Source organism: Panicum virgatum, chromosome 4N (genome assembly GCF_016808335.1).
Source record: "Panicum virgatum strain AP13 chromosome 4N, P.virgatum_v5, whole genome shotgun sequence".
Classification (NCBI taxonomy): Eukaryota; Viridiplantae; Streptophyta; class Magnoliopsida; order Poales; family Poaceae; genus Panicum; species Panicum virgatum.
The window spans coordinates 21282570-21352419 of NC_053148.1; the positions used below are offsets into that span (position 1 = coordinate 21282570).

The 69850-nt window shown below is 44.9% G+C and overlaps 5 protein-coding genes across 7 annotated transcripts; 2 read left to right on the forward strand and 3 right to left on the reverse strand.

Moving 5' to 3' along the window:
* Positions 1–10773: 10773 nt before the first annotated feature.
* LOC120669229 lies at positions 10774–13354 on the forward strand. The gene is made up of 3 exons (XM_039949013.1): positions 10774–11461; positions 11536–11792; positions 11876–13354. Exons 1-3 carry the CDS (start codon positions 10774–10776, stop codon positions 13193–13195), a joined length of 2265 nt encoding a protein of 754 aa, XP_039804947.1. The 3' UTR covers positions 13196–13354.
* A 1791-nt stretch (positions 13355–15145) lies between these two features.
* Positions 15146–25486, reverse strand: LOC120669854 (kanadaptin-like). The gene is made up of 12 exons (XM_039949719.1): positions 24837–25486; positions 24340–24425; positions 22702–22781; positions 21807–21862; positions 21000–21048; positions 19796–19945; positions 19530–19625; positions 17971–18084; positions 17745–17875; positions 17359–17591; positions 15940–16707; positions 15146–15853 (listed from the first exon to the last, which is right to left on the reverse strand). Exons 1-12 carry the CDS (start codon positions 25361–25363, stop codon positions 15804–15806), a joined length of 2340 nt encoding a protein of 779 aa, XP_039805653.1. The 5' UTR covers positions 25364–25486; the 3' UTR covers positions 15146–15803.
* A 2921-nt stretch (positions 25487–28407) lies between these two features.
* Positions 28408–37585, forward strand: LOC120669605 (biotin synthase, mitochondrial-like). Its single transcript, XM_039949399.1, has 6 exons — positions 28408–28858; positions 35680–35859; positions 36044–36150; positions 36456–36661; positions 36775–36914; positions 37127–37585. Exons 1-6 carry the CDS (start codon positions 28664–28666, stop codon positions 37430–37432), a joined length of 1134 nt encoding a protein of 377 aa, XP_039805333.1. The 5' UTR covers positions 28408–28663; the 3' UTR covers positions 37433–37585.
* A 685-nt stretch (positions 37586–38270) lies between these two features.
* LOC120669604 (amino acid transporter AVT6A-like) lies at positions 38271–46734 on the reverse strand. 3 transcript variants are annotated; one of them, XM_039949398.1, is made up of 6 exons: positions 46568–46734; positions 45992–46448; positions 45258–45410; positions 44950–45153; positions 44188–44653; positions 38271–38737 (listed from the first exon to the last, which is right to left on the reverse strand). In XM_039949398.1, exons 2-6 carry the CDS (start codon positions 46404–46406, stop codon positions 38596–38598), a joined length of 1380 nt encoding a protein of 459 aa, XP_039805332.1. In that variant the 5' UTR covers positions 46407–46448; positions 46568–46734; the 3' UTR covers positions 38271–38595. The 3 variants fall into 3 exon arrangements, 2 of the variants coding, with proteins under 2 accessions (XP_039805332.1, XP_039805331.1); XM_039949397.1 differs by having other exon boundaries at positions 45992–46472; XR_005672714.1 differs by having other exon boundaries at positions 38293–38381; positions 38456–38737; positions 45992–46734.
* Positions 46735–53357: 6623 nt separating this feature from the next.
* Positions 53358–54735, reverse strand: LOC120669231. The gene is made up of 3 exons (XM_039949014.1): positions 54491–54735; positions 54068–54393; positions 53358–53851 (listed from the first exon to the last, which is right to left on the reverse strand). Exons 1-3 carry the CDS (start codon positions 54733–54735, stop codon positions 53358–53360), a joined length of 1065 nt encoding a protein of 354 aa, XP_039804948.1.
* Positions 54736–69850: the final 15115 nt, after the last annotated feature.

Below are 69850 nucleotides of genomic sequence, written 5' to 3' on the forward strand. Positions count from 1 at the left end.
ATTCGTCAAAATACCGAGAGGACATGATGTACACTCTTGAGAAGAGTCCGGGGATGTTCTCGGACCGTCTGGGAATCACGCCAAAAAGCCTTGACCTTGTCGTCTCCCCCACGTGCTTGAGAGAGAAAGAGAGTGCTTTTGGATGAGGTGTGCCGTTTGGTGGGGGGAGTGAGAGGGACACCCATTATAAGAAGTCTGGCCGACCCCATCATTCTGTCCATTCGCGGACTGTCCGCGGTATCCTGGCAGACCGTCCGCCTTTGAATTTTTACACTGCCAACCAACTGAAACTGCCTCTGGTAAATTCTGCCCAGCACAGGCGGACCGTCCGCGGTCCTTTGGCGGACTGTCCGCAGTGTATTTCTGCGGTTGAGAACTTCTCTGCAGAGCCTCTGGTGAACAAGTCTCATGAACGACGGACTATCCGCCTATTACCCGCGGACCGTCCGCAATATCAAATTTTCCAACTTCAATTTGGGATCATTGCTCATATAAAAATCCAAAAATCTCAAATCTTGCATGAAAACCTTCAAAAGACTCATATGAGCAAGTTACAACAAGAATTCAAAAATAAATCGAGTAAAATCATGAAATCTCGTAAATGGCTCAAAAATACCTCAAAAATTCAGAAAAAATAAACAAAAAGTGCATGAAAGAACCATATACCACATGTGTTAGTTTTCAAGCCACATTTGAGAAGTCAATGATATTTAACTCATTTCTTAACTTGCAAAACCGAGATTCATCCAATGGCTTGGTAAATATATCGGTTAATTGATCATCCGTGCCAATACCATCAATCTTGATATCACCCTTGTTCACATGATCTCTAAGAAAATGATTGCGAATATCAATATGCTTGGTTCTTGAATGTTGAACCGGATTAGTAGCAATCTTCACGGCACTTTCATTATCACACAACAAAAGAATTTTATTAAATTTCATACAATAGTTAAGAAGAGTTTGCTTCATCCATAACAATTGTGCACAACAACTTCCGGCCGAAATATATTCCGCTTCGGCGGTTGAAAGAGCCACGGAATTTTGCTTCTTTGAAGACCAAGAAACAAGAGATCTTCCAAGAAATTGGCAACCACCGGAAGTGCTCTTCCTATCAACCTTGCACCCCGCATAATCCGAATCCGAAAAACCAACCAAATCAAAATGAGCACCTTTGGGATACCATAAACCAATATTAGGAGTATATTTCAAGTATCTCAAGATCCTTTTGACGGCGGTCAAATGACATTCTCTAGGTGCGGCTTGAAATCGTGCACACATGCAAACACTAAATATGATGTCGGGCCTAGATGCGGTCAAATAAAGCAAACTACCAATCATAGAATGATAAAGCTTTTGGTCAACCGGGTTACCTCCCTCATCTAGGTCGAGATGCCATTGGTGGCCATAGGAGTCTTGATTGGTTTTGCATCTTCCATACCAAATTTCTTCAAGATATCCTTCACATACTTTGATTGACACACAAAGGTGCCTTCCTTGAGTTGCTTGATTTGAAGTTCAAGAAAGAAACTCAATTCACCAATCATGGACATCTCAAATTCCCTAGACATCATTTCACCAAATTCCTCACAAAAACTTGGGTTAGTTGAATCAAAGATATTATCATCAACATAAATTTGATAAACAAACAAATCTTTACCAACTTTTTTAGTGAACAAAGTAGTATCAACCTTACCAATTTTGAAGCCCTTAGAGATAAGAAAGTCCCTCAATCTTTCATACCAAGCTCGTGGAGCTTGCTTAAGACCATAATGAGCTTTAGAGAGCTTGTATACATGATTTGGCTTCTTGGGATCTTCAAAACCGGGAGGTTGCTCAACAAAAACAAGTTTACTAATCTTGCCATTCAAGAAAGCACTTTTCACATCCATTTGAAAAAGTTTTATGTTGTGAGAGCAAGCATAAGCTAATAAAATTCTAATAGCTTCTAATCTAGCAACGGGAGCGAAAGTTTCACCGAAATCCAAACCTTCGACTTGAGTGAAGCCTTGAGCTACCAATCTTACCTTGTTTCTCACAATCATTCCATCTTCATTTTGCTTGTTTCTAAAGACCCATTTAGTGCCAATAACATTAAAATTCTTGGGACTCTCAACTAGATCCCAAACTTGATTCCGGGTGAAATTATTTAATTCTTCATGCATAGCATTCACCCAATCCGGATCTCTCAATGCTTCATCTACACGGTTAGGTTCAAGAAAAGATACAAAAGAATAATATTCACAAAATGAAGTAATACAAGATCGAGTTTGGACACACTTACTAATGTCACCCATGATTTGATCCACCGGGTGATCCTTTGCAAGAATATGATGAATTCTTTGAGGAACAATGGGTTCTTCAGTTGATGAAGAAGGTGCACTAGATGAACCAACTTGATCTTGTACTTGAGAATCATCTTTACTTGAATCTTGTACAATTTGTTGTGCTTGATCATTTGAGATAGAAGTTGAAGGATTAACTCAAATAGAGATAGAAGGACCATCTTCATCTTCATCTTCATCTTCTTCTCTTGGTCTAACATCACCAATTGACATATTCTTCATTGTATTTCTCAACCCATCACTTCTCACATCATCAAGATTTTCTTGTTCATTATGAGAACCATTTGTTTCATCAAATTTAACATCATAAGCTTCTTCAACAATGCCATGTGTTTTGTTGTAGACCCGATAAGCCTTGCTACAAGATGAGTATTCAAGAAGAAAACCCTCATCACATTTGCTTTGAAACTTTGATAACCGAGTTCCCTTCTTGAGAATATAGCATTTGCAACCAAACACTCTAAAATATGAGATATTTGGCTTTCTTCCAATGAGCAACTCATATGGAGTCTTGTTATGAAATCTATGGCAATACAATCTATTAGAGGCATGACAAGCCGTGTTGATTGCTTCGGCCCAAAAACTATCCGAAACATTGTATTCGGAGAGCATTGATCTTGCCATATCAATCAAGGTTCTATTTTTCCTCTCAACAAGACCATTTTGTTCCGAAGTGTACTTGGTTGAGAATTCATGCTTGATTCCTTTCTCATCACACCATTCCTCAACTCCTGTGTTTCTAAACTCACTTCTATTGTCACTCCTCACTTTCTTCACCTTGAGCTCAAATTTATTTTCGGCCCTTGTAAAGAATTTCTTGAATGTGTCATATGTATCGGCCTTGTCATGAAGAAAGAAAACCCATGTATATCTTGAGTAATCATCCACTACCACAAGACAATAGCAATTTCCACCAATACTTCTATATATTGTAGGACCAAATAAATCCATATGCAATAATTCCAATGGTCTCTCGGTTGACATGACACTCTTAGTGGGATGAGTATTTGCAACTTGCTTTCCGGCTTGACATGCACTACATAACTTATCTTTTTCAAACTTCACATTCTTCAACCCAACTACTAAGTCATGCTTCAAAAGTCGATTGAGTTGCTTTATGCCAACATGACCAAGCCTTCTATGCCATAACCAACCCAAGGATGATTGAGTGAATAAGCAAGTGGACAAATTTACCTCTTTAGTAGCAAAATCCACAAGATATACATCCTCATGTCTAAATCCCCTAAAGATGTGATCTTTTCCATCCAAACTAGTCACTACAACATCATCTTTAGTGAAACTACACTTATATCCAAAATCACAAAGTTGAGTGACCGCTAAGAGATTAAACTTGAGAGAATCAACCAACAATACTTTTGAAAGAGAATGATCACTTGAGATAGGAATTGTACCAACTCCTTTGACTTTGCCCCGGCTATTGTCACCAAAGATGATGTCACTATAGCCACCCACATTCTCATCTAGAGAGGAAAACATCATTGGATCTCCGGTCATGTGTTGAGTGCATCCACTATCAAGCACCCAATGTCTTCCTCCGGACTTGTAATTCACCTACAAAGAGGAAGTAACTCTTTTAGGTACCCAAACTTTCTTGGGTCCTTGAACGTTAGTGACCACGTTAGTGACCAAGACTTTTGGCACCCAAATGGCATTCTTTTTAGCACCATCTATAGGTATCCCAACAAATTTTGCACTAACATTGCCATTTGAATTTTTCATAAGAATGTAACTTGAATCAAAGGATATGACTTTTTTATTGGTGCAATTCTTCTCAACATGACCAACCTTCTTGTATTTTTCACAATATGGCTTACCACTACTCTTCACAAAAGTAGTTTTGGTTTGCACAAAAGCCTTCTTCCTTTTCTTAGGAATGTATCCAAACCCTTGCTTGTTCAAGGTGAACTTTTGGCTTGCCAATAATGATTAAACTTGGCTCTACTATCATAGCACTTTCTCAAATCATTAGTCAAGCAAGTAATCTCTTTCTTTAACAAATCATTTTCCATAATGAGAGATTCATTGCAAGATGGTTTATCAATTTTGGTGCAAAAAGAACTAGTAGAGTTAGAGCCACAAGATTTATCATCAATTAAATCACAACTAACACCAATGCTCATTGTTGCTTTTCTTTCATAATTAACCAAGGTATTGTGAGCTTCCTCAACCTTCTCATGAGTTTCTTTGAGATTCTCATGAGAAGTCTTTAGTTCCTCATAGGAATCTTGAAGAGAAGTAAACTTCAACTTCAAGTCCTTTAACTTAGCCTTTTCTTTTGTCATGAATTCATCGGCATCATTAAGCATTTCAACAAGATCATCATATGAAAGTTCATCAAGTTCACCATCTTGTTGTACCTTTGCACCACCCTTTGCCATAAGACAATGTGGTGTAGAGAAGAGTGATGGAGCCTCCTTGATGGCGATCCCGGCAACTCCCTTGGATGGCTTGTCATCATCATCATCGGAGTTTGCATCGGAATCTCATTCAACAAAGTAAGCTTGGTCATTCTTCTTCTTCTTGATGAACTTTTTCTTCTTCTTTTCATCATTTTTCTTGTCCTTTTTCTTGTTTGGACAATTGACAATGATATGACCTACTTCACCACATTGGAAGCAAGTCTTGTCCACAAAAGGATTTTTTCTTGATGATTGACCTCTCTCGCCAAAGTTCTTCTTGCTCATCATTCTATTGAATCTCTTGACAAAGAGAGCCATCTCCTCATCCGATTCTTCTTCTTGGTACCCACTTTCTTCTTCATTTTTGCTATCTTGAGCTTTGAATCCTACACTTTTCTTTTTCACATCAATTTCTCCACCATGAGCTTCATCTTGAGATTTCTTGAACATGTCATGGGTGAGAATTTCTCCCAATATTTGTGTGGGAGTTGCGGTCTTCAAATTTGACCTTACAAGTAAGGTCACAATTGTGTCATATCTTTCCGGAAGACATCTAAGAAACTTGTGGTTGAAATCCCCATCCGGTACCTTAAATCCAAGTCCCTTGAGGTCATTCACAATGTCATTTAGCCGGTTGAACATCTCGGCTATACTCTCATCCTTCTTCATGGTAAATTCACTAAAATTACCCTTAAGCAAATATAACTTGGCCTCCTTTACACTTGATGTGCCCTCATGAATTTCCATGAGCTTCTTCCATATGTCATTTGCATTTGTGAGGCTCTTGACTCTATTAAATTTAGTCACATCAAGAGCACTAAAGAGCACATTAACCCCTTGATCATTGAGTATCTCATTTTCCTCATCTAGGGGTGACATTTTTGTTGAGTCCAAAATGACATATCCATCACTTACTACTCTCCATAGCTTTCTACTCATTGCTTTGAGATGAGCCGACATCCTAGTCTTCCAATAATCATAATTGTTCCCATCAAAGAACGGTGGCTTCCCAACATGAATCCCATTATCACTAGTCATTGTTCTACTCCAAGATGGTTAAATCCTTAATTAATGGAGTACTTAGCTCTGGTACCACTTGTAGGATCAAGAACACTGACTAGAGGGGGGGTGAATAGGCGGTTTAAAATCTAAAGCCAACAACACTTGAGAAATTTAATTAGTAACAAAGGAAAGCCCTATGTCATGCTATTTGCTATCTCTAGATGGGTTTGCAACCTAGGGTGACAAGATACAAAACAAGCTCTAGTAAAGTAAATTGCTCAAAGTAAAAACAAGAATTAAAGTGAGCAAGAGAAGTAACCAAGCTTGACACAAGAATTTATCCCGTGGTGTCGATGACTTGCCGGTCACCCCTAATCCACGTTGAGGTGGATTCCAAGAATCAACCGCTCCTCTATCAAGAGCCTCTTGATCTTGAGCCGGCTTGAATCAAGGAACCGCTCTACACCTCGATTCCACTAGAGTTTCTCTTCACCACTCCGGTGAGGTGAGCACAAGACCTCTCACAATCGAAATCGGGGCTCCTCAACAATCTCCTTGGAGGAGCTCCACGAAATCCTCTTCTCCAAGCCGTCTAGGGAGCGGCAACTCCCAAGAGTAACAAGTCGATGACGCTTGCTTTAAGTTTTCCTAGTGCCACAAAGCTCAAACTCTTGATGCAATGCACTAGGATGCCCTCGCACTCTCAAGAATGCAATCTCTAAGCAAGTGTGTGAGAGAGAGGGATGCCTTAGCTCTATGATGTCAAGTATGCAGTCCAAATGGCCAAGAGAGAGACCCAATGGCCGGGCATTGGGTATATATAGACATCCCTTCAAAAACTAGCCGTTACACTCTTTTTTGCGAAGTCGCGGACCGTCCGTGTTTCAAAAACCGGACCGTTCGCCGTTATAAACCAGTGAGTCAGAGTGCATTTAATGCGTGTCAGAACTAGCCGTTAAACCCAGGCGGACCGTCCGCGCCCCAGGGGCGGACCGTCCACAGTTAAGAGATCTAACTCACCAGAGACAAACATGCTCTCTGGTGCAAATTCGAATTAGCCTGCGGACCGTCCGCGCCCCAAGGGCGGACCGTCCGCAGTTCACTTTTCAGCCCAAACCAGAGAAACGACCACTCTGGTACAAATCTGAGATTAGCCGGCGGACCATCCGCGCCCCATGGGTGGACAGTCCGCCATTCAACTTTGAAGCCCACCAGAGAGACACCCTCTCTGGTACAATTTTGAAATATAGTGGCGGACCGTCCGCCGACCTGGGCCGGACTGTCTGCCAGCCCACCAGAGCCTATGCAAGCTCTCTGAAACGGGTGCGGACTGTCCGCCCCTCGGGTGCGGACTGTTCGCCGTTACTCAGTTAGCTCTCAAACTTAGTCTTTTTCAAATCTTTTCAAAACGCCGTTAGCCCTCATGCATGCAACTAGACATTTTGAGCAAAATAGCACTAAAGACCCGTCAAGCACGAGTACACAACCCCTCTTGATAGTACGGCTATCTATCCAATAAATCCGGTCACTTTTCATCCACTAAACGCCTTGTGACCGGTAAAATACAAAAGCCCTATTTTATACCTTTGCCTTGAGCCCGAGCTTTGCTCATCATCTCCAAAACTCCATACGTTCACAACCAAATCTCTTTCATTCGTGGATCAACCTATACTCATTATCTCAAATGAAATCATTAATCCACAAACCGTTGTCATTAATTACCAAAACTCGAATTAGGGGCCTAGATGCTTTCAAGGGTTCAACTCCTGAGGTGAACTATAGCATTAATGGCCATGATTACACAATGGGGTATTATTTAGCTGATGGTATATACCCATCATGGGCCACTTTTGTTAAATCCATCTCTCAGCCAATGGGAAACAAGAAAAAAATATTTTGCAAAAGCACAGGAAGCTACAAGAAAAGATATAGAAAGATCTTTTGGAGTTCTTCAGTCAAGGTTTGCCATTGTTCGAGGGCCGAGTCGTGTGTGGGACACGGAGACTCTAGGAAACATCATGAAAAGCTTGTGTCATTATGCACAATATGATCATCGAGAATGAGGGAGCCGTTGACCCCAATGGGGGTTTCGAGAATGGTGGACAAAATGTGGAGCCTTCTCACGAGATCAATCGAACCATTGAGGAATTTATTGATGCACATAAAAGGATCAGAGACAACGAAACCCATCACCAATTAAAAGAAGACCTCATCGAGCATCTGTGGCAGCATTTTCCGAATAAATGTTAGTCATATATGCAGCTATGCTATTTTATTTATAATAGTTTGATTCAATAATCAATGTATTGCTCCTGTAATGGTTTAGTGAAGCGAGAGTTTACAAACAGAATGATAAAGCAAATGGTTCACCGAATCAAACTAAAATTTTGCTTTCAAATAAAATGGCAATAAACTATTTCTAATTGGATAGGTGACGAGCAACAATCTTGTCTTGCATAATCTGATAGTACTGCAGCTGCGTTGGGGTCAGTGAGGATGAGGTCATATCCATTGACATAATCTTGTCTTCCTTCTCCATGAGGTCCGACTCAACCTTTTTCTCCTCTAAGGACAGACGATACTTCTCTAGCTCTAGTGAAGCCAGGTATCTTTCCTCTTTTTTTTTCTTTCTCCCTGTCAAAAGCCTCCTTCTTTGCCCACATCTTGTCCAAAGCCTCCATACAAGCCTCACCACCTCCTCACTTCAGAGCTTCTTTTGCCTTCTTCTGACCGGGCGGCCTCTTTTCTGCATCTTCCTGAACAAGTGCACCTTCTGCTTGTGCTTGCACAGGTGCATCGTCATTTGCTTGTGCTCCAGTCTGTTGCCTCGGAGTGGACTGTGCGTGCACATTCTGCTTCTTGTTTTTGTTCCTCTTTTCTTGCTCAACCAGCTCCCTCCTCTTCGTCTTCCACTTGTCTTCATCCTTCAACTTGTTCCAACAGTGGATTAGAGTTAACGACTTGTTATCTTGATCTAATCCCTTGTACATATCCGTTGCATCAGATATCTCAAAAGAATATAAATACTTGTCAATGTGATTATCTTATCATACAAACAAAATGGAAAAAAATAATAGAAATACAATTACCATGTCCTGAATGGTTGCACCATTTTGATTCCTACGCTCTATTGCTTCATAGCATGCACAGAACTTGTTCACTTGAGCCAAACATCCAACGATGCATAATGGAACTATCTGATCTTGAAAAAGGAGTGGTCTTGTTATCCTCAAAGTAAACATGAATCCTATTCCAAAAAGTTCCTTTAGATTGATTAGCTCCATGCACAGGATCTTTGCTCACATTAAGCCAAGCAGAGACCACCACTAAATCCTCCTTCGGGTCAAAATTTTTTGACCTCTTCGAGTTTGGCCTTGAACTGCGAGGGCGTGGAGCAACAACACTACCTTCCATATCAATTTCTTGTGCTTCAGTAGCCGTCTGCTCAATTTGCTGGGTCTCATTGGGTATGGAAAAATTTAGATCCTCCAAACCAGAAACATCTTGATTTCCCTGGACCATGGTTGTCCAATACAAATCATTGGATATTTGATCCATCCTAAAAAAAATTCATTAAATTAGCATTGTCAAAACCTATGTACAGTGCAATGAAAAATACATGCAACCATTATCCTTTTTAACAAATAAAAGTTATGTTTATATTGATAAAATAAAATTCTCATCACTCATACAATATTTTTTCTTTGCAGTATATGTGGGAACAAAATTTTCAGAAAGTATCAAAGGTGTAAAAATTCCAGCAGCTAGAAGGCCGACCATATTCACAGCACAAAACAGGGCACCAGAATCATGGCGCAGGGCGCGAGGGGCCCAGGGCGCTGCCCTGCAGGCCAGGGCGCATGGGCATGGTGTAGCAATCATGGCGCAGGGCGCCAGGGGCTGCAGGTCCAGGGCGCAGGGTGTAGGGTAGGGGCAGGGCATTGGGGCAGTGCAAGGCGCTAGCAGCGCTAGGGTCAAGGTGTACAGGGGCAGCAGCAGAGGACGCGCAGGGCGCAGGGGGCAGCAGGCGGCCAGGCGCATGCCGGGGTGCAGGGCGGTCCCAGCATGGCGGCCAATGCATGGCGACGGCGGGGTGTAGGTCGTACCTGCGGCGGCGGACGATGGCCAAGGTTTAAAATTTCGGTGAAATTTCGATATTTTTTTCGTTTTCGGTAGTTACCGGGAAGTGGAATTTTGATAAATTTCGTTTCAAAATTCAAAAATTCAAAAAAATTTGTAAAAAATATGATAAAAAACTAGGTGTTTTTCTGAGCAATTAGCACTTGAAGTAATTGAAAAATAAGTTGATTTGGTTGGTTAAAATCACTAAATGGTTTCGGACCCGTTAACCAATAATAAACCCGTTAAGCGTTTTAACCTACCCAACTCACTTGGGTCCGCCCCGACGCAGCTCGTCACTCTTCCAGTGCCTTCCTCGCTCTCCTCTCTTTTCCCCTTCGTCCCTCCGCCCTTCCGCCGCCGCCAGCAGTAGATTTCGGCGCGTAGCACCGAAATTTCGGCGGAAAAACACCGGATTTCGGCCGGAATGTAGAGGATCCCGCTGCTGGGAAGGCGCGGCGGCATACCGCTGCATCCCGACCGGATTTCGCTGTCTTACCGGCGAAAAAACGCTACTTCTGTCCGGATTTCGGCGCTGGCTCCGGGAAAGAAAGGTATGAGAGAGTATTTTGCGATGGTGATGCTTGTTGATGTTGATCTAAGTTAGTTACTGCTGATATGTGATGAACTTCATGCTAGTTAGAGGAAATTGGGAAGCTAGGGTTAGAGGAAATGTTAGGATTTGTTAGTTGATTTGGCATGGAATGTATAGAAAAAATCATTCAAACATTTTGGATATGAATTGTATTGAATATTAGTGATGAATTTAATAGCCGATTCATGAACTTACACCGTGCTAGTTTGTATGATGAAAACGAGCACGAATTGTAGATACTATGTGATATTCATGAACTTACACCGTGCTATTTTTCTGTAATTGTAGGACAATGCCAGACGTAGTTTGGGAGCATGGCCAAAAGGTCGGGGGTGGTTTCAAATGCAAGTATTGCAGGGAGGAGAAGGGTGGGGGAGGAGCAACACGGTTCAAAGAGCATTTGGCACATAGGGGGAAAGATGTGAAGGACTGCCCTTCGGTTCCGATCGAAGTTAAGCAAATCTTTAGTGAGCAGTTGGACAGGAACAAGGTTAGAGCAAAAGCAAGGGCCCGAGAAAGAGTGCTGAGGGACCAAGCAGCAAGGGGGCGGCACACTGACCTAGAGGAGGAGGGTGGCCAGGGGCACGACGAGGATGCAGAGCTACAGGCTGCCTTACACCAGTCCCGCCAAGAGTATGACTTTATGCAGCAAGCTGGGCCACGATACGAGAGGGGTGGCGGATCTGGAGCTGCTTCTGGATCTATAAGTGGTGGTGTTGGAGGCAGTGGTGGACCACAGCCTTCGATGTTCAGAAGGAGTCAGTCACAAGTCCCCGAGAGGGTTAGGGACTACCACCTAGGTTTGAGCAGTGCTCCACGACAGCAAAGGATTGATACCGGCCCATGGACTGTCAAGGGGAGGACATCAAGAGAGCTTCTAGGGAGGGCATGGGCGAAGGCGTGCCATGCTGTCGGTATTCCCGGCCAGAAAGTCGATGACCCATACTTTAAAGCTGCGATCGTGGAGACCCAGAAACAAGGTAACAATGTATATTTTGAGCTACATTACATATCCTTCATTGTGATCTTAATGCTTTCTCTTCTATGACCGCAGGTGTTGGAATCAAAATACCATCAGGGAGGGAGATAGATGGAAAATATTTGGATGAGAATGTGAAGGAGATAGAGAAAGAGATAGAGAAGTGGAAGAACGAGTGGGATGAATGTGGAGTCACGATCATGTGTGATTCGTGGACGGGGCCTATGCGTAATTCGGTCATTAATTTCTTGGTGTATAGCGGTGGCACCATGTATTTCTTGAAGTCCATCAATGCGTCCGACAAAATACAGGACCATCAATACTTGTTGAAGGTAAGTCCATGTATCGATGCATTGTTCTCACCTTGGCATAAAATATAGTACCATACGCATATCACATTGGCAATGTTGTGCAGGAGATACGAGCAGTGGTCATGAAAGTGGAGCCTCACAATGTGGTTCAGCTTGTCACGGATAATGGTTCGAACTACAAAAAAGCCTGCAAAATTCTCTGTCACGAGTTCCCTACCATTGCATGGCAGCCTTGCCTTGCCCATACCATCAACCTTATGCTGAAGGACATAGGGAAGTGGCCGGAGCATGATGCTTGTATTCGAAGCGCGCAACGAATTTGCAGCTGGCTCTACAACTCCAACAGTTTACACAGCATGATGAGAGAAGCCATCGGTGGAGAGTTGGTCAAGTGGAATGTAACAAGATTTGGGACCAACTACATGTTCCTTGAAAGCATGTATAAGAAGAAGGACCAGTTCATGACATGGTTAGTGTCACCTGAGTTCCGACGGTCCCGCCACTTCAAAAGTGAAACTGGAAGGTACATTTACGAATGCATCACAAGTCTTGAATGGTGGGCGAATATGGAGTATGTGATCAATGATGTTGAGCCTCTGTACATGTTTTTGAGATTTGCTGACACAGACAAGACACCTAATTTGAGTGAGGTGACAATGGAGTATCAAAACATGAGGCAGACATATGCCAGCAAGTTCAGCAGTGACTACCCCCGGTTTGAAAAGATCATGGCTGTGATAGATGCAAGGATGACCACAGTGATGTCAGGCACATATATGGCCACTGCTTGTGCTCTTAACCCTTATGTGCAGTACAGTTTGGGCACATCACAGAAAGTCATGGCAGTAATGCGCAATGGCCTGGAGAAAATGTTGGATACTAATTCAGCAGCAATTGCATTGCAAGAATTTGAAATATTCAGGACGAAGCAAGGTGAGTTCTCTAGTGACATTGCTAGGCGAATGGCCATTGACCGGAAAACTTCACCAGCTGCTTGGTGGGCTACATTTGGGGGAGATACACCAGTGTTGCAAAGGGTCGCCCGACGCTTGTTGTCGCAGTGTGCAGCCTCTAGTGGATGTGAAAGGAACTGGAGCACATTTGCTTACATCCACACCAAACTGCGCAATAGGTTGAGCCACCAGAAATTGGACAAATTGGTCTTTGTGAACTACAACCTCCGCTTGCGTCTGCAACGTGCTACTAGAGGGGTCGATCCATATGACTATGATCCAGTTAGCAGTTTCATGGATCTTTCTTTGTACCGGCAGTCATCAGCAATTCAAGATTGGATGAAGCAATCAAGGTCCAATGGAGACCCAGCATTTGATGAAGACTCTGACTTCACTGACACTCCATTGCCGAGCCAGATGTTCACTGACATAGGCTCTTCTCATGGTCACGATGAAGATGTGGAGACATAGGCCGAAGAAACAATTGGGGACACACATCTGGGAAAAAGGAAGACTAAGATTGGTCCCGAAATGAGAAAAGGGAAGAAACCACGCACTGAGGAGGAGTTAGGTAGTGACGATACCACACCTGAGCCTAGTGGTGGTGAGGACATTGGTGATGAAGATGATGATGATGATGATGATGATGATGATGATGATGATTCCAGTAGCAGTGAAGGTGATGGCAATGATGGCAACGAAAGTGGTGGTTATCGTATATCTCCTACTATAAGGTTCACTGGGGAGGAGGACTTCACCCATGCAACACAAGATACAGATCATGGAGCACCTACTTCACAACGACAAACAACATCGACACATCGACATGGTCGACAGGCCCCACTTGCATACAAGGTTCTAAAAAACGCTAGACGCTAGGCGAACGTTTGCCTATGGTTTAGAGTTTTTTGTGATTAAACGTAGATTGAACATGATTAAACGTGTGTTGTGATTAAACGACACTGTGATTAAACACAACGCTTGGCCACCGTTCAGTGTTTAATCAAGATTAAACGACGTTTAAAAATGTTTTTTAGAACACTGCTTGCATATGATGAAGATAGCTCCAACTCTGCCTCCACTGGTCAGTACTACAACTCTTACAGTACTTCTCCCCCTGCAGGGGGCTTTCTGTGGCCACCACCAGGGGTGGTGAACCCGCCACTTCCGCAGGCAGTTGCAGCATTGCCTTATTTGGATTATCACGGCTACCTACCATATGGAGCTCCACAGTTGCAATATCGCCCACCTACGTACGTGTATTTGCCACCAACAGACGAGCCGTATGAGGGACCACCGGGAGAGAGATTTGAGGACTGAAGAATGCAGGTACTTATCCTATCAACAGAACTTATCTATACGTTTTGCTTCCTCTACTTATTCAATTTATTTCACATAAATATTTAAATGCAGAGAATATGCTACATGGATTATTCTGGACTATGTCTTTGCCTTGTTGTATCTTTGGATTGTAATAATTCTAAGGGACTTTGGATGTATTGCGTTCTATGTGTGGACTTTGGACATGAGTTATGTTTAATAATTCTAATGGACTTTGGATGTATTACGTTGTATGTGTGGACTTTGGACATGAGTTATGTGTTAAATGGTGTATTTGTCATTGTTTTGTGGAGTTATATATATGTTATGCATTATGAACTGTCAATATACACATAATCAGGGGAAATTTTGCCAAAATTTTCAATTTTTCCATATATACACATCATTTTCTGTTAATTTGCATCATTTTACGGTGAAATCACCGAAATTTCGGTCGAAATCACCGAAATTTCGGTCGGAATTCACCGAAATTTCGTTTTTTGAATTTGAATTCACTTTCTGTTCGGAATTAGCTAATTTCGGCGAAATTTCGACCAAAATTTCGTTTCCGGCAAACGGCGGGATTCGGAAAAAAAACGAAAAGGTAAACCCTGACGATGGCCCGAAGGAGGCGGCGCCGAAAAAAAAACGCCCGCGGGAGTCGATCGGGAGTTGGAAGAGCGGGTGTATTTTTACGCATAATGATAGGCAATATACCAATTTTAGGAGATGGAAAATTAGAATATAGTACTATTGAAGACTGTTTTTTTCTTTTCCCAAAAAAAACAAAGATGGGAAAAAAGGATAAAGAACTCTTGGAGATGTTCTAATCCTTCAGGGATGCCTGTTGGAAGACACAAAGTTTGTTTGAACATGCAGAGTTAGTTTTTGTGTAATGATTAAGCTAGGAAGCGTATCGTGTCTAGCTTCTTGTTAATTTTTCAGTTAATCATCTCCGCTCTAATAAGCTTCAATTCGCAATCCTTTGTTTTAGTATGTGCATTGAAAATTAAGCAATTGATTAACTGAACAATGCATTGATAAGGAGTACATGCATCATTTCTCTACCTCCATAATCTATCTGCAAAAACTCAATCTATCTGCAAAAACCCAGGACACTACATTTCAAGACCAAGGGAGTAGAGTTCTTTCTTACATATATGCATTTAGTGAAATTTCATAGCTTTTGTATTTTTTTTTCAAAACATATGTATTGTATCTTCCTTGGATTACCGAAAACAATAGAAAGAGATCTCTCTCCCCCTGGAAAAACATTTCAAACAGCTGCAGGGAAATTCTCCCCTTCAGCTCCTGTGGTGGAGAGTGGAGGTGGGAATTGGTAGTCCAAAAATTTCCCCATGAGGCCATGAGGGCTCATTCGGTTAATCCCCTTCACAAGAGGATTGGGAGGGACTAGAGGGGATTGAGGGGGATTTTGACTTGTTAGGGATTTAATCCCTCCCAACCCCCTCCAAACCGAACAAGCCCTGAGCAGTTTCTTCCCTGGGCTAGTTACCACCTGCTGCCAAACTAGCCCTTAATGTACCATCTCTGCAAAAATTGAGAGAATCAGCAGATGTACAATTCCACTATGAGCTCAACAAAACCAGTTTTCTTTGACCCTTTCTAAGCTCGCCATCAACAGAATGAGCAATATCAACTTCTATTGCAATGCCTTCACAGAATATGGCCCCAAACAGGCTTGCAAGTTGTAGGCACGCAACTGTACTTCACAGCGCGAGTTGTTAATGGAAGTACATCAATAACCCAAACGGTCATTCAATGATGTGCGCCCATCACCAGTTTGACCTACATAAAACACAGTAACAGTATTAGTAAGCGACAAATCAATTCATATGCTATTGCGTAGCAACACATTAGTACAATTTCCTTACCTTCAGGTGGCACCCATGTTTCAGAATTTGGTCCTGCTTCAAGGAAATCTGGCCTCGCTGGACCCAATACCCGTTTTTGTTTTGACTTTTTCCCTTCTCTCTTGCTAGCATTTGGTTCGTCCTCATCCTCCATTTCTTCTGAAGTTTGTAGACCGCGTTTATGCTTAAGCAGAAGGGCCACTGCATCGGCAACTGATGCTTCACTTTCAACCGAAGATGAATTTGTCTCGCTGGAAGCTGATTGGTCAGTGGACTTTCTCTTCCGTAAAATAAGGCCAGGAGCAGCCTCTTCAAGCTCCTTTCCACTGCCTGAATTAGAAAGAATTGCTTTCCTATCTTTGTAGTCCACAAAATTGTCAGGTTCCTCTGCAACTGCCTTTCCTTCATTTATGAAGTTCTCTTCAGGTTCTATGATCCTCTTATCACCAAGCCACTGAGGTTTTGGCATGGAGAATGCAGGCTTGCTCACATTTTCTTGGTTTTTGGAGACATCAGTCTCTACTTTAGCGGGCTTATTCGTTGCTGTCTCATTAGAAGAATCCTTTAGCTTCTCCTCAGCTGAAGTAGCCTTCACAACTTTATTTTGTTTCTTGGATTCTGGCCTTAGATTATCATTAGATGCTGGGGTTCTCGCTTCTCGAGGCTTTAGATCCCTCTTGCGAGCTGCTTCTCCCATAGGATCAGCTATTTTTAGTAGGTATACTACTCTGTCCAGCTCCGTCTGAAGATCAGATAGTTCCTTCTGAATTTGGGCAATCTTATCATGTACTGCAGGATGTATCAAACCAGTCAGAAAATCCAAAGACAGTGAAATGCATCTGAACTGGAATAAATGCCGGAATAATTGTGCATAAGTAAATGTGTAACCTCAAGGTTAGTTCATAGATGTTAAAGGCTGAACTATGATTAGATCTAAGAAAATGAGAAAATGTCATATGTGCAACAGTATATACTTTAGTCACTTAATGCTACGTAATTACCATTTTAATTGAAAATCAATGAATGCTAATATATCCTTCTTTTCAAATGCTATTGTGTGGGCATCTGCAGACCCTCTACAGTAAAAAATTAATCCAAACACATGATTGTGCTAGAGCCTGAATCAAGAATCCTAATGAACCAAACACTGGTCACAACTGGATTAATAGAGCACAACTGGGTTATTTGCTTTTATGATGGAAGACGGACGTGCTTATTTCGCAAAATTGAAGGAAACTACTCTCAAGTAGAAGCATAAGGAACCCTTTTAAATTTTTAGTAGCATGGATACCCCCTTCCAATGTTTTTTTTCTTAATCTTAACATAAAAAAATTACTATACTTCAATAATTCAGATATCAGGTTTGCAATGAACACTAAAATGTCAAAATTGTAAGACTCATGAATGATTAATCATAGTAATTGGAGCATACTAGCATACCCAATTGAGATGATAAGCCACTCATGTAAGCATCAAGGTCATCCCCAAGATCTGCAGTGCTGCTCTGAGCCAGCTTATGCTTCTCTTCTTCGAGCAATTTCTTTTTATTTTCAATATCACTGCTGATGCAATCCTTTTTCTCCAGAAGACTATCAGCAGTCTCAACTGATTGCTGCTCATTGGATTTCTGACTAGATTTCTTCTTTGTACGATCATAAAATTCATCATCATCGCTGAATTATTAAACAATTTATTAGTCAGCACATGAGATCAAGCATATAATGATCTACCATTAGTGTACCAAACTATAGTAAAAGGGTTTCAGATCTCAACATATAAATACCATACTTGTTGCAAGCACAGGTCATATATATCAGGGTACATACCTAAGAGCGTCATCTTCCTCCTCAAGACTTGCTTTATGGCTACCACGATTTGACTTTCCAGAACGAGCACCAATACTTTCGCGTATGCTGTCATTTAAAGTTTCTTCTAGATTATCCAACTCCTCCATAATCTGAAGAAGAATAGGTTTAGTCTTGCTCACCAAGTGAGCAATGGATGGCGCGCATTAATAAATGTAATGAACTGTGAACATGATGCACTACTAACCTGAGATATCCGTTGTTCATTTCGTGCTATCTGTGTTTGCTGACCTTGGGTTAGCCCACCTTGAGAAATGTCCTTCACTCTTATTACATCGATTTCTTTCTTCATGTTGGCAATCTGAAACAAGATAGCAGGTAAACCTTCATGATGAGCAGAGATACAATTGCATGTATAAGGCGAACCTCACAATAGAAGACATATATCACATAAGAAAACATAAATAGGTTTTAGTTTTCAAAAAAAAAATCAGACACTAATTTTGGGGAACATGTTGCTTCAAGCCCTTCACAGAAGTGTAAAGGAGTCACTTAGACCTTTAAACTTGTCCATACAAAGAGTAAGCACTTCCTAACACCTTTAATGGACAACTAGCAACATGACAACAACCACTATTTCAATGTTATTCTTACTTTATTTAGTCTTATACAAAAATAAAGCAGTAGGCAAATCTAACTTACAGTCCAGCTATCAAGCATAGTACTGACAAAACCACAATTAGCTTATAGTTTACTCCCTCCGTCCGGAAATGATCTACACATAAAGGTCTTCACAAATACCAAGGGGCAGCAGTTAATACATGAATAGGCCAATGGATGTTTTAGAATTTGGAGAGACACCCAATACATGCATGACTACTACTCATCTGAAGATCAATTTAGGACGACTCAAACACTCATGTGTAGATCATTTCCGGACGGAGGGAGTAGTTCCTAACATTAAACATCTGAATCATCAATTCCTGAAGCCTTTGGTTACCTTAGGGCAAGGGGGTGTACATCTGGCATTAAGTGCAATGGCACTGTAGCGTGGGTACTGTTACAGCAACACTTGCTAGCCACTAGTTGCTTACTCTATCTACTAGTTTGTTTCTTTCAACTTGCATCACTCGGGTATTTTAAAGATAGGATTCATTTAATATCTTGTAGATTGGTTGATAATCAATTTAAGTGGAGGGTTTCATTATTCAAGTCCAGATGGGTTGAGGGCACCCTATAAGGAGCTACCACAATCATTTGAGACAGATAAGACACGGTTATTGTACCAACAAGAAAGGGAACAAACTAACTAATTAATGAGTCCAAGTAAAACAACAATTGGTGCCAACTATAATTACATGTATTCCAACACCACAGAGCTTACAGCCGAATATATGTCATCTGGACCCATGTAATAAGTCCAAAATTAATTCCCACACTTTTGAAGAGCCTAGTACTACAGAATGCGAGCATAGCTCTAGTGATGATATTAAAGTATTAATATATACTCTACAGGCAGTTCAAAAAGGCATTGCTGCTCCAATACCAATAGGCCCATTTATTTAATTGGAATAAAAAATGGACATAAGGCAAGAATATTCCCAATCAGTCATCACAATATCACCAAAGCACTTGAAAGATTATCAGTGCAAAATATGAACTGGACACGGTTTCATACTAATCCTAACAAGTAATGGCAATTTCACATGAAATCAAATCAGATGTTTCATCCTAGTATAGTACATGCTAAATGAGAACTTGCAATGATTCGTAGGTATTCAACATTTATGTCCAACAAGTGCTTACCTTTTCCATTCGTTTTACTATCTTGCTACGTGTTTTCTCCTGTCTATCAGTAAGTTGACCTTTGTAGGTTTGCCAAGTGATTTCATCTGCATCATCCTAGGATACAAGAACATGATCAGTAAAAATACAAAGCTATATATGAAGACCAATTAGGAAAGTGCTGCAAAATATGATATGATGTGGCCAGAACTTGAGAATAGCTCAATCAAAAGCTTTTATCTACAACTACAAAATATGATCAGACTTGTCAGAAACAAACAGCCAACCTCTGCAGATTCTTCAATTGCATCTTCTGCCATACCCCATGAGATTCCCTCAGCTAAAGCGGCTTGAGTTTTTGCACGTAGAATGGAAGCTTCGCGATCAAGCATATCTTGCTGAATCTTAGCATCCCGGAGCTTCTGCATGTCTTTTTCCTGCCATGAAAAAGAAACAAATGAATATAAGCAACTGAAACAATATGATAGGTTGATGGAGCTTATGGGATTTAAAAATGTTCCTCATGAAACAATTCGTCTCAACACAATTAAGAGCATAAAGCTAACAGTTAAGGTAGGATAACTAAACTAGTTTGGATTCCATATAAATGATGCTCTACCTTAAGACAATTTTATCTTTGCTTATCACTGAAATAAATCCTTACTCTTGGAAGTATGAACAGACAGGTCTCTAGCTGACTTGGTTAGATGGCCTTAATAGCACTCCCTAGGTCCTAAGTTCGACTCCTTGTGGGAGCAAATTTCAGCCTGGGGTTTAGAAAATCCCCTCACCTGCCACCACGCTAAAGCATAAAGGAAGGTCCCAGCCCTCCGCACTCACTCGAGTAACGGCGCCCCTATGTAAGGGTGGGCCAGGGGGTTCGGGGGTTTTCTCAACCTGCGTAAGAGGTCTTCTCTTGAATTCAATGCTCGGGGGTTTCCTCCCCCTGCAGGCCAAGTTTTTTTTTACTCTTGGAACTTTGTCAAAATCATTTGTAACTTGAACATTCCTGGAAGAATATCTAAAAAATAAACAGGGACAAAAAAAAATCCAAAGGCACGCAGATCATATACCCCAGCTGGCGCATAAGCATGTGATTCACTATTTGAATCTAACTGAGACAATGTCAGAAGAACGACAAAAACCCTACCGGGAAACAGATTCAATCAGGTTTTTCATGTCATTTCGTTTGGAAGATGACCTCATTATTATTAATAATATCTTGGTACCTCCTTTTGCCTTTCTACCCTGTTATTTTTTGTATCGGCTAATGTAAGGTTTCATCTCTAGCCTACCCCAACTTGCTTGGGACTAAAATACTTTGTTGTTATTGTTGTTACCATAGCTGCATTGAGTGAAAATGGAGAACAACAGGCTGCTTGTTGCATCGTCAATTCGCTTTGATTAAAACATGGATAAAGCAGCAAGAAAGCAAAGAATTGAGAAAAACTGTGGGGTGGTAAATGAGCCCATTGAGTTTCAGAACCTTACCGGAGGCATCAGCTCAGATGGTCCTTGAAAAATGTACAGACGTGATGATCTAGTTAATGCATACGAAGAAAGTTAAGTCCCAGTTAACCAAGTGTAAAATGAGACACCAGATCGACGTGTGTAAACAGGTTGCCAAGAGACACAACAGTAAAAAGATCAAAGGAAGACAAAATTAGCTTTGCACAAGAAAAGGCAGGGACATGACTAGGAAGCCGAAACAGTGCCATTTCTTTTTTTTTCTAGAACACGCAGGAGAGCTGCGTATCTTTGTATTAAGAAGAAAGGAATAGTCCAATTACAGAACCCAAATCCCACCTTGGACTAGAACAGTGCCATTTCTATTTAAGCATTTTTTTCTGCAACCTTTTATCTATCTGTTACATTTGAAGGGACTTTGTCAAGCACATAATGAAGACCAAGTTTTAGAAAATCTAACATGCATAGTGAGTCAATTAAAAGTTAAAACCACTGTAAACCTTAGTAAAACCTAAATTCTGTGCTAAAGCCATTAACAATTAGCCACAGAACACATATCACTGTGTCCTGTTTGACATTAATGTATCAAATTACCAATGTCCGGTATGTTATTAATTTGACCAGTGGGTATGCCTAACACCGGAATAAGAAGGTTATGCAACAATACATGCCAACATAAGAAGAAAGAAGCTCTAGAGAGATCATATAGAGAATATTTGAGCACCGCAATGCTGCAATTTATGAAGCAACTTCTGCGTACAAAATGGAAGATCTTGTTCCCTAGAATTAAACATAAGGAATGGTCAAATAGTTAGTAACAAGCTTACTTACTGCCCAAACCGAATTACATCTCCAACATGAATCTCTGTGTACAACTTCTTCTTGACCTGCAAATCCAGTACATATCATCAAAAAAATAATAGACAATACACAGGGAAGTTTGAAATATTGAGACAAAGGAACATACAGAAACACAGGCCATCCCAAAAATAGATGACAAGATTAACTTAAAGAAATCACAGCATCAATCTGCACACACTGATCAATGCCTGATGCATTCTTCCTATCTAAATAGAGTTTAAAAGAGCAAATGAACATGTGACAATGCAGGTGCTTGTGCAGTGGTAGTATCTCTCCAATGTGTCATCGTCCGAATTAACCTCTTACAAAATAAGCAAGGGCTGCTGCTGAGAAATCCCCTTCCCCAGACCCCACCTTGTGTGGGAGCTTTCAGCAATGAGTAAGCCCTTTTACCTTCTAGGGAAAAAAGGGATGGAAACAAAAAGCTAATGATGCAAATCGAAGCTATTCGATGCCTATCTAGGACCTTATGACTGATTGATCAAATACTCCCAAGACTCCACCATTGTCATATATTCCAAGGCTGCCTAGAAATCCCTTCCCCAGACTCCACCTTGTTTGGGAGCTTTTAGCACTGGGCATGTCCTTTTACCTTTTAGGGGAAAATTAGATGGCAACAAAAAGCTACAGAACAAAATAGATCAAAGGAGAAGCATTCAGATAACACAAACTGGACTGTTTTACAGTGTAAATCATCACTGCAACAACATAAAGACAGTTCAACAGCAAAAGAATGACGGTATACAACATTATTAAACACACTGTTTTCCAATTAAAAAGTCAGGTAAAGTAGCAGCATGCATTCATGTAATTGACAATATAAAGATATTTAAAAAACAGTAGTGTTATCAGGAATTCATATTACCTGACTTTTGTTGATAAAAGATCCATGTGTGCTCCCAAGGTCATAAAGGAAAACCTTCCCATCATTTCTAAACTGCAGAACTAAAATAACATAAAAGCAGTTCATGAGTTACTGCCTTAGCACTAAAAAAAGAAATCTATTGTGATCAACTCAGAAATTTGGTATTCCAAGATTATTTAGTCAAGATAAGGAGGAACAATTGCTCATAAAGAGAGCAGTTCAACTAATACGCCTAAGTTTTTGTAAGAAAATTATACTAGAAGTACTCATCTTAACCCAGCCTCTCAAGTTTTCCATATTATGTTCTTTCTGCTACATAGGGATGATGCCATTCATATGTTACCAGTCTCATGTTTCCATAATACGTTCTTTCTGCTACATAGTGATAATGACATTCATATGTTACATCATGCTGAGAAATGTTAGCTCCTCGATAAAATGCCATTTGTTTTGTTCATGACAGTTTTGTCACTAAGCCATCACTGTTGAGGTTTTACCAATAGCATGTGCACAATATACTTCAACTTTACCAATGGTTGTGATGTCATCCACGCAATTTAGGTTATAAACTAGAAAAATGCTGCACTGTTGGCGCCTCCGAGAGGCTCGTCAAGGACGTATAGATTCGTGTTTATAAAGTTTTGTTGCGGGGTCGGTCAAATTTGATTTGGGCTCTTAAATGTATGTGTGTGAGGTGTGGACCGTTGAAATATGTCCATGGATCATCCATGCGTCCGTAGCGAGAAAACTTGTATGTGGCAGTCATCATAGGTGTCAATGTTGTGCTATATGCAGTGGGTAAATGTGCGAGGCGATTCAACCCGTCACCGATACATGGGTTTTCTATGAATTGGTTTCTCCAAAGTTTAGGGGGTTATTCATAAAATTGCCGTCAATAGCGTGTTGATTTTGTTAAGGTTTAGGGGTCTTTTTGGTTTCACCAAAGTTCCGAGGGGGGGGGGGGCGGGTCGTAAAATTGTCGTCAATTGAGTGTGTCGATCTCATTAAAGTTCAGGGGGTATTTTGTAAAATTGACATTCACAAAGTCCGTGGGCTCTTTTGAAAAATTATCATCCATTGACTGCAAGTTAATTTCACCAAAGTTCAAGGGATTCTTTGCAAAATTTACATCCCCAACTGTTCCTGGCCGTCGGATCGGCCGATCCGACAGCCGAGGAATTCTGGCCTACGTGGCCACCTCCTGGTGCAGGGAAATGCACCAGGTTTAGTTATAAGATATTACCCTCTCAACATAAAGGTTTATTCAAAGCAAGGCTCATGCTTTCTTGATCCAATGTTTATAATACGTTCATGAATGCAGCTATGCCTACTGTTCTTCCCAAGGTTCATTAAGTGGTGATGTACTAGCTCTCAGTTTCCAGCCTGCTATTTCAGGAATCAGTAAGGATGTACCAAGTTTGCTGGTCCTCAAATTTGTTTACAGTTTTTTTGTTTGAAACTGGGAACCAACCATACATCTAGCATATGCAGACAGTTACAAGATAACAAGACGGATTCGTAAGGAAGTGTTTAATAACCATTCTGCCATTCTGGATCAGAATATTTCACTGGTCGGTTAACGTTATGCTTTTGAAACTACGCCAAGTCTCAATTGACACGAGTGTGGCTAAAACATACCGGCATGAAATCGAGAAACAGTTGGATGCTCCAGCACAAAATTGCACATATCAATCCGACCAAACATGTAAGCTCCTTTCTTGGCCCTGCAACACATAGCAGGGGAAGGCGAAAAGGGATTACTTAACCATTATACCCACTAGGGATAGATGGAATGCCAGTCATTCACCAGCCCAAGTTTTGTAATATCAACAACCAACATGAATTTAGAGCGGATACTTAGTTCCAGTGCAATGTCTCAGCAATTCATACCCAGTGCAGTGGATAAAAATATAAAAGTAACAAAACTTAGCTAAAGCTCGTTTGGGTGCTGAGGATTACTGATTTCACACGACTAAAACAGCTAATCACGAGCTAAAAACACTACGAACAAACTGTAGCAGTACACAAAATATCCTTGATGGAGACATGAGCAGAGAAAACTAGCAAAAACCACAAGCGCACAATAACTTAATTAACAAGTGGAAATGATGAGAGCAAGGGGACTGAAGACTCACACGTCGAGCTGGTCGACGATGCTGCCGTCCTTGAGCACCTCGAGGAAGAATGGGTGGTCTGGCGCAGCGCTCCACTCGGGGATGACGTACGGCGCGCGCGGCCGCTGTTGCCTCTGCTGCTCCGCTGGCGGCACGGCCGCTTCCTCCATCTCAGTGTCGCTGGAGGAGGCTCCGCTGGGGTTCGGCGCACCCCCCGCTGACGAGTCGCTCACGCTAGGGCTAGGGCCAGAGCTGCACTCAACCCCCGCCTCCACCTCCGGCTGCGGTGCCGGCGGGGCGGGTTTTGGGGGCGGAGGCGGCGGCATAGAGGAGGATGGAGAGGGGACAGCGCTCCCATCCACCTCCGCCGCGGATGACGCCTCCTGGGACTCCGCCTCCGGCTGCGGCGGTGGCGGCGAGGGCTTGGGAGGCGGAGGGGGCGGCATGGAGGCGGAGGTGGGGCTCGGGGGCGGTGGAGGAGGCATGGAGGTTGTGGAGAAGGAGGGGCTAGGGTTTCGCGGCGGAGGCGGCGGCATGGAAGGGTCCATGGCTGCGGCCTGCGGCTGCGACGGGAGCGGAGGGAGACTAGCGCAGCGCTCCCCGGGCCCCGTACCGCGGACGGGGTGAAGGTGAAGCCGTGGATGGGCGGAGGCGGCGAACTCGTGTCGGCGTTGTCGTGCGCAAAATCTTGGCCGTCGGTCTTCACTATTCAGTGCAACGGTTAAGGGTAAGGGTAATTACAACAGTGCAGATAGATGTAGTCTATTTGCTATACATAGATAATTTGTATAGTGGTCGTTTGTTTAACTGTCAGTAAGATATTTAATTTATTATTTAGCACATAAATTATGGTGATCTAGTGTATAATTTAATCTTTATAGCCATATATGTGTCTATATGAGGGAATGTACATATCATGTAGATGGAGAATTGTAAGATCCTATTTTTTAGTTGTTCTACTTTTGTTGGATACTGTTGTAGTTTCCACTACTGCGCTGTAAATTTGCAATTTTTACTTGTTTGAGGTTGTGGAAGAGACAGTGCAGCTAGATGAAAGATATTAGGGGTCATTACCAGTGCTGCTGCTTTTCTTAGCTATTTGCCCCGAACAAACCTGTGTAGTGTAGGTCTGAAGTTTTTTTACTTGATTGGTTTCTTGTCCGTGGAAAGTATATTTTCGCTTGTAGGGAAACCACCACCACTTAATAAAATCTTTATGAATTATGTATTTTGATTAGCTTGGTTTCTGCTGAACCGATACATGTGGCAATATCCATGCCTGTATTTTTTTCAGAGTTGCTATTCATGCCTGTATCTTAAACCTCTTTTCCTTCTTAATTGAATGGCAGAGCTCCTGCCCTTTTCGTTAAAAAAAACAATATTCATGATTGTATACGATATATTTTTGGTCTAACATAGGCTATCAAAAATCTTGGAGAAGTACCAAACCAGTTTTGGAAAGATACTATGGGATGAGAAACACAAGGTAACCTTTGATTTCCAGACAGGATGAGAATAGCCCTTTTGAGTTAAAATATCAGAGTTTTTGCTAGTCTTCTAGAATTAGTTAAGCATATTGACCGACCATTGGTGAGCACATGAAACATTTCAGAACCTTAGTGCTGAGATTGATCATATAAAGAAAGAGAACGATACCATGCAGATTGAGCTCAGGTAATGCTTAAACTAGAGTAATTTGTATTTTCTTTTTGAGGATCCCTTCTTAATTTCAACTCGATGTTTATGGAGAATGTGATCTCTTGCTATACACTTCAGCAAGAACAGATTATATTTTACTTCTGGGGAATTTCCCTCTTCCTTTTTCATGTTGATATTTATGGAGAATGTGATATCCTCTTGTTATGGCACAGGCATCTGAAAGGTGAGGATCTAAACTCGCTGTAACCCAAGGAGGAAGTAACATATATTTTGTAGAATATAATGCGCCTCCTCCAACTGAAGTTGCATCTCCTGGTCCAACTGTTGAGGTTGCTCCAGAAGCTTCACTTGAAAATCCCATCTGTCTACTAATGCAGTTTACTTTTATATCAACCTCTGAGCTGATAACTACTTTGTTTCTATTAGAGCTTATCTCAGAGAGGATATATCTGTAAGGATTTCACTCCATTTTCTGTCATTATCATGTGACTAGCTCTTGTTTTCTACCCATGCTGTAGCAATTCGTTGTCATTGCTATACTTGCATCGCACGGTGATGCACGGTGTAGCGGCCTTGCTTGAAATGCTTTTGTATTCTTGGTTTTCTCACGTTACATGTTCAAAAAGGAGAATCTAATCAACTGCTTGTATTATCCAGGTCCCTATCCAATTGTTTGCTCATCAAGAGTGAAGGCTCAAGCCAATGTTCAAAAAAACGCTAGGCGGTATCTAGGCGGTGACCCACCGCCTAGAGCTTAGGCGGGATTAAGCGGGATTAGGCGTTTCAAGGTATTTTTCTAGGCGGTACAATATAATGCGTATACTTCACCATATACTCTAAAAAGAAAAGAAAAAATAAGAAACTAGTGGGCCTTGAATGGAAAAGAAAGACCCAAGGCAGCCCAAATAGCCCACCAGCCCACCTCCCCCACGTTATCTTTCTACCCGTGACCCAACGCCTCCTCACTTCGACGCGACGACGCCTCCCCGTCGTCCTCTCCGCTCGCCCCTGCCTCCTCTGCCCCGCCGCGCCTGCCTCCGCCACCGCCGAATCCTCTTCCCCTGCCTCCTCCTCCTCCTCCTCCTCCTCCGAGCACCTGCCTCAACTTCCTCTACCGCCGCCGCGCCTGTCCCCTGCCTCCTCTTCCGTCGCGGCGCCCATCCCCTACCTCCTCCGCCGCCGCGCGACATCCCCTCCTCTACCGCGGCCACCACAGGCCTCCTCCACCGCGCACCTGCCCCAACCTCCTCCTCCGGCGCGCGCCCATCCTGACCTCCGCCGCCACCATGGGGCGCCTAGGGGACCGCCTACCCCCTAGGCCAAGCGGGACCCCTCCGCCCAGCGCGTAAGCGCGCTTAGGCGGCCGCGGAATTCCGTCTTTTTGAACATTGGCTCAAGCAAGCAACAACTCCCGACCCACTGATCTGCAAAGAGATTGATTTGCCTAGATCATTTTTGAAACATTGTTTTAGTGAAGTCATGTATGAACGCTAGGAATTGGCATTTCATTGTGATTTTTTCCCACTCCTTATGTAATTAGACCTATATCAAATGGATTGCATCATTTTCTATGTATAAATGGTGTAGATGGTTCCAGATCATTTGTACTAACAAGTAGTTATCTTGAATAGCTTGTAATATATTTTGTGTGAATGGCCCTTCAATTTTGATTCCAAACTCACATGACAATAAAGATTTAGACACAACGATTAACTTAAGACACAATGATAATTGTCTTAGCAAGTATACATCTTGTGTTGAGGCGACTGTTTTTTCAAGCATAGTTTTATCCTTATTGATCAGCATCTTTCTTTAGTGTTTATGTTCAGCGTGATTTGATCAATAGTTGTTTCGCAAGATTTTTTCAGAATAATTGTTATCTTGTTTAAAAATTTATACTCGTAGCAACGGGGCATGAAGCTATTTAAAAAAAAAAGTCTCACGAACAGTCGCGGTCACCCTTATCTCCCCTTCCAACTTCTCACTTCAGTTACGCTCACGCCCGTCCGTCTCTTCCGTCGACCGTCTTCCCCAACTCCCGGCGGCCGCGCTCCTCCGTCCTCCCTCCACGGCGCTTGCGACCCGTCCGTCCTGCGCCCAGCAGCCACACTCGTGGCAGTAGGGGGGGCGAGCCGGCGGCGTTCGGGGTCCTCTCGCCGGCTGCTGGCAGCCCGTCTAGACTGGCCGTGATGCTCCTGGCGCGCACCCTGCGCTCCCGCCTCCGCCCGCCGCTCGCGGCGGCGGCGGCGTTCTCCTCGGCGCCGGCATCGGCGGCCGCGGCGGAGGCGGAGCGGGCGATACGGGACGGTCCCCGGAACGATTGGAGCAGGCCTGAGATCCAGGCCATCTACGACTCCCCGCTCCTCGATCTCCTCTTCCACGGGGTACGCACGCCTGCCTTTGCGCGCCTCATCCCATCTGGACGGACACAATGCGATACCAAAATCGCCCGTTATTTTTGCCCCCAATGGACTTAGAACTTCAGCGAAAGTTCTGTATTTAATCTTTCGGGGTTTGGAAGGCCGTAGATTTGCTGCCAAGGCTGGATTTGTGGTATTAGAGATGAAGCAAGTACATTTTTGTTGGCGCCGGGTGAAGATTGCTAGTGGCTTTCGGGGGCCAGTGCCAAAAACGTTTATTTCGGGGGAATTTCTTGTTCAAATTAGCCATATGCTTTAGTACGGGCTCCAAAATTTTTAATGATAGTTATAATTGTTAAGTTATCTGTGGTCAACGGCGGAACCAGGGGGGGCGAGCAGGGGCCACGGCCCCCCCTAAAATCAGTGAAAATTTTTAACCCCCACCTATATTCTAAAGCCCAACACAAAGGTCAATCAATGCAACGATGCTTTGTACTTAAGTTTTTCGGCCATCGTCCTTAACAAACCCAACAACACATATTGAACAGTGCACGTATACACATCTACCTAGGCAGCTAGCTAAATACTAGTCAAATCCAACCCGAAGACTCCAATATTACTCCCTCCGTCACCAAATATAAGGCATTCTGGAGTTTTTAGAATAAATTATGGCTATATAAAAGACTCTCCTACCCCTAATTACCCTAATTATTAAGTATTGGGACTCTATTTGGTTAACTAAATATGTGCTAATAATTAAAGTAGCATGACATTTCTGTTCGCCGAAGGCAAAGCGCCGACGGCAGCTACAGGGACGGCGAAGCCCTTGTTTGCCGTGTGTCAAAAGTCGCGCACACAGCGAACCTTTTCGCCGTGTGTATATATAGGCGCACGGCGAAAAAAAGCGAGAAGACGCCGTCCGGGCTAGCTGACGGCGTCGGCGTCTGTTCGCCGTGTGTCTGCACCGTGGACACACGGTGAACTTTCAGACTTCGCCGTGTGTCCTTGGTTCTGGCACACGGCGAAGAGCAAGGTTTGCCGTGTGCTGGCCCTTGGCACACGGCGAAGAGTAAGGTTTCCTGTGTGTTTTTGCTTTGCCGTGTGTTCTTCTGGCGACACACGGTAAAAGAGGTCTTCGTCGTGTGCCCGAAATAATGCACACGGCGAAGATTCTAGCACACGGCAAAATACCGTTTTCCGGTAGTGAATACCCTACATTTCTAGAAAACCAAATAAATAATGCGGTTTTCAATCATAATTGGTAGAAATAATTAGGGGTAACAAAGTCATTTGTTTAGATAAGTAATGTGTCTGAAATTTCCTAAAACTACACTCTTTGTGGGACGGAGGGAGTATGTTATAATTTTTTTCAGAAAACATGGTCAAACTAAAAAAACGAAGACATTTGATATTATTTTATGAAAGAAAGAGAATACAAATTCGCAATACGTCTGCGAAGTTGTAAAGTGCAAACAGAACATATGTAAAGCATTTTTTCTATCTAAAATATTAGGAACACGTATATATATCTTGATATGTTTCTCACGTATAGTATAAAGTATCTGCTCGGCCCCCCTTATTCAAAATTTCTGGTTCCGCCGCTGTCTGTGGTGGTTCCTTGCTCTGTAATCTTCCATAAGATCACTAGTGATGACTTTATAGTGGATGTTTTATGGTGGGAATCCAAAAAATCATCGCCATAGTTTCAAAATATGCAGCCAAACTGAATAGATATATATTATTAGGTTGAGCAACTCCAGCAGACGCTCTAAACAACCCCTATCTCAAGTTAGCGGGTTAATTAAGCCAAAAAGATGCATTCCAGCAGACTCTACTAGGCTCTCTATTTTTGGGATGCCTCCATATTCCTTCCTCCACCCTCCATTTCTAGGGGGTCTCTAGGGAGCCCTCTATTATAAGTTAGAATTGAGAGCTACTGCTTGAGTTGGAGCAAATTTGGAGGCCTCTAAAAAATAGAGGTAGCCCCTATTTCGCATTTAGAGGGTCTGATTTAAGGGCTGCTGCTGGAGTTGCTCAACTTTTACAACATAACAGAGATCCCGAAATCTTATGTCATCTTTTATAGAATTAAAAGTAGGACTGCACCTCTTCATGTTATTTGGTAGCCACGCTGAGAATGTTGCACCCTTTAGTTTCCTAAAAAGATCACTTACTTAGTTACTTTCGATGGTTGAATTTAAAGCTCCACCTAAAATGCAGAGAAAGAAAATCAGGCATGAGCTACAAGAGTCAAGTGGGATCATCATCCTGAAAATGTTTGTACATTTCTTAAATGCAAATAACTGCAAGTTATCAGCAATGGCAACTTGATTGGTTCTTTTTGCATTTAGTGTTCGGGATTTATTGCTCATATTTATGAACACTGAAAAGTGGTCCCTTATGGTTAGTAGCGTTTTATGATGGTTGGGTTTTAGAGACTTGTTGATTATGTAGCATTGCCTTATGATGACATCCTTTCATTATGTAAAAGCTTATTGCCTGTGAAGGAAAAGATACCAAATGGTACCTACTACAGTATTGTACAACAACAACAACATAGCCTTTTTTCCCAAGCAAGTTGGGGTAGGCTAGAGATGAAACCTGAAAGAAATAAGTTCAAGGTTCAGGCACATTGATAGCTAGTCTCCAAGCGCTCCTATCCAAAGCTATCTCTTTAGAGATATTCCAATCCTTAAGGTCTCTCTTAACTGACTCATCCCACATCAGTTTAGGTCTACCTCTACCCCTCTTTACATTATCGACCCGCTCAAAAACCCCATTACGCACCGGCGCCTCAGGAGGCCTTCGTTGGACATGTCCAAACCATCTCAGCCGATGCTGGGTAAGTTTCTCCTCAATTGGTGCCACTCCGACCCTATCCCGAATAACTTCGTTCCGGACTCTATCCCTCCTTGTGTGCCCGCAAAACCACCGCAACATCCGCATCTCTGCTACACTCAGTTGCTGGACATGTCGCCTTTTTGTAGGCCAACATTCAGCACCGTATAGCATCGCCGGACGAATTGCTGTCCTATAGAATTTGCCTTTTAGCTTTTGTGGCACCCTCTTGTCACAAAGGATGCCAGAAGCTTGCCGCCATTTCAACCAGCCAGCTGAAATTCTATGCCTAACATCTTCATCAATGTCGCCATCCTTTTGTAGCACCGATCCTAAATACCGAAAAGTATCCTTCTGGACCACCACTTGTCCATCTAGACTAACGTCTCCCCCCTCATGCCTAGTCGCGCTGAAATCGCACATCATGTACTCGGTCTTGGTCCTACTAAGTCTGAACCCTTTCGACTCTAACGTGCGTCTCCACAGCTCTAACTTCCTATTAACCCCTGCCCTACTCTCGTCAACTAGCACCACATTATCAGCAAAGAGCATACACCAAGGGATCTCACCTTGTATATATCCCTTGTGACCTCATCCATCACTAAAGCAAATAAATAAGGGCTCAATGCTGATCCCTGGTGTAGGCCTATGTTAATAGGAAAGTCAGTGGTGTTGCCATCACATGTCCGGACAAACGTCGTCGCATCCTTGTACATATCCTTAATGAGGGTAATGTACTTAGTTGGGACTTTGTGCTTCTCCAAGGCCCACCACATGACATTTCTCGGTACTTTGTCATATGCCTTCTCAAGGTCAATGAAGACCATGTGCAAGTCCTTCTTCTGTTCCCTATATCTCTCCATCAATTGTCGTATTAAGAAAATCGCCTCCATGGTTGACCTTCCAGGCATGAACCCAAATTGGTTTTGGGTCACACTTGTCACTCTTCTTAGGCGATGCTCGATAACCCTCTCCCAAAGCTTCATCGTATGGCTCATCAGCTTAATCCCACGGTAGTTAGTACAACTTTGAACATCACCCTTGTTTTTGAAGATAAGTACTAATATACTTCTCCTCCATTCTTCCGGCATCTTGTTTGACCAAAAAATGGGATTAAAAAGCTTAGTTAACTATACTATTGCTCTATCTCCTAGGCATCTCCACACCTCAATGGGGATACCATCAGGGCCCATCGATTTACCTCCCTTCATCCTCTTCAAAGCCTCCCCGATCTCTACCTCCTGAATTCTCCTCACAAAACGTCTGTTGGTATCGTCAAAAGAGTCATCTAACTCAAGGGTAGGGCCCTCACTCTCCCCATTAAATAACTTGTCGAAGTACTCTCTCCATCTATCCATGATCTCCTCATCCTTCACTAGTAGTCGATCTGTCCCATCCTTAATGTATTTGATTTGGTTGATGTCCCTTGTCTTCCGCTCGCGGATCCTAGCCATCCTATAAATGTCCTTCTCCCCTTCTTTCATGCCTAGCCGCTGATATAGGTCATCATACGCTTTACCCTTTGCTACATTCACAGCTCGCTTTGCAACCCTCTTCGCTAATTTATAGCCCTCGATGTTGGCTGCACTCTTGTCAAGGTGGAGGCGCTTGAAACACTCCTTCTTCTCCTTAATAGCCCTTTGCACCTCGTCATTCCACCACCAGGTGTCTTTCCCCTCCTGTTTGCCTCCCCTACTCACGCCAAACACCTCTGAGGCCACCTTCCGAACACATGTTGCCATCTTTAGCCACATGTCATCTGCGTCTTCTCCTTCTTCCCAAGGCCCCTCACATAGCATCCTTTCCTTAAACGCTTGTGCCGCTTCCCCTCTAAGCTTCCACCACTTTGTTCTCGCAATCTTGGCAATCTTGGCACGTTTGTCCCGGTGGACACGTACCCGAAGACGAAAGTCCGCCACCACAAGCTTGTGTTGAGGGACAACACACTCCCCAGGTATCACCTTACAATCTAAGCAATCACGTCTATCCTCCCTCCTAGCAAGGATAAAGTCGATCTGTCTCGAGTGTTGTCCACTACGAAACGTCACAAGATGGGATTCCCTCTTCTTAAACACGGTATTCGCTATCAACAAGTCGTAGGCTAACGCGAAGTTCAACACATCCTCCCCCTCTTGACTCCTGCTATCTAGAGTTTCTCGCTGGTAGGCACGGTATTAACCATGCTATCTAGATCTTCCCAGAACTGCATCTTGGTGTTCTCACTAAGGCCTACCTGAGGGGCATAGCCACTGATCACATTCAAAACCGAATCTCCAACTACCAACCGGATTAGGATAATCCGGTCGCCTTGCCTTCTAACCTCTACGACTCCATCCTTAAGGTTCCTATCAATCAAGATGCCTACACCATTCCTACCCGGAGTTGCTCCCGTGTACCAAAGCTTGAAGCCAGTATCCTCAACCTCCTTCGCCTTCTGGCCCTTCCATTTAGTCTCCTGAACGCATAGAATATTTACACGCCTCCTAATTGCTACATCAACTAGCTCTCGCAACTTACCCGTTAGGGACCCTACGTTCCAGCTACCTATACGAATCCTAATTGGCTCGGCTAGCTTCCTTACCCTTCGCACCCGTCGAGGGAAGTGCGAAGACCCTTGCTCATTTTTCACTACACCCGGGCGTAGATGTAGTGCTCCATTCAGGTGACGACCCGACCCTTACTCACTTATCATCGTACCCAGGTCATGATACGACGCGCCCTTGGGGGGATGGCGACCCGGTCCTTGCCCATTTATCACCACACCCGGGTTCCGATGTAGCGCGTCGCTAAGAGGGTTACGCCCCAACGAGTTTCTTGTGGGTTTCAAATCCATTAGAGTGGCTATTTTTATGCTGGTTTGCCAAAACATAATGCAACCCTCCTCCTTTATTCGGGCTTGGGACCGGCTATGCTGAGACGACTCAGGAGAGAGAGTCTTCCAGTCAGCATAGGCGGAGTTAGATGTCAAGTTGTGTGTTCACAAGTTTATCAAAAACATTTTTTTAGAGCAGAAAGGCAAATTGCCCTGCCTCATTCATTAACAAGGCAGAAGGTTCACAGCATTTCAAGCTTAAGCAGGTTAAAGACAGGGCACAGCAGAGGGGGAACATCCCTACAGAAAACACCGCCCTTACTGAGCCTACTAGCATTTTAGGAAACAGTCATACAGGACAGCGATGAAGAAACAAAAGAAAACGCAGAAGCGGACGCGCGAAGCGCTGAACATCTTTAGATGACACTGGCTTCACATGCTCAGCCATTAGTCGCATCTTGAGTTTCTTCACGCTGCCTTTAGCGCCAAAGGGCTTGAAACAGCCGCCTCCAGGAAGCCGCACCATTGGGTGACCCCAGTTGACACTTGGTTCTTGAGCATAGGTTGCCATGTCGTCATACAGCGCCAGATCCTCCTGAGAATGATTTTTGTACTTCGCCAGCTCTGTTGATGGAAAATCATATCATTCCTGGTTAGCCAAATCCCCCAGCAAACTCCCGCAGAGATGCAATTTAAGATTTCAGAGTTACCCCCACAGGGCCACTTGCAAGCCATATCCTCAAAAGACTTAATACTGGTGCAGAGATGATTATTAACGTAGTCCCACATATTTCTAGCAACTATACAATCAAAAAACAATGGGGGATCGACTCATTTTCATTACAAAATTGGCAGCGTAGCGGTTTAAAGATATTTCTCTTGATTAAATTGTCAGCAGTCATCAGCTTATTATGCGATAACAGCCAAAGAAAGACTTGGACCCGGGGAAGGATCTGGATTTTCCAAACTGAAGGAATAAACACAGGGCGCACCCCGCGAAAGTTAATCACAGCATATAAGGATTGAGTAGTATAGATACCCTTACTGTCATATTGCCAAACTAAGGCATCACCCTCATCATTGTACTGGACACTTGCCACTATCTCTTTGAGATCATATACCAGTTAATAGGGTATCATCAATTCTGAAGTGCCATTTGCTTTTCTCATTATCAATCAGCTACTTTTTGTTTCAGGCTCAGGTCCACAGAAATGTGCACAAATTCAGAGAAGTGCAGCAATGCACACTTCTTTCAATAAAGACTGGTGGATGCAGTGAAGATTGTTCTTACTGCCCTCAGTCATCAAGATACAACACTGGATTGAAGGCCCAGAAATTGATGAACAAAGATGCTGTCCTAGAAGCAGCAAAAAAGGTACTGTTAGTATAATAATTGTCTGGGAGGTGAACAAGTTCAGCTGTTGCTTTTTTACTGTCACAAAATGACAATATAAACCTTTCATTTACTTGTTGAATGTAGACTAAAGGTCAAACATCACGAACATAACCTGCAAATTTTATGACACGAATATATTGCTCCTTCTAACTTATTTTTACAGGCGAAAGAGTCTGGGAGCACACGTTTTTGCATGGGAGCTGCATGGAGAGAAACCATCGGAAGGAAAACAAATTTCAATCAGATTCTTGAATATGTCAAGGAAATAAGGTATTCATTGGGATCATTTATTTTTATACAATAAAAATGTGGTCTATGGTGCATGTTCTGCATAATTATGCAAAAGTTCTGTTATCATGCCTTTATTCGCCTTGTTTTTTAGAAATAAACTAGCTTTCATCTATCCACCTATGATATACATGGTCATTTACTTAAAGGTCTTAATTGTATGGAATATGATGATATGTTTGGTCGACAGAAGTTTTCTACATTATTATTATTATTATTTTACTTTAAGCATTATTATTATAGTTTATTTGATCACTTTAGCATTCATTGGATAATTAACTTTGCAGGGGTATGGGCATGGAGGTCTGTTGCACGCTGGGCATGATAGAGAAACAACAGGCTGAAGAACTGAAAAAGGCTGGACTTACAGCTTACAATCATAACCTTGATACATCAAGAGAGTATTATCCCAATATTATTACCACAAGATCATATGATGATAGACTGCAGACTCTCCAGCATGTTCGTGAAGCTGGAATAAGCATCTGTTCAGGTGATTTTTCCAATTCACTGCAAAATAAACATTCTTCTACTAGTTCAAAAAAAAAATCTGGGAAATATATTGTTCTTTGGTGTATAATTTGGTATAACATTTCTTTTATGCAGGTGGAATAATTGGTCTTGGAGAAGCAGAGGAGGACCGTGTGGGGTTGTTGCATACACTAGCCACCTTGCCTACACACCCAGAAAGCGTTCCTATTAATGCATTGGTTGCTGTTAAAGGCACACCTCTTGAGGATCAGAAGGTATTCCGTACTGCTGATTATCTGCCATTATCTATAGTTGAGATGATTGCAGCTAGTGTGTGAGCCTGCATTGCACACATGAAAAACATTGCTATAACACAAGTCTTTGATTGCACAATGTTGACTACAATATGCAGATTATAACCTGCTTTAGGATTACACATGCTGCTTTTCGTTTGTATTTGTTTGTGCTAACTAGTGTTCTACATCAGCCTGTAGAGATCTGGGAAATGATCCGCATGATTGCCACTGCTCGGATCGTGATGCCAAAGGCAATGGTGAGGCTTTCGGCAGGCCGCGTACGGTTCTCCATGCCAGAACAAGCGCTCTGCTTCCTTGCTGGGGCCAACTCCATATTTGCCGGTGAGAAACTTCTGACTACCGCGAACAATGACTTCGATGCGGACCAGGCAATGTTTAAGATCCTAGGTCTTATCCCCAAGGCCCCAAGCTTTGGTGATGAAGAGGCGGCAGCTCCTGCTGACACCGAGAGGCCTGAACAAGCCGCTTCAATGTAAAGAAAAATGTGAAACAAATTACCGATTTTTAATATCACCATTACTGCGATACTAGCACTAGTGTTAGCTAGAGCTAGAGCATTGTATTGTAGAAACCACTATTTTGTCGTCGCTTGAGACAATAAAATAAACTAGGCCCACTGCATGCTTCTACTGTTGTCTTCTCTTTTATCCATTTTAGCTCATGTACTTGCTAGGTCAGCCAATCAGCTCTCTGAATCGGTCTAGTTTCATGTAGCACTTAGTGTTTATCAGATCTTCTCTTTATAAGGATCGGTTAAATGAATGAAGGGAAGGCTATCCGATACTCAAAAAATGTGTTGGGTTCTTAGCCACAAATTAGTACTTTTCTTACCACGTTTTTATGCTAGGCAAGAAAATTAGTCAAAGTTAAGAGAATATTAGTAAAGGTTAGGATACGCTCTCGCTAGCTCCCTAGCTCCCGCATGGATCCGATCCTTGTGAACTATTTTGTATGTGAACTATCAAATATCAATATGGACAGGAATATCAATATGTATCTCGCTAGCTCCCTAACTCCCGCATGCATCATAGAAGATACCAACAAATGTCAATATGGTATGTGAACTATTTTGTTTCATGGACAGGAATAAAACCCTCGTGCTTGCATTTGTTATGGTCCACAAAAGGCTAAAAGCCACATGAGCTTCATGAAAGCAAACATCAGTCTAGTGATAACATGTGCGTCTCTAGCTCTCTTGTTATACTGCAATAGTCCATAGTCTACCATCTTCCCCTAGCGGCACAATGACACGATGATAACAAAGTCCACTTGTAGCACATTCACAAATCATAGCACGCTCGAAGGGCCATCCCATGAAAGTAAAATGTACATTCAGTTGCAGAAGGAAGTCCATCATAATAATAACTCTATAATTTCACATTTAATACAACTACCCCACTTTTTACTGTACCGAAGCACTTCAGTCTGAACTCTGAAGTTTGTGCATCCTAGTATACGTACGTACATACATACACACACATACATACATACATACATACATGAAACTCAACATGATTGAGTCGACCTTGCCCGTGAAACAAATCATCAAATTCAATCACATGAAACCTTTAAATGAATCTTTTATTGACTACTAATGTACAAACCACCATGAAGACAAATCTTCAGCAGATTTTCCAGTTCAGGCCTGGGAAGGAGCACTTTTCTTGTGGAACATTTTGTAGGCATCGCTGTACACCGCTACTACATTTGATACAACCGCAAGAACAATCATGAAGACAGCCAAAATCTTGTCCCACTTCTTTGCTATACCGTGTGGATCCCTGAGACATCAGAAGCAGATGGGGTTAGAGGTCACCAATCATAACCACAATTGAAAGAGAGAGAGTAGGAGAAAATAATGGCTTGTATTCCTCCAACCCCTAGAAGGGTGAGTATATATAATACCTATACATGGGCCTCTAGATGAGCCTCTATACACATGGGCTCAATATACTCCAACACCCCCCGCATTCTGAACTACCGGTGCAGCGGTGTTCAAGACTGGACAATAAAAAAACTAACACCCCCGCAGTCTGAACTACCGACGCAGCGGTGTTCAAGACTGGACAAGAAAAGAGTAAAAATAGAGTACAAAGGGCAAATACCCCCCGCAGCCATAACTAGCCACCGGCTATGTTGAGGCTGGATCGAAACTCCGAGAAGGTCGAGAAGGTCGAGAAGGGCAGCCCCTTGGTGAAGATGTCAGCAAACTGGGAGGTAATCGAGACATGGAGTACCCGAACATCGCCGATTGCGATCTGTCGCGCACGAAGTGTAGGTCGATCCCCACGTGCTTCGTCCGCTGATGCTGGACGGGGTTGGTGGAGAGATACACGGCACTGACGTTGTCGCAGTAGACGAGCGTGCTCTTGGCGAGCGGGCTGTGGAGCTCCGCCAAGAGCTGTCGTAGCCAGGACGCCTCCGCTACGCCGTTAGCGACAGCCCGGTACTCCGCCTCGGCACTGGAGCGGGAGACAACCGGTTGCCGCTTGGACGACCAGGAGACTAGGTTGCCACCCAGGAAGACGGCGTAGCCGGAAGTGGAGCGACGAGTGTCCGGGCAGCCAGCACAGTCAGCGTCGGTGTAGACCACCAGCTCAGCAAAGGACGAGCGGTGAAGCACCAGGCCGAGGTCCACAGTGCCACGGACGTAGCGGAGGAGACGTTTCAGCGCAGCAAGGTGTGACTCCCGGGGATCATGCATATGGAGACAGACCTGCTGGACAGCGTAGGTGAGGTCCGGCCTGGTGAAGGTGAGGTACTGCAAAGCACCAGCCAGACTCCGGTAGGCAGTAGGATCAGCCACCGGATCACCCAGATCAGCGGACAGCTTCGCCTGAGTGTCGACAGGAGTGGAGCAGGGCTTGCAATCAGTCATCCCAGCCCGCTCCAAGATATCGAGTGCGTACTGCCGCTGGTGCAGAAGAAGACCAGATGGGCGAGGCTCAACAGTGACGCCCAAGAAGTGGTGGAGCTGACCGAGATCCTTCATAGCAAACTCCTTCTGCAGAGATGAGATGACACTCTGAAGCAATCGCTGACTAGAGGCTGTGAGCACAATGTCATCAGCGGAGAGCAGCAGATAGGAAATCTCATCCCCACGACAGTAGACGAAGAGAGACATGTCAGACTTGGCCTCGGTGAATCCCAATGTCAGCAAGAACGTGGCGAACCGAGAGTACCAAGCCCGAGGAGCCTGCTTCAGTCCATAGAGAGACTTGTTGAGCCGGCAGACCATATCCGGACGACTCGAATCCACAAATCCCGCTGGCTGAGCAGTAGACAGTCTCTGACAGAGTGTCGTGAAGTGACGCATTCTTCACGTACAGTTGTGCACAGGCCAAGAGCGCGAGAGCGCAAGCGAGAGGACCGTGCGCACCGTAGCGGGCATCACGACTGGGCTGAAGGTCTCATCATAGTCCACACTAGGCCACTGAGTGAACCCCCGGAGAACCCAGCGAGCCTTGTAGCGCTCCAGTGTGCCATCAGCCCGACGCTTATGCGTCCAGATCCACTTGCCAGTCACCACATTGCAACCAGATGGACGCGGCACGAGGTCCCACGTCTGGTTGGCAAGAAGAGCCGCGTACTCCTCTTCCATCGCGCGACGCCAGTGAGGATCCGCCAAGGCGTCGCGGACAGAGGAGGGTACCGGAGAGACCCGCGGCTCTCCCTCGGTGGCGGAGAGAGTCGCGGCCTGAGACGCCATCCGCCGAGTCACCATGGGATGGATATGCCGAGGATCCCGATGGATGACTGGCGGGTGGTATACCTCCGGCTCGGCTCGAGAGGGAGCCGGAGGAGGCGGCGTTGGCGTCGCAGGAGCCTTTGTACCAGGAGGCGGCGCCAGTGTCGGCGCCGAACGACGCCGGTACACCTGCACTGGCTCAGCGTACCGCTGCGGTGTCGGGGTCGGCGCCGAGCGATGCCGGTACACCTCCACCGGCTGAGCTTACCACGCAGGTGCAGGTGAAGGCACCGGGGCTGCGCGTGGCGCAGCGGGAGACACCGGGTCCGCGCGCGGCACGACCGGAGGTCCGGGTACCGCACGTGGCGCGACCGCGGGCACCGGGGCCACGCTCAACGCAGCAGGGATCATCGGAAACGGTGCCGGCGTGCCGGGAAAACCTGCAGGAAAAGGACAGACAGGTAACGGTGGCTGAACCACCGGGTCAGTCGGAAACAGAGACTCCAGCTCGGGGTCAGGAGAAGGTGTAGATGAGGTAGAGTAGGAGAAATCCGACTCGTCAAAGACGACGTGTCGGGAGATCAGGACGCGGCGAGAGGTGAGGTCCAAGCATCGGTACCCCTTGTGGTCAGGGGAGTAACCAAGGAACACACAACGAGTCGAGCGGGGCGCCAGCTTGTGAGGAGCAGTGGCGGAGGTGTTAGGGTAACACGAACACCCGAAAACCCGAAGGTGGTCGTAGCGAGGAGGGGTACCGAAAAGAGCGTGGTGTGGAGTGGGAGCAGGAGAAGCAGTGGACGGAAGACGGTTGAGCAAGTAGGTGGTAGTGTGGAGGCTCTCAGCCCAGAAGCGCGGGGGCAAAGAAGCCTGGATCAGAATGGTGCGCACGACGTCGTTCGTCGTGCGAATCATCCGCTCAACCTTGCCGTTCTGAGGAGAGGTATACGGACAAGACATACGCAGCTGAACACCCCGAGAGAGGAAGAAAGAACGGGAGGTGGAGTTGTCGAACTCCCGCCCGTTGTCACACTGGACGGCCTTAACGGTGAGGCCGAACTTAGTGGACACCCAGGCAAAGAAGTGGAGGAGGGTGGGGAAGATCTCAGACTTGGCGCGCAAAGGAAACGTCCAAGAGTAGTGCGATAAGTCGTCGACCACCACCATATAGTACTTATAACCAGAAAGGCTAAATACAGGAGAGGTCCACAGGTCACAGTGAACAAGGTCAAATGCATGCGTCGCATGCGAAGAAGAAGAAAAAAAGGAGCGGAACATGATGACCGAGCTGGCACGCATGGCAGAGGGGCTCAGCAAGAGCCCTAGTACCAGGAACATCGGTACTACGACTGAGCTGAGCCAGAACGTCGCGGCCAAGGTGACCAAGACGGCGGTGCTAGGTGGTGGAAGACGGCGTCGCGGCAAAAGCGGCAGACCAAGACGGCCAGGGCGAAGAAGAAGGCGAGAGTAGTGCAGCGGAAGAAGGAAGACGAAGGGTGTAAAGGGGCCCGTGCTATCACACCGGAGTAGCGGACGCCGGGAGGCCGAATCCTTTACAGTGAGGCCAGAAGAATCAAAATCGATGTAACAAGAATTGTCAGTTGTAAACTGACGAATGGAAAGAAGGTTATGAACCATCCGAGGAGCAACAAGGACATTGGGAAGACGAAAAGAGCCAGGAGCAGAACCCACGGCGGTGACAGGAAGGCAAGACCCGTCACCAACCATGATGGTAGGACAAGAGGGGTGTGGGGGTCGGACAGACGAAAGGATACCGACATGTGGGGTGGTGTGGAAGAGGCACCCGAGTCGGCGATCCACTCAGTGCAGACCGGTGGCGTCCGCCCTATGGCGCTGAAGGACTGCGCCAGTGCGGCCTGGTCCCACCCCCAGACCAGGTCGGCTACTGGCTGGGTGGAGCGGGCGGTGTCCAGAACGGCGCGAACATGGGAGCAGCAGCGGCGAGCATGACCGCCGGGTGGGGCTGAGGATGAGGGCCTGCGAAGGCCTGGACCTGCGCGGCGGGCGTGACAACCTGCGCAGCGGCGAGGGAGGCAGCGGCCCGCGCGGGATCCCTATGCGCGACGGCCTGGGCGGCGTGCGCGGCAGGGAGGCGGCAGCGGCAGCGGCGCGGCCCGCGCCCTGGAGCGGAGGAGGCACCTGGGCGGCGGCCTGGAACAGAGGCGCGCCCTGGAGCAGAGGAGGCACCTGGGCGGCTGCCTGGAACAGAGGAGGGGCAGCCCCCGCGCCCTGGAACAGAGGAGCGGCGGCAGAACGGCCCGAGCAAGACCACACGCCCGCGGCCGGAGCAGACGGGGCCATGGGGCCGGCCGGGGGGGGGGGGCACGTGCCCAGTGCGCCCGCAGGGACGGCGGCGGCAGCCTGAGCCAGGCCCTGCGCCAGGTGTGCAGCGGCGGCGGCGTCGTCCTAGGGGCGTGGCGGCATAGGATGGGGTGCGCCTACGCCTAGCGGCGGCGCGCCAGCCCCTGGTCGCGCCAGGCATGCAGCGGCGGCGACGGTGGCGCCCAGGGGGCCGTGCTGCGGCATGGCCGCGGGCAGGCCGGCCGTGGGCGGCGCGGCGGAGGAGGGGCTGCGCCCTGCGGCCTGCATGACGGCGACCTGCGCAGCAGGGGGGCCACCCGCGCGCGCCGAGCATGCAGCAGCGGCGGCGAAGGAGGAGCCGCGGGCGTCCTGCGCGGCGGCGTCCGGATCTACGCCGCATTGGGAGAGGTCGAGCAGGGGAGGGGGGCCGCCCGTGCGCGCTAAGCCAGCAGCAGAGGCAGCGGCGGCGGCCATGGCGCCGGGAACAGAGGAGTTGGAGCCCCACGCGCACGGAACAGAGGAGGGAAAGGGCGCGGCTGTGGCGTGTGCAGCGCCAGCGGGCGCAACCCATGCGCCAGTGGGCGCGGCAGCAGCGGAGGCGGCGGCAGAAACAGAGGAAAGAGCAGCGCCAGAGGAAGGAAGGGGAAGGAAGGAGGAGAGGGGTGGAGGTGGAGGTGGCGGCGGCCGGCCGTCCATGGCCGCAAGGACGGCGGCGGCGGTGCCTACTGAAGCAGGAGGCGGCGCCTGCCCAGGAAAGGAGCGTCTGATACCATGAAAGAGAGAGAGTAGGAGAGAATAATGGCTTGTATTCCTCCAACCCTAGAAGGGTGGGTATATATAATACCTATACATGAGCCTCTAGATGAGCCTCTATACACATGGGCTCAATATACTCCAACAACAATAAAATGTCATTCAACAACTATCATGGCAGCAGCCAATCCAGAAGTGCATTCAATTTATGCAGCTTATTCATTAGGATTATTACATTTTTACAAATTAGCAGCATGCACTACAGTCGTAATCGGCAAATGTATTTTAGAGTAACCATAGACAGGGTTGGTTTCCTTTTATTCTCATTTGCCGCATGCTCAGAGGTCAATCAACATTCTAGTAGAACTACAAAGAAAAGAAAAGTATACCATACTAGGAGAATCTATCTGTTGGAACTGGAAGTAAACTGCTATTACAATTATTTTAAAAAAACTAACAGCATCAAGTTACCTTAGAGTGATTGCAGCTGGGAAAATAAAGGCAATACAAACAGCAGCAGTAGCTCCAGTAAATTGAAAAGCATCCCATATACTAGGAATGAAGTTTGCAGACCCAAAAATCACTAGGAGAAGCACTGCTGTCATTGCACTAAATCTCTTGTTGTCAGAAGACAGAGGCCTTGCAGAAGCGAAGAGAAGCCCATCCAAATTAAGACGCAGTGCATGGAATATCATGGGGAACACGAGCATAAGGTGAACAGCATAGCTCACTCTGACAGCATCATTTAGAACTGAACTATATGGGATCCCCAGATTTGAATCAAAGTTGGAGAGCACATCAGAGAGTGTAGACTCGCCAAAGAGGAGGTATCCAAAGAAACTTGTTGTGATGTAGATAGTCGAGCACAGTGTCAATGATGTATGCACTATTGGCTTTATCTGCGAAGAGTCCTTTAACTCATTATGAATTGGGTGAACTGCAAAGAGTAAATCAGTACTCCTTAGAAAGCTGAGAAGCAGGCATTTTTCTAGGATTGGTGAGTGCACAAAAAAGTCGAAGATGCAAGTGGCAGGGATAACACCCAAACTGGACTATGACCATTTATTTCATTTTTTTTACCATTATATATGCATTTTAAGCCCTTGACACTTCCACACTTACGGACTCAAAATTTCCATAAATGCAATTATAAAAAGTATCAGGGTCCATCTTTTCCGTACTCTTCATAACAAAATTGTTTTTTTTGCAGTCAGAACTAGAATTTGTTCATACCATTGTAATGGCAAACGTAAGCAGTGACAAGAACTGGTACCGCTGTAAATAGTTCCCAAACAGATGCCAAATCAGGAACCACCGGAAACAGCTTGGGCATTGGAATTTGTCCACCTATCAACTTGACAATAGCAATGCCTGCAGTAATGATAACAAATACAACAGCCAAAGCTACAGATATTGTGGACGTATAGCTCAATGAATCTGCAAGAAAAAAAAAAAGAACACATAAGTGTAGAATGGAACCAAATATCCATTAATCTTGCAAATTAGAGCTGTAGAACTTATTCTTTCAATCATTTGCTTACCAATATGCTTCAAGCATGCTAGTGGAGTAAAAATACAAAGGGTTGTAACCAGGAGAATAAAGAAACGGCCGTTCCACCAGTGCATTCCGAACCATCCTTCTAGAACACCATAGTGGTGTTCACCACCAGAATCAGTTCCAGAAAGCACATCACCTGCAGTAAAAGAAACAAACACTTGCATGTCAGTAGGGAACGATATCAACATTTGAAGGCATCAACCAGAGAGACCTTGGAGTGGCATTTTATCAAACATAAAATGTAAATTGCAGCATATGATGCTGACAAAATTGTTCAGAAGGTATCTATAGAATATCTGTAGAAACACAAGCAAAAGAAAACCCATGGGATCTCAAGCCTAAGACAGTATTAGAAAGTACAAGGATGCTGACAGAATTGTTTTGCAGAAGAATCGCACATAAATTTACTGAAAAGCAGAAAAAAAATCCAAGTCTTTGCCCCAGCATTTCACTTTTGTTCAGTAACTTGAAGTGTGTTGTACAGGCAAGAGGCAGCAACAGTGGGGGCAACATCTGCTCCTAAGTCCAAAGGTAGGTCAAGAACAGTCCATAAACTCATTGATTTACTACTTAATCTAAAATCGAAGTTAAATTTCTCAGACCAGGGACTAAGGCACCACAGCAACCCTGACAAATTCGCAGTAGAAAGCAGCAGGTGCGTGGACAGTCATACTGAATCGAAATTCAGGCTGCGCCCAGATGATAAGTTGAGGTTACCAATAATGATCATGTAGACGATCATAACGCCAACGTTGTTGATGACGACGCAGACCTGGAGCAACCTCCTGCCCCACCACCCGAAGGCATCCCCCATGGCGGCGCCGTAGGACCGCGCCCCCACGGCGCGGCTGAACCTCACGAGCAGCTCGATGGAGGCGTCGGTGAGGAGCGCGGCGAGCACTATCATGACGAGCCCGGGCACGAGGCCGAGCACCTTCATGGTGGCCGGCAGCGCCATGATGCCCGCGCCGACGATGGTGGTGGAGAGGTTGAACACCGCGCCGGCGAAGGATGCACCGCTGAACTCGTGGAACGCGGAGGCGCCGGCGTCGTCCTCGTCCCCCTCTCGCTTCGTCGGGAGCAGCGGGTCGCTGCCCCCCGGGAAGCGCTCGTTCCCGCCGCCGCCGCCCATGGCCAATCTCCGAACAAAAGCAGAGCAGCGGATTCTTGCGCTCTAGTGGAAGAAATCGCAAAGAAGCTTTGGGAAAATCAATGAAATGAACAGCAAAAAAGCTAGGATCTTTGTATCAGCAGTGACTACTGACGCTCGTCGAACAGATTCAAGAACCGCACCAATTTCACAGGACAGCAGAAATAGCCGAGAATCTCGCGGGACAGGGTAGGATATACACCGAAGCAAGAGAACACCTTGGGATTGGCTGGGAAGAGATTCTCCCCCGGGCCGTTGAGGCGACCGAAGTGGAGGGGACTAGCGGAAAGCGGGTAGAACAGGAACAGGAAGAGGGGACTAGCGGAGTAGCAGAAACCGAGAAGCGCAAAGTGACGCTGTGTTGGTCGGCTGTTCCGTACGCTGGGTGTGGCCTCGATTTTTTCTTTCTTTTTATCCGGCTCATCTAATACTATTTCACTTTCTATTTCTATTATGTCGGTCCATATTAATTCAACACATGTTCTCGTATCAATTAGTCGGCTACTCAGTTCTCGATTTTCTATCCAGGAGGTGATAAGAAACTTGCAGGCCTCATTTTACCATTATTTTAATTTTGTTAACAGATTAGGATGGACCAATGACACGTATGATTCTCATTTCTTTCTTTAGGAGTTGTTTGGTTTCAGGGACTAAACTTTACACTATGTCACATAAAAAAGAATCTTTATATTTATTAGTATTAAATAAAGTTTGATTGCAAAATAACTGTAGAATTCTGGGCTAAACTGCGAGACGAATCTAATAAGGTATATTAATTCATAATTAATGAATTGTTACTGTAATATTACTGTAGCAAATCATAGATTAATTAGGCTCATTAGATTCGTATAACAAATTAGCACTCATCTGTCAAAAAAACTGATGGAAACAAACATAGTCTTAGCTTTTTGCCTTTGTGCATTAGGTACGGGGCGTTTATTCATCGCGCATGCTTTTGCGCGCCGCTGCGTCGCCGGAGGCTTTCTCCCTATTCTATTGTACAATCTGTTTAGCGTCTTGAAGTGTTAAGCAACATTTAGAATTCTGGAACATTTTAAAGTGTTTATAACATTTACTCAGAACTTTTTCAAATGTTCTAATGTTCATGTACAATTTTGAAATGTTTTACAAACATATATGAAATGTTTCGAAACAATTTGAAATATTATCCAAACAAACTTGAAATATTTTTTAATCATTCAAAACATTATGAAGTGTTTAACACTATTTATTGGAAACTTTTCATGTTCCCAAACAAATCAGCATGTTCCGGAACACTCTGAAATGTTCCAAAAGAAAGTCCTCAATGTTTCAGAACTTTTTCCAAATGTTCTAATGTTCCAGTACAATTCTGAAATGTTTCTCCAAACATATCTGCAATATTTTACAACCATATTTGAAATATTTTGAAACAATATGAAATATTTCCAAACAAACCTAAAAATATTTTTTAATCATTCAAAACATTATAAAGTGTTTAACACTATTTATTGGGTAGTTTTCATGTAAACACTGACCGGCTGAGCTGAAATGGCTGGGCTGGAGATAACCAGCTCCAGCCAGCGCCAGTCAGGACCAGACCAGCTGATTCTGCAACCATTCATCATCTTCTGCAGGCACACGCAAGCTAAGCCAACCATTCATACGATAACACTTTTGAAAAAAGTTCAGGAACACTTTTGAAAATGTTTCGGAACACTATTGAAATGTTCCAAAATTTTATGAATTGTTTCGGATTACTTTTGAAAATATTCTGACAGACTTTTTGAAAACCATATTAACGTTCCGGAACAATGTTCCAAAACACTTGTGACAATGAAACATTATAGAAATATTCCGAAACTCTTTTGAAAATAATGCAGAATACTTTTTGAATTGTTCCGGAACACATTTTGAAATGTCCCGGAACACTTTTGAGAACCATCTTAATGTTTCGGAATAATGTTCCTGAGCACTTTTTTGAATTGTTCCAGAACACTTTTGAAAAATGTTCGGGAACACTTTTGAAAATATTCCAGAATATTTTTGAAATTTGTCTTAATATTTCAAAACAATGTTCCAAAACACTTGTGACAATGTTCCGGAACACTATAGAAATGTTCCGGAACACTTTTGAAAATATTGCGAAACACTTTTAAAATTTTTCGAAACACTTTTGAAAATGTTTAGGAACACTTTTGAAAATGTTCCGGAACACTATAGAAATGTTCCGGAACTTTTTGAATTGTTTCGGAACACTTTTGAAAATATTCCGAAACACTTTTTGAAAACCGTCTTAATGTTCCGGAACAATGTTCCTGAGCACTTCTTTGAATTGTTCCGGAACACTTTTGAAAAACATTCGGAAACACTTTTGAAAATATTCCATAATATTTTTGAAAATCATCTTAATGTTTCGGAACAATGTTCCAAAACACTATAAAAATATTCCAGAATATTTTTTGGAAAATGTTTCCCAAAAGTGTTCCGGTCTTAATGTTCTTTCAGATCTCTTTTGAAAATACTGCGGAACACTTTTTGAAATATTTCGGAACACTTTTGAAATTGTTCCGGAACACTTTTGAGAACCGTCTTAATGTTCCGGAATAATGTTCCTAAGCACTTTTTTGAATTGTTCCGGAACACTTTTGAAAAACGTTACACTTGAAAATATTTCAGAATATTTTTGAAAATCGTCTTAATGTTTCGGAACAATGTTCCAAAACACTTGTGACAATGTTTCGAAATACTATAGAAATGTTCCCGAACACTATTGAAAATATTGCGAAATACTTTTGAAATATTTCAGAACACTTTTGAAAATGCTCAGGAACACTTTTGAAAACGTTCCGGAACACTAAAGAAATATTCCGGAACTTTATGAATTGTTTCGGAACACTTTTGATAATATTCCGGAACACATTTTGAAAACCGTCTTAATGTTTAGGAACAATATTCCGAAACACTTGTGACAATGTTTCGGAACACACTTTTGAAAATGTTCCGGAACAATTTGGAATGTTCTAGAACACTTTTTAAAATGTTTCGGAATACTTTTGAAATGTTTTGGGAACACTTTTGAAAAAGAAACACTTTTGAGAACTGTCTTAATGTTCTGGAACAATATAGAAATGTTCCGGAACTCTTTTGAAAATACTGCAGAACAATTTTTGAAATGTTTCGGAACATTTTTGAAATTGTTCCCAAACGCTTTTGAAATGTTCCGGAACACTTTTTGAAAAACAGCGGCATTATGAAAACAAATATATCTGTAAAGTATTAAACAATTAAAATTATTTACAAAATACCCTTAAACAATTTGAACTGTTATCGAAACACTAGGAAAATAAATTTTCCAGAACATTTACAAAATACCCTTGAACAATTTTGCTTCATTGGATATAGTGCAATGAAGCGATCAATTTGAAACGCATCCGCATGCCAAAACAAAAGAATTTTTAACTGTGAAAACAACTCAGAAGTACAGAACATTTCCAAACAATTTTTATCAGAACATTTCCCATTAAATACCACTTCTGAAGCAAATGACAGGCCTAACATCCAATTAGCTTAATGGGCCGGACCCCAGCTTCCGTTGCCGCTCGCGCCATGCTGATGCACGCGCGGCGCGCGCCCGCCCGCGGCCCGCCCATGCTTCTGCGAAGCTGTCGCCTGAAATCGCTTAAAGCGACAAATAGACGGTGGCTGTGAATCGCGGTCGCGGCCGCTGTTGGTTTCGGCGAGCGTGGCTGTGAATCCGTTGCGGGTCTCTGTTGAGACTTGCGGCATTTTTTTTGTTCATTTTGGTGTGACATTGAAGAATACTAGTACTGTACTCCCAGTTGGTAAGCTCAATGATTACTACTAGCTGGTTTAATTTGTTAGTGCCATGTCAATGGTTTGAGGTGGGGTTGCGCTAATTTAATAGCTGTGCGCATACTAACCACGTTGGCGGTTGAATATCATCACACCATAGATGCTCAATCTAATTTTTCCGGTTATCACGTTGCCGGGGAAATTTAATTCCAAGCTTGAATCCATCAATGCCTCGGCTTGAGCTCAGCAAAAGCTGAACATTTGTTCTTCACGGCGCTCACATCAAAACTACGGTAGTACTGTACTACCTCACTTCCTGGGGAAAATATGCAACTTCACAGCATCTGCAGGTGCCCTGAACTTTGTCTTGGATTAATTAGGCCGTGCGTACGGTTCCTACAAAAACTGAGGTTAGAATATTTTCCCCTGAATTAATTACTTTTTACCGGACATTATATAGATTTTATAAGATAGAGAAGAGAGAGAGGAAAAGGGTTACTCCAAACTCCAAAGCCACAAACTGAAACTGAAACTACTCGTCCCGATATGGATTCTGGACCGTGTCATAGATGTAGATCCGATGCGCGGTATATATAGGGGTGAGGAGATCTTGAGATAAAGAAATCAGCAATCAAGATCTCCTCAGGTTTATCTAAGAGCATCTCCAATAGTTCGCTATCCCACTTCCCCATTTTTGTTTTTTTGGGAAAAAACACACTCTCCAATGGTTCTCATCATAATTCTACATCTCCTAACAATTGGCATATTGCCCATCTTTGTGCGTAAAGATACGCACGACTCCGTGACTCCCGATCCATTTTCTGGCGGGCGATTTTTCTCCCCGCCTCTTCTTCCCGCCCTCGACAACCCTGCCCTCGTCCTCCTTCGCGCCGTCCTCGTCAAGGAAGCAAGGCTGCCACCGTCCTAGGTACGATTCAGGTAACATGGATCCCATCTATCTTCTAGTTTTTCAATCCGCCATGGGTTGGATCTAGGGATGTAAATTGATCAGATACGGACGGATATTACTAATATTGTATTTGTTTTCATATTTGTGTTTGAATACACAGTCGGATACGGATAGTGTTAGTTTTTGCCGGATAAGATTGTAATGGATATCGACATCATAAAAATGTAACTTTTGAGCATTCGGATACGGATCGGTTATAGATATTGGATACTCGGAATCGGATATGGACGGATAAAAACCCTTCCAGACCGGATCGAATTCGAATACGGTCGGAAAATATCCATACCATTTACATCTCTAGTTGGATCCATTAATGTTGTGGAGTTTAATCCTGCCGCCGTGTTGGCTGTTGTGCCCTGCGCTGGCCGCCATGCATTGTGCCTGCACTGGTAGTGCTCTGCGTTGGCTGCCCTGCCTGTTCTCTGCGATGGCCGCTCTGCCTTGTGCTCAGTGCCCTGCGATGGCCATGCTCTTGAAAGTGAAGACCATGGAAAGATGCATGTACATGCTAAAACGTAGCCTGCCCTATGCCCTGCGCACGGCTGACACTAGGAGTAGGCCCGACTGCTGTGTTCTTGGCTAGCAGCATCTTTATTGTACTGTCCAACGATTTGTTATTTATTGTATTTGAATATATGATGCTTTTTTACAATACATGATGCTTTATTATATTATTCATTGCTGATTCCATTTTTTTGTTAGGATAGATCAAATGTCCAATAATTTATTTTGGACAAACATGGTCAGTGGTGAAGAAGATGTTGCTGGTCTGGAGGACCTAAATTTTTCTTTACCAAATGGGATCCAACACACTGATGAGACAAGTACAGAAGTTCAAGAAATTGATGTGCACGGCCCTACTGTTGCCCCATGCCCTCGCAGTTCAAGACCAAACTCAAAGAGGTCAAAAAATTTTGACCCGAAGGAGGATTTAGTGGTGGTCTCAGCTTGGCTTAATATTAGCAAAGATCCTGTGCATGGAGCTAATCAATCTAAAGGAACTTTCTGAAGCAGGATTCATACTTACTTTGATGAAAACAAGACGACTCCTTTTTTAAGAACATAGAGTTCTATTATGCATAGGTGGATGACTATTTTGAATCAAGTTAACAAGTTTTGTGCCTGCTATGAAGCAATAGAGCGTAGAAATCAAAGTGGTGCAACCATTCAGGACAAGGTAATTGTATTTCTATTATTTTTTTTCGTTTCGTTCATTTGTTAAGACAACCACATTGATAAGTACTTATATTCATTTGTAGATATCTGACGCAGCAGAGATGTACAAGGAATTAGACCAAGAGAACAAGGCGTTCACTCTAATTCACTGTTGGAACAAGTTGAAGAATGAAGACAAGTGGAAGACAAAGAGAAGAGAGATGGCTAACCAAGACAAGAGGCCAAAAATAAGAAGCAGAAGGTGAGCGTACAGTCCACTACGATGCAACAGACTGAAGCACAAGAAAATGACAATACACCCGTGCAAGCACAAGCAGAAGGTGGACCTATACAACAAGAAGGAGAAAAGAGGCCGCCCGGTCAGAAGAAGGCAAAAGAAGCTCTTAAGCGAAGAGGTGGTGAGGCTTGCATGGAAGCTTTGGACAAGATGTGGGCAAAAAAAGAGGCATTTGACAGGGAGAAAGAAAAGAAGAAAGAGGAAAGATTCATGGCTGCATTAGAGCTAGAGAAGGAAAAGGTGGAGGCAGACCTCATGGAGAAAGAAGACAAGATTATGTCAATGGACATGACCTCATCCTCACGACCCCGACATAACTACAGTACTATCAGATTATGCAAGCGAAGATCGTTGCTCGTCGCCTATCCAATTAGAAATACCTTGATGTTATTTTATTTGAAACCAAAAGTTTAGTTTGATTTGGTGAACCAATTTGCTTTATCATTGTTCTTGTAATTTCGCTTCACTGAACCTTTGCATTATCGTTTATGGAGCTGCAAAATTTGGTACTTATCCTGCGCATGGTTTTTTTTTATGTCAATGAACCAGCATGCATGCCGGCGGCTGCACCCAGGTGCTCTATATACAAATGAACCAATTAAAATATTGCTTCATCACTAATTACAATAGACAGAGTCAATCAACAGAATCAATGTGGTTTTCAGAAATAAAATAGTGCTTAGTACATGAGCAATACATCGACTATTGAATCAAACTAATAATTGTCCGGAAAATGCTGCCACAAGTGCTCGATCAGGTCTTCTTTTAACTGGTGATGGATTTCGTTGTCTCTGATCCTTTTATGTGGATCAATAAATTCATCGATGGTTCGATTACTCTCATGAGAAGGCTCCACATTTTGTCCACCGTACTCGAAGCGCTCATTGGGGTCAACGGCTCCCTCGGCCTCAATGATCATATTATGCATAATAACACAAGCTTTCATAATATTTCCTAGAGTCTCTGTGTCCCACACACGACTTGGCCCTCGAACAATGGCGAACCTTGATTGAAGAACTCCAAAAGCTCTTTCAACATCCTTCCTTGCTGCTTCCTGTGCTTTTGCGAAATATTTTTTCTTGTTCCCCATAGGCTGAGAGATGGACTTAACAAAAGTAGCCCATGATGGGTATATACCATCAGCTAGATAATATCCCATTGTGTAATCATGCCCATTAATGGTATAGTTCACCTTAGGAGCTGTACCCTCTGCAAGTTTCGCAAACAGATGAGACCGATGCAGAACATTGATATCATTATACGAACCAGGCATACCAAAGAAGGCATGCCATATCCATAGATCGTTAGAAGCAACCGCCTCTAAAATAATAGTGGGCTTCTCCACATGACCTTTGTACTGACCCTGCAAAGCTACTGGACAATTCTTCCATGCCCAATGCATGCAGTCAATAGACCCTAGCATACCAGGAAACCCTTTTTGCTCCTCGAGCGCAAGTAAGCGTGTTGTGTCAACCTCATTAGGCGATCTCAGATATTCATCTTCAAAGATATCAACTACTGCAGCAACAAACCTTCGTAGGCTCTCAAGTACCGCACTTTCTCCAATGCGAACATACTCATTCGTAGCATCAGCTGGAACTCCATAAGTAAGCATACAGAATGCTGAAGTCACTTTTTGGAAGCAACTCAGTCCAGCTACATTGGCGGCACTCCATTTTTGCACAAAGTAGTCATCATATGATTCTACCGCATTCATTGTGTGTAGGAAAAGCTCCCTATTCATCCTATACCTAAAGTAAAAGAAATTAGTAAAAGAAATCAAATTAAAGAATGCATACAGGAATTAACTAGATAATTTTAACAACAAACTATTGAATGTGCACAAACCTCCGACGGAATATGTGTTGGGGGTACGTCAGATCATCGACCAAATAATCTTGAAACATCCTTTTGTGACCGCCTTCTCGATCTCTATACAAAACTTGATGGCCATGGACAGAACCACCATGTTTTCCTTTTTCATTCGAAAAAGATTGCACTATTCGAGCTGCAGACAAGATGAAATAATCGTCATCGTCATCGGAAGATGACGAATTCAATTCTGTTTGCAAAAGGGATTTTCTAGCCGCCATGGCTTAATGATCTTCTGCCGAAGTTCTGTTCACCTGGGACTTGCCCAAGTGCTCTACGCCCCCTGCCCAAGTGTTGTCCTCCCTGTATGCCTTCTGCCCAAGTGACGTTCGCCTTTGTTGCTGCCTGAATCAGGGAGGAGAGGGGCGGCCGGCAGGTGTCAGGTGCTGGCGCCAATCAGGGAGGACAGGGGTGCCCAGCATGTGCCAGTTTGTGGTGTCGAACTGCCGATCAGGGAGGGGCGGCGGCTGGAGGAGGCTGTGGACGGTAGAAGGGCGAGGCGGCAGGCGGTGGCAGAACAGATAGGTCGCCGGATGTTCCCGTGAAATTATTTTTGTGGGGCCAATTTTCAATTTTTAGGAGTAAATATGGGGAATTATTGGAGATGTACTCTTTTTTGCATCCCTATACATGGAGCCGGCAGGCTATAGGAACCAGGCGCAGGACCCAACACAAAGCCAGGCTAACAAGCCAAATGACCCTAACATGCCAAGCCCATGACCCTAACAAGCCAAGCCCATGACCCTAACACACAAATGTACACAACAATCTGCTAACTGTTGGGTTCTTGGCTTCCTTACAACCCAATCAATAAGCATGCACGAAGGTAAGACAAGACAAAGCAGCAGAGTGTCACCTTCGTATTAGCACGTGTCTAGTACAGATTGGTTGGGGGGTATTTATACCCCTAATCTTTGTTACATAATGACTAATGCCCCTACCTGCCCGGAATATCCTGCGAATATTCCGGGACGGAGGTCATTTCGTACAGGTTGGAGAGTACAAATTATCTACCCTATCCGATTCGTAAGCGGGGCGCTACCCCGAAGGTATCACAGTAACCTTCAGGTTTGCAGGTGACCATCGGATGCTTCTGGAGACCTTCGGTCGCTTATGAAGACCTTCAGGTGCATCTTATGACCTTCGGGCGGCGGAGACAACCTTCGGGTTCCTGACACCTTCGGCTGTCCTCAAGTCACCTCCGGCTGACTTGGCTCTTCCGCCTTGTAACTTCGGGCAACCTTCGACCCTCGAGATGGTGATCCCCAACAGTAGCCCCTCGCGGGCGAGGGCTGACTCCGACGGGCTGAACCCTCGAAGCATCTATCACCTGCAACCAAAAAATGTCTCCCCCCGTCGGAGGTTGGGACGAGCCGAAGGTGAATTTTTTACACGTGTCGACTCTTAGTTGGTTGACTCTTGGAATTCTTCTCGATTTTACCATTGGCATTACTGTTCACTTTTACCCCCTATATAAGGGGGGGGGTTGAGGCGCCACTTTCACGCCTTCTTCTTGCAGCGAAGCTCTGTCAGTTTTTTGAGCTTGCCACGTGGAGTGCTGCGATTCGCTAGGAGCCTCGAGCGCTTTCGCGTCTGTGGTCTGTTGCAGAGCTTCGCGTCTTCTGAAGTCTTTGTAAGTTTTTTTAACGATCTGTACTTGTGTTTTGGCAGGGATGACTCGTGTCCATCTGACTGCAAAGGATGTTTCTAGAGGTGCGGACTCGGGTGAAGAGAGGGATCACCTTTTGGAGGGGGAAGAGGATTTGTCAAACATTGACACCAACCCGTCAGAGCTGATGAAGCGGGACAAGCCTGAGCCAACCCTAAGGTTTGGACCTTCGCTGATGTCTGCGGCTCTGATCGAGTTGTATGTTGAGAGAGGGTATTTCCCTGTGGGAGTCTGTCACCTGCCTAAAGCAGAGGAGACGCCGAGCCCCGAAGATGCGGAATGTGTTGTGTTTCGCGGCTGCTTCGTCGCTGGGCTTCGATTTCCTCTTGATCTGGTGGTTCTAGAGATACTGGCCCGGTTCAAGGTGAAGATTCATCAGCTAATGCCGAATGCGGTCATCCAACTTTCAAAGTTTTTCTAGGCCGTCAAGACTTTCAAAGGGCCTATTTCGGTTGACGCATTTCTGCCGCCTATACGAGCTTCATCCCCAAGGTCGGAAGGTCAGGTTCGCTGACGAAGATGAGGTGTTTAGCGCTCAGAGTGGGTGTTGCAACTTCGTGCCTCGGAGGCCCAACAAGACATTGAAGATTGAGTGGGTGGAGCTCTCGTACTGTCAAAAAAATCGATGGACGATGACTGGGCACAATTTTGCTTTTATGCTAAAGTTGGTTTCCCAAGTGCCGAGAACCCGATGGAGGTCTCTTATCCTTTAGCCTCGAAGGTTCTTTCAGTTGATCACATCAGTCAGGCTGACTTCCGGAGGTCCGGGATTGGTTACAAGGATTACTTGGACGCCTTTGCGTCGGCGGCTGGATTGATCAGAGGAAGGGACTTGATTGAGGAGTTTATTTGTGCGAACATTTGGCCCCTGTCTACCGGTTGGGATCCAAACCCCTTTGGCAAGGTTAGAGTGTGTGGCTTGAAAGAGACTGTTCCCTTCCCTAAGCTTGTGCTGGCTAGACCGCCCGATGAAACAGATGAAGCTATCATTGCGGAGGTCGAGCGAAAGGCAACAGAGATAGTAGGACCATATTGTCGAAAGAACATGATTCTTTCATTGTTTGCTGCCCCAGAGGTTCTCGTGTGAACCGGTCTTTTGCCATTATGGGTGTGAAGTACCCAGATCAGGAGGAGCCCAAGAAGCCTAAGAAAAGGAGCAAGGGGGCTTTGGGTGAGGATCCCGCAACAAAGAAGAGGAAAATTTCTTCTGCGGATGCCGAATGTTCGAAGGTTGCTCCAAAGGTTCCGGCGACAAAACCGCCGCATCCGCTGCCAAAGGTCCCCTCGGCAAAGAAAGGTAATCGCTTGGATCGCTACCTTCGGGGGGTTTCTCACAGTGAGCTATGTAGTGAGTCTTTTATGCGGGAGCTGGAGGCGACAATAAGTTACTCCCTTCTTCGAGGAGAGTCTATGGAACTTTATCTTGATATGTTTGGGTCCCTCCTTTCAGGCCCGGACAGTGTTGGGGATGTGGTTGTGAGACTTCATCCGTCAAGCGGCACAGGAGGTCGGAGTGTCAGCTTGCTTGATCTTGAAGATGAGGGTAGAACCATTGACCCTATTGTGCCTACAACTGCGGCCACTACTGGGCCAGCTCCTGCCCCGTCGAAAGTTGTCGCGAAGGTCGTGAATGTAGGCATTGCGACCTCGAGCGTTCAACCTTCGAAGGTGGTTGAGGGTGCTGGGAGCGAGAAGACTGTGGCTGTTGCTACTGCGGCCCACAAGGATCCAGTGGGGGCGGCGGAAGTCTTAATGGGTGACGGTGCTCGAGACGACGGGCAACATCGCTTTGACGAGCTAGGTGCGGTTCTACTACCTCGTCGTCTTGATTTTCAGGGTCTGGATATTGATCCTTATCTCCCTTGGGTGCATGAAGTAGATGTTGCCACTATGATGGCGGAGCTGAGCCATGAGATCGAGGCTGGCACTGCGAAGGAGCCTCTACCTTCACTGGGCGCCTCTTCGAATGCTGAGGAGCAACATTTGGAGAAGGAGTTCTTTGACATCAAAGGTATTTTTGTAAACCGTGTGTGGTGAGTTATTTCGATGGTTCTATGATTTCCTGGGTAGGTTTCAAGAAGGAGCTCGAGGGTTATGGTACCGGAGATCATGGTCGGGTGGTGGCCGCGATGAACGCGAAGGTTCGGATGTTGTGGATGCTTTGTAGGTTTATTCTTGCTTCAGGTTCTTATATGTTTTGTGCGCAGGCTCTGGTAGCTGGGAACATGCTGCTTCGAAGGGCAAAGGCGGAATCCGATAAGATGCTCGAAGGTTCAGCTGAGAGGCTCCAGTTGACAATGGAGAATGAGAAGTTGAAGAAGGAACTTGCGGCGCTTCAGACGCCTAATGACTCTCGGAGGGAGCACAACGAGGAGCTGGAGAAGAAGGTGAAGAGCTAAGATGCTGCAATTGTTGAGATGCAGAAGGAGCTAGACTTGAAAGAAGCGGCAATCGAAGGTTTGAGGCAGGAAGTTGCCAGCGAGGTTGACAACACTAAAAAGGCTGAAGGCCTCGCCATTCAACTTTCTGCCGAATGCTCTAAGAAAGGCCAGCTGATTGAGAAACTTCAGAAGGAGGCTCAAGAGAATATGCAGCTGCTTAGTGATGCAAGTGATAAGATAGAGGAGAAGAGCGATGCCATTTTCGAGGCTTATAGAGATGCGCTTGCTACTTTCGGGGTGGAGCCTGAGCCTTTGGCAAAGTCTGGCGGACCGGAGGTTTCTGGCTTGCTAGACTGGATGCTAAAGGAGTTTGCAGTCTTGGGGAACATTTTGACAAATATTTCGGACAACTCGGCAGTTATTTTTGGACAAGATTGCTGCTCCTGGGTATCAGTTCCCGGAATCTTCTGAGTTGGAAGCTTGCGCTGCCAGGGTTCAATTTGTGAAAAGGGCCTTCTTGTGGAGGTTCTGGTTATCTGCTGGCCGGCAAATTGTGCGGGATACTGCTCTATTACATCTTGAAGAGGTTAGGGTGCTATCCTTTGGGCCGACTTTCCACGTTTGCTGAACGTTTTCTTAACTATGTGCCTTATTGTGTAGTCCAAGCGAGCTCGTGAATCTGGGAAGGACATTGTGAACGAAGGTGATGATGCTGAGGAGATCGCCGGGACGTCTGGCGCGGCTAGGAGCGATGTCGGAGAGAGCCCGAAGGTCTAGGAGTTTAGTTTATGAAATGAACTCGAGAATTTTATAACTTTTGCCTGTGGATGTTGCATGTAAATATTCCCACCCTGGCCAGACAATCGTGCCGGCAGGACAAACTCTTATTGTGGCGCCGCTGCTGGTCGGATGTGACGGTGTTGCTGCGCTCTGGTATGATTGGGAGCGGTTCAGCTTCGAGCACCCTGGCGCGAGCGTTGCCGAATTTTTGGACACTAGTGGAGCTAGAAGTATTTAAGTCGTTTGTGTGGTGAATGATACTCTCTTGAGGTGAAGGCTGTTGAGCTTATTTTTGATGTAAATGCTTGTCGTGGTGGGCTTGTCTTTTGTCATTTTCCTTTTTGCGATTTTGGTTTGTGCGTTTATTTTGTGTGCTGATACTTTAGGCAGCTTGGGTAATTTTATCTTGGAAAAACGTCTCCTCTCACCTTGTCCAAGCTGGTTGAAATTGGGCGAAGGTTTTTGGGCTTTGGACTGAGGTCGTTGATCCTAAGTTTTGAGCAGCATAGGTGACTGTGTTTTAAAAAAAAACATCTCCCCCACCTTGCCTATGCTGGTTGAAGCTGGCGAAGGTTTTTGGGCTTCGACCTTGTATAGATGGTCGTACGCTTTGAGTAGTATGGGCAGATTTATTTTTAGAAAAATATCTCCCCACCTTGTGCATGCTGGTTGAAGCTGAGCGAAGGTCTTGTGGCTTCGGCCTTGTATAGGTGACCGCATGCTTTGAGTAGCATGGGCAGATTTATTTTTAGAAAAATGTCTCCCCCACCTTGCACATGCTAGTTAAAGCTGAGCGAAGGTTTTTGGGGCTTTGTGTCGCGCTTTAGATTCTTAGATGAAAGGAGTTTTGGCTTCGATGCTAGGTCGACAGCCCCTTGCCCGTTTGGTGCTTCTTGCACTTTAATTTCTATGGCGAAGGTGTTTTGGTTTCGACATTGAGTCGACAGCCCCTTGTCTTTTTAGTGCTTATTGCACTTTAATTTTTAGGGCGAAAGTATTTTGGCTTCGACACTGAGTCGACAGCCTCTTGCCTTTTTAGTGCTTGTTGCACTTTGATTTTTAGGGCGAAGGTGTTTTGGCTTAGACACTGGGTCAATAGCCCCTTGCCTCTAGTGCTTATTGCACTTTTAATTTTTGGGGTGAAGGTGTTTTGGCTTCGACATTTGGTCGACAGCCCCTTGCCTTTTAGTGCTTATTGCACTTTATTTCTAGGACGAAGGTGTGGGATTGTTTTGAGCGATGTGTGCAATTTTTTGAGAAAGCGTCTCCCCTCACCTTGCCTATGTTGCCTAAAGTAAGGTTTTGGACCCCTTTGAATAAGTATGCTGGGCTCGTGAGGGATGCGAGCCTAGCTTACTTAACTTTGCGAATTGCGTCGAGCGACGGTCGAAGTTTGCAGCTTAAATGCTGCTTCGGCTGTCGAGAGCTTTGGATATAGGGGAAATTATTTTCATTCATAAGGTAATGAAATTTACAGGATCCGCCTCGTTAAAAACCTCACCTCCTGAATGGAGTCCCCTTTTGTGAGGAAAAGAGTACGGCCCGCAGGTTCAGAAATGAGAAGAAAATTGAAAAGTACCTGATGGGTCTAGTCCTGCTTATAGGTTCGCAGTCCAGCTCGTCTTACATTTTGCTAGATATAGTACTTCTTGAGGCTGTCAGCTGAATGCGGCAGCTCGTTGCCTTCGGAGTCAGCTAGGTGATATGAGCCGGGTCTTTTGCTGGAGATGACAAGGTATGGGCCATCCCATTTTGACTCTATTTTCCTACGTTTTCTGCATTTGGCCTTCGCTTGAGGACCCAATCTCCAATAGAGATGTTCTTCTTGACTACTTTCTTATCCCTCCACTTTCTAGTTTCATTCTAGTATTTGCACAAGTTGGAGGCTGCTTGTAAGATGTCAAGCTCTATTAGATCTGACTCTTCCAAAGATTCATTGCCTTCGGGTGCGGAGGTTGCTCTTAGGCTTTGGTTCTTTAGCTCTTCTGGACTCATGGCTTTAGTACCGTACAACAACTTGAATGGAGTGAATTTGGTGGCTCTAGTTTCGGATGTATTGTGTTACCAGACAGCTTTCGGGAGTTCGTCCACCCACTTTCCTTTTTTTCTGATCAAATAGGCACTTTTTGATGCTTGTGAAGACGACACCATTAGCGCGTTCCACGCCCCCATTGGATTGGGGGTGGTAGACTGAGGCGAACATGAGTTTGGTTCCTATGCTTCGGCAGAATTCTCTGAATGGCTAGGAGTCAAACTGTTTGTCGTTGTCAACTGTCAGCTCCTTTGGTACCCTGAACCTGCATATGATGTTCCGCCAAAAGAATTTTTGGACTGCTTCGGAGGTGAAATTTATCAGGGGCTTGGCTTCGACCCACTTGGTGAAGTACTCTACAGCAACCACTACATATTTGTAGTTTCCTTGGGCAGTAGGCAGCGGGCCTACCAGGTCCATTCCCCACTGTTGGAGGGGCCAGGCAGGGGCTATCAGCTGCGAGGATTCTGAAGGTTTGTTGGATTTTGGACCCAACTTTTGGCAAGCTTCGCATGTCTTGACAACTTTTTCTACATCTTTTAATGCTGATGGCTAGAAAAATCCCTGCCTAAATGCTTTTGCTGTGAGGGGCCTAATTCCGATGTGAGATTCGCAGATATCGGAGTGAATCTCATTAAGGAGTTCGACGCCTTGGGCTACTGGAATGCATTTGAGCCAAGGGGTTACTACCCCTGATTTGTATAGCTCGCCTTGCGAGTTACATAGCCTCTTGCTCTTTGAGAGAGTCTTTTCTCTTCTGCTTCGTCGGCAGGTTTGTAGTGTCCCCGGAGGTACGCCATTATCAATGCCCACCAATCTTCGCTGAAGATTGCATTGATTCTGCTTTCCTTCCTTGCCCTGGTCGAAGGTGTGGAGATTTCCTCGAAGAAAACATCTGGCGGGAGTTGCTGCTTTCTAGCAGTAGCCTTTGCGAGCCTGTCGGCTTCGTCATTCTGGGCACACGGAATGTGAGTGATGGTAAAGCCTTTGAAGTGTTTTTCCATTTCCCTTAGTGTTTCCAAATATTCAACGAGCTCGGGTTTCTTGGCCTCAGATTCTTTCTCTATGTGGTCGGCTATGACCTTTGAGTCTATTTTGATGACGCAGTTTTGGTGTCCAAGTGTCTTCATCTTGCGAAGCCCAAGTAAGAGAGCTTCATATTCAGTTGTATTGTTTGTGGATGGTGCTAACTGATCAATGTTTAGACGAGCAGCGTATCTTATTTTTGCTCCCGAAGGTGATTCAAGGATTGCTGCAATGCCGACACCTTCGTTCTGCCAAGCTCCGTCATAGTGAATTGTCCATGTTTCTATGGGCTCTTCTTCCTGGACTTCGGGGGATGTCCAATCTACTATGAAATCAGCCAGGACTTGGGATTTGATTGTTGTTCGTTTTTCAAAGTCAACTACCAGCTCTGATTATTCTAAAGCTCATTTGGCTATTCTTGCCGAAGCTTCTCTGTTATGTAGTAGGTCGTGTAGGGGTTGATTGGAGATGGCTACGATTCTGTGGGCTTCGAAATAGTGACGAAGCTTGCGATAGGCCACGATGACTGCATATGCTATCTTTTCAAGTTCCGAATAATGCAACTTGGATCCTGCTAGAGCTTCGGATGCAAAGTAAACTGGGAGTTGTTTGCGAGTGCCATCTGTTTATCTTTCAACAACTAATGCAGCACTGACAGCTTTTTGAGAGGCTGAGGTGTATAGCAAGAGTGTCTCTTTCGAGTCTGGAGAGGTTAGTTTGGTCATATTCTGGAGGTATTCTTTGAGGGAGTTAAAGCTTCTCTTTGTTGATCGCCCCATTCAAATTTCTGAGAGATTCGGAGCACCTTAAAGAACGGCAAGCTTCGATATGCCGAGCGTGGGATGAATCTGTTTAGAGCAGCGATTCTGCCAATGAGTTTTTGCACATCCCTAATTGACTGTGGCTCCTCCATGTTGCAGAGAGCTGCAATTTTGTCTGGATTTGCTTCGATGCCTTTTGTTGAAACCAGGCATCCCAGGATTTTCCCCCTGTGTACTCCGAAGACACATTTTTCAGGGTTGAGGCTTAGGTTGGCCTTCCGGAGGTTGGCGAAGGTTTCTGCCAGATCTGAGATGTGGTCTCATTGTGCTACACTGATGACGACAATGTCGTCGACATAAGCCAGGATATTTCTTTTTAACTGTGATTCCAAAACTTTTGAGGTCATCCGTGAAAATGACTGGCCGACATTTTTTAGACCTTCAGGCACCCTTACAAAATAGTACATGCCGAAGGGGGTTATAAAGCTAGTTTTCTCTTCATCTTCCTTTCTCATCCAGATCTGGTGATACCACGAGAAGCAGTCCAGGAGTGACATTAACTAACTATTTGCAGCGTCATCAACAATTTTGTCGATTCGTGGGAGAGGGAAATCATCCTTCGGGCAAGATTTGTGTTGGCGTTTCTTACGCTCAATAGAATATGGATTCCGCAAGCGCACAGAATCACTGTTGTAGCACTTCACCTTGGAGTATTCCAGGGTATAGTATATTTCCTCAGGGAAGCACTATGGTTAAAGAGTATCGAAGAATCGAATGACAAACTTTACTAGAGACATCAACTGACTAACTTAGTGGGGGTAAGCCTGATATGATAGGATAACATAATGGCCAACGATGACCATTTGACACAGGAGACTCTAATCCTTAGAGAGGTAAGCAGTTGAGAGGACAACGAGCGAGAAAGACTCCTAAAACACTTCTAAACTTTCGAGCTAGCCTCTCTAGACTAAACCTTGCTTCTAACTAGTTATCGGGAACCTAGAGCTTACTTCGGCGGCTGGAAGAGGAAGGACTTCAGAAAGGTATGAGAGGGGAGTCCAACGGCAACCTGCAACTACTGCTATGAAAACACCCGAACGTGGTGGACTACAAAGGACGGATAGGGTGGTCACCACCTACTGACTACCACAACAGTTCTGTGGGGTGGAACACACTTTCTAGCTAACACTAAGCCTAGACACCATGTCCGTACTCGGTGTTAGGATTTCTCTTGTCGCGAACAAGAGAAATCCCCCTCAACCTGGAGCACTAACTTGAGATACTCTAGTCCGGGCAAGGAAACCCGTAAGGTAAGATCCTGATAAACAAGATAGGTATAAAGCCTAAGCTAGAGAATTACTTCTGCACACAAATAAGATAACTTGGAAAGATAAATAAATGCGGAAAGTAAAGCTCACTCAAAAAGATAAAGAAGATAACTTATATTGATAATTGTCAAAGGAAAAGATACAAGAGCTTATACCCGACTTCCGATGACGACTCCGGAATCCCGAGACAAGCTCGACTCGACTCTAACTCTCAGACTACGTAACCTACTCTAGAAACTAAGAATGAGAGAAAAGAGCTTCTTTTTGGTGTGTTGAGAGTGAGGGTGTTGCTCTCTATTTATAGTGCTCCAAGGTCGGTACGAGGTGGGCGCGTGTGTTGTAAGCAACTAGGTCGGTTGATGTAACTTCCACGTGAAGTTAAGCACGAGCCACTGCAAAGTGGGGCCGACCGGCCTCTCCTAGGCCGGCCGGCCTGGGGATCCCACTATTTGGCCATCGACTTTTTGTGAACGGCTTGGATTGTCTCCTGGAAGTTGGTGGAAGAGGATTGGGTCCAAAGCACATGATTGTTAGGCCGGCCGGCCTCCCTTAGGCTGGCCGGCCTGGGTTTGGCTCCTCTCGGCCCTTCGTTCCACCGACGCATCAATCAACGGTTGCACGTTCTTGCTCAAGGCAGTGTAGGTCTTGAAACTGCGTTTGGACACTGAAAGTGGACCCAACCTTCCATTGCTCAACCCTTTCGGTCTTTGTTTGTGAATTTTGGATGGAACCAATTTGGATTGGCTTGGATTTGTGCTCATGATCACTCTGGCAAAGTTTTGTGGCATGGTATGTTGAGGTGCCAGGCTGACCGGCCTGGGGTAAGCCGGTCGGCCTGGTATTTTGTCTATTTTTCCTGATTTTTGGTACACTAGTTCCTGCTACCACAAATCATCCAAAACTTGTTGCATTTGTTAGAAATAAGCAAAATATGTATGGAACATGGTGTAAAGCTCATGTTATAACCGAGAAGTTGACGGTCAAAATAGGAAATAATGGCCGTCAACACTTTGTTCAAGTCTGTGAAGTCTATGCACATTCTCCATTTGCCATTTTTCTTCTTGACAGGCACTGTGTTTGCGAGCCATCAACCGACCTTTGCGTCCAGCAAGCGCTGTACCTCCGCTTTGACGGCGGTGGCCTTTTTGTCGGACATTTTGCGGGGCCTTTGCTTTTTGGGCTTGGTACCAGGTCTAATGTCAAGGTGATGTTCAACTATGTCCTACTGACTCACCAAAGGTCACCTGCTGACCAGGCGAAGACATCCTTGTTCTTGTTCAGGAAGTCAATCAGTTCTTTTTCTTCTTCCTCAGAGAGCGTTGCACTAATTGTTACAACCTTATCCGGGAGGTGCTTGTCTAGGGGTACTCTTTTGACTTCGCACCCTTCCTCGAAGGTTATTTTTTCTTTGTTAAGTTTTTTTGTGACTATGGTCTTCTCAGCTTCGAGGGCATGAACATTTCTTTGCCCTGGAGCTACTCCTCGCTCAATGTCTCTAGCAAGCTGCTGATTGCCACGTACAGTAATGATGCCCCTTGATGCCGGCATTTTCATGCACAGGTACAGTTGGTGCACGACTACTTCGAATTTGTTGATGAGCCCCCGGCCGAAGATGGCGAGGTAGGGGTAGTTCATTTCGACAACATCGAAGGTGATATGTTCTGTTCTTGGGTTAGAGGTGTCGCCGAAGGAAACTGGGAGTGAGATTTTGCCGAGAGCCTCGACCCTTTTCCCTCCGAACCCAATTAAGGGGATTTCGGCTGGCTGGAGGAGGTTTCTGTCAATGTTCATTCTATCGAAGGTGTTTGAGAAGATGATGTCTGCAGAGGTGGCAGTATCAACTAATATTTTTCCGATGGTCCAACCTTGAATGTTGGCTTCGATCACCATTTCATCAGTGTGGGGGTAGCTGTTGAGGCTCATGTCCTCCTCCGAGAAGGTTATTGGCATGTGAGACCAGGGGGTTTTCTTTGCCGGGCCATCAACTAAGATGCTGTTGACTTGTCTGAAGTAATCTTTGCGCTGCCTCTTGTTTTGAAACTCGAGGGTAGATCCTCCGGATATGCGCATAATCATGCCGAAGGATGACAGTGCAGCTTTTTGGGTAGTTTGGGAGCTTTGGGGCTCTTGCTTTGGGGGTTGGCCTGGAGGAGGTGGAGGAAGTTCTTCCTGAGCCTGCTATTGGCTCGGAGGTGGAGGTAAGGAGAGTGGTTTGGTGTAAGTTGGTGGCTGAGGGGGCTAGTTGTTTGTGTACGGGTTATAGGAGAAAGCGGGCGTGGGTTGGAAGGTTGGATTGTACAGTGTAGGTGCTGGTGGGAATGGCGGTGCCGAAGGTCCTGACCATGCAGTGTGGCTGACCATTTTTGTCTTTTTTTTCTTCTTCCATTCGTTCTAAGGTTTCTTTTTTTTCAGGACATAAATTGGTTGTATGATCCGACTCATTTCCATGGAAATGATAGAAAAACTTTTTTGGTCTGTGCGAAGATCCGCGACCTTTTCCGCGACCACGTACGCAGCCTCGGCCTCTGTGTCCTGAATGGCTGTGACCTTGGCCGTTTCGTTGATTTTCGGGAGACTTGTTGGGGGAGTCATGAATGGGTCCTGATCTTATTCGGGGTTGGTTTCTTGCGAAGGTTCCACAGGGAACACAAACTGCGGGTTTTTGTTCTGATAGTTCCAGTTGTGCTTTTCAGCCTGCCTCATTATCCTTCATTGTTCAACCCTCTGTCTGTGGTCTGTATCTGACCTAGCATATTTTTTTGCTTCTGCATACATGTCACTTAATGTTCTAGGTAGCTCTTTGGACAGGTGCGAAGCTAGCTGTCCGGGTAGTAAGCTGGCGATGCACTTGGTGATCGCATCTCTCTCTGGGAAGTTCGGAATCAGGGCCTTTTTTTGGACGAACCTTCGGAAGTAGTCATAGAGTGGCTCTTTATCTCCTTGCAGACACTGGAAATTTTCGATGGTGTTCGGGTCGAGTCGCCCGAAGCCTTGGAAGTCTTGCTTGAGCTTCGCCTTTAGCTGAGCCCAGCTTGAGATGGAGCCCGAGGGTAAGTAAGAGTACCAGTTAGCTACTGGACCTTCGCAGGCCATGATGAAGAATTTTGCCATAATGGGGCCATCGCCGCTTGCTGAAGCTATGGTGGCTTCGTAGGCCATGATGAACTGAGTGGGGTCCACAGAACCGTTGTACCTGGGGAGCTGTGTTGGCTTAGCCCAGCGGCCATGGTGTGTGTTGCAAAGCTGTGGAGAGTGGCGAGCTTGGGTCGTATATGCCAGCCGAAGGTATAGTGTAGTGCTCTTGGAAGGTGTGATTGGTGTGAATATTCTGGACCTCATTCTGATGAGAAGCCCCTATCGGAGGGTGCTGTGGGGGTTGCTCGTGATTGGTCTGAGTGCTTGCACATTCTTGATGCATTTTGTCAATTTCTGCTTGCATGGCTACTACCTTGCGCTTGGCCTCGGCCAGTTGGTTTGTTCGCTGCAGCACGTTTTGTTGCGTGGCCAGCTGCTTGGCGAGGATGTCTTTTTGCCTTTCCAAGGCCTGGAGTTGGAGGCTCACGATGGTGAGCTCATCTTGGCTGGACCCCGAAGGTTCTGTGACTTCGAGTGTGGTATTCAGTGGTTGGATTTCTTGAGGTGGGAGCTGCGTGGATGGTTGTTCCTGGGAGGCTCGGGAATTATTTTGGTTTTCGTCCGCAGGAGGGTCTGTGGATTTTCTCTTTTGCGGTGCCATCGAGGGTTGGTTTTTGAGTTGTGAACACGGTGGGCGCCCTTGTTGGGTTCTTGGCTTTCTTACAACCCAATCAATGAGCATGCACGAAGGTAAAATAAGACAAAACAGCAGAGAGCCTTCGTATTAGCACGTGTCTAGTACAGATTGGTTGGGGGGTATTTATACCCTTAACTTTTGTTACATAATGACTATAATGCCCCTACTTGCCCGGAATATCCTACGAATATTCCAGGTCGGAGGTCATTTCATACAGGTTGGAGTGTACAAATTGTCTATCCTATCCGATTCGTAAGCGGGGGCGCTACCCCGAAGGTATCACAGTAACCTTCGGGTTTGCAGGTGACCTTCGGATGCTTCTGGAGACCTTCGGTCGCTTCTGAAGACCTTCGGGTGCATCTGATGACCTTCGGGCGGCGGAGAGAACCTTTGGATTCCTGACACCTTCGGCTGTCCTCAAGTCACCTCCGGCTGACTTGGCTCTTCCGTCTTGTCACTTCGGGCAACCTCCGACCCTCGAGATGGTGATCCCCAACACTAACATCGACACAGTGTTACGTAAAATTACCTGACAAGACTGTTATCCCACTTCCAGTTCTCAGCGGTGAGGTGCTTGCCACATAGGTTACGTACTTCCCTCTTAGTCAAAGCACCACTTCAAAGAATTTGCCCAGTTAGCTGTTTTTTTTCTCTCCCTCGGAACTGGCCCATCTGCCAATATCCTCGCCATCACTGCTGGGCTCAAGCCCGTCCTAAAGTCCACCAAGGGCCTAAAGGATGTGAAAAACGTCCAGTCCCCCTGGGCCGTAGCGTTCATATCTTTCCCCACCTGGCGGCCCACTTCCGCCAAGGACATTGCTAGCGCTTCCACCTGGTGCACTGCATATATTCCATTGGAAAAAGTCATTTTATCTCTCTTAACTTTGGGTCGAATCTGATTTTTCTCCCTGGATAATGAAATTGTTCGTCCAGCCTCCACAGACTCATAAAACTGTTTACATAACCTCCTTGAGCGGTTTCAAACTGAGGTGACAGCAGTTTTTCTCCTTTTTCTTTTATTTTTATTTTGACTAATTTTTTGAAAATTAGTAATAAATTACAAAAAATCATAAAATCAAAAATATAATTTTGTTGGACTCTACATAAGTAGATATACACAATGAACATTCTGGTGGGCAAAGCATGTGCGGAAAAGATTCCCTTGGACTCATTCCAAAAACTGTGGTTTTGGCCACCATAATGTGGAACCTGGTAAGTACCAAGTTGACCCATAACTAAAACCGTGTCACTAGGACTAGGATCACAGTTCACAGACATCTGCGGCACTTTGAGAGACTGCAGATTTTGCTCCCCTGGCAGATGGAGGCACCAACTTCGTTTTACAGCTTTCTTTTCATTCTTTGTTCTTGCCATGACTGTCTATATGAAGAAAATGCCATGTCATGCCATGAATGCATGTCCAATTAAGTCAAAATGCAGTTTTAAGCGACATCATATATCAAAGTTCATGCCGATGTGCAATTCAAGGAATTTTCAGAGTTCGCAGAAATTTTTGAAATGATATGAGAACAACTTCGGATACATCAGGACGAAATGTTCTAGGGTAGCGGCAAGGGAGTAGGGCAA

What these genes read in the sequence shown, in the direction of transcription:
- LOC120669854 (XM_039949719.1), bottom strand. Translation starts at nt 25,363, where the DNA reads ATGGACCCTTCCATGCCGCCGCCTCCGCCGCGAAACCCTAGCCCCTCC. An exon ending in ATGAACAACGGATATCTCAG is followed by an intron (nt 17,876 to 17,970) that starts GTTAGTAGTGCA and finishes ATTCTTCTTCAG; the next exon opens with ATTATGGAGGAGTTGGATAA. An exon ending in TGGCTTATCATCTCAATTGG is followed by an intron (nt 16,708 to 17,358) that starts GTATGCTAGTAT and finishes TACATCCTGCAG; the next exon opens with TACATGATAAGATTGCCCAA.
- LOC120669604 (XM_039949398.1), bottom strand. Translation starts at nt 46,406, where the DNA reads ATGGGCGGCGGCGGCGGGAACGAGCGCTTCCCGGGGGGCAGCGACCCG. An exon ending in TTACGTTTGCCATTACAATG is followed by an intron (nt 44,654 to 44,949) that starts GTATGAACAAAT and finishes TACTCTTTGCAG; the next exon opens with TTCACCCAATTCATAATGAG. An exon ending in CCAGCTGCAATCACTCTAAG is followed by an intron (nt 38,738 to 44,187) that starts GTAACTTGATGC and finishes CTGATGTCTCAG; the next exon opens with GGATCCACACGGTATAGCAA.
- LOC120669605 (XM_039949399.1), top strand. Translation starts at nt 28,664, where the DNA reads ATGCTCCTGGCGCGCACCCTGCGCTCCCGCCTCCGCCCGCCGCTCGCG. An exon ending in TGGAATAAGCATCTGTTCAG is followed by an intron (nt 36,662 to 36,774) that starts GTGATTTTTCCA and finishes TCTTTTATGCAG; the next exon opens with GTGGAATAATTGGTCTTGGA. An exon ending in CACCTCTTGAGGATCAGAAG is followed by an intron (nt 36,915 to 37,126) that starts GTATTCCGTACT and finishes GTTCTACATCAG; the next exon opens with CCTGTAGAGATCTGGGAAAT.
- LOC120669231 (XM_039949014.1), bottom strand. Translation starts at nt 54,735, where the DNA reads ATGGCGGCTAGAAAATCCCTTTTGCAAACAGAATTGAATTCGTCATCT. An exon ending in CAACACATATTCCGTCGGAG is followed by an intron (nt 54,394 to 54,490) that starts GTTTGTGCACAT and finishes CTTTTACTTTAG; the next exon opens with GTATAGGATGAATAGGGAGC. An exon ending in GGAGCAAAAAGGGTTTCCTG is followed by an intron (nt 53,852 to 54,067) that starts GTATGCTAGGGT and finishes CGAAACTTGCAG; the next exon opens with AGGGTACAGCTCCTAAGGTG.
- LOC120669229 (XM_039949013.1), top strand. Translation starts at nt 10,774, where the DNA reads ATGCCAGACGTAGTTTGGGAGCATGGCCAAAAGGTCGGGGGTGGTTTC. An exon ending in CGTGGAGACCCAGAAACAAG is followed by an intron (nt 11,462 to 11,535) that starts GTAACAATGTAT and finishes CTATGACCGCAG; the next exon opens with GTGTTGGAATCAAAATACCA. An exon ending in ACCATCAATACTTGTTGAAG is followed by an intron (nt 11,793 to 11,875) that starts GTAAGTCCATGT and finishes AATGTTGTGCAG; the next exon opens with GAGATACGAGCAGTGGTCAT.